This window comes from Rhinoraja longicauda, chromosome 1, assembly GCF_053455715.1.
Source record: "Rhinoraja longicauda isolate Sanriku21f chromosome 1, sRhiLon1.1, whole genome shotgun sequence".
NCBI lineage: Eukaryota > Metazoa > Chordata > Chondrichthyes > Rajiformes > Arhynchobatidae > Rhinoraja > Rhinoraja longicauda.
Window position 1 is genome coordinate 62,404,242 of NC_135953.1, and position 72,089 is coordinate 62,476,330.

At 41.8% G+C, this 72,089-nt stretch overlaps 1 protein-coding gene across 3 annotated transcripts; it reads left to right on the forward strand.

Moving 5' to 3' along the window:
• The first annotated feature begins 596 nt into the window (after positions 1–596).
• LOC144599503 (uncharacterized) lies at positions 597–39,224 on the forward strand. 3 transcript variants are annotated; one of them, XM_078410477.1, is made up of 11 exons: positions 597–899; positions 3,050–3,206; positions 8,249–8,360; positions 11,305–11,381; positions 13,335–13,443; positions 15,027–15,126; positions 15,907–15,995; positions 17,803–17,902; positions 29,119–29,217; positions 30,378–30,487; positions 37,796–39,224. In XM_078410477.1, the coding sequence occupies exons 1-11, from the start codon at positions 861–863 to the stop codon at positions 37,839–37,841; spliced, it is 1,038 nt and encodes a 345-aa protein (XP_078266603.1). In that variant the 5' UTR covers positions 597–860; the 3' UTR covers positions 37,842–39,224. The 3 variants fall into 3 exon arrangements, with proteins under 3 accessions (XP_078266603.1, XP_078266620.1, XP_078266610.1); XM_078410494.1 differs by having other exon boundaries at positions 597–771; XM_078410484.1 differs by lacking the exon at positions 597–899 and adding an exon at positions 1,117–1,201.
• The last annotated feature ends 32,865 nt before the right edge of the window (positions 39,225–72,089 follow it).

Sequence of the window (72,089 nt, forward strand, 5' to 3'; positions counted from 1 at the left end):
TTTGATTGGGACTGAGGTGTTGCAAGTTTACTGGCGATTTTGGCTTCAGAATCTCTGGCAGAATTCTGGCAAAAAACGGCGACAATTCAACGGCTGCTGGGGCTGGGACCGAGCACGGTCCCGCTGTACTGGCAGCCATAGTAAGTGCTTGCCTCCAGTACACCGCTTGTACTCCAGAAGGCGTTGCGTGGCAACAAAACGGGTGACCTCGCCTGCGGTGCAATAGTTGGGAGAAAATTACCCTGGTTGGAACCTTGATGTTGATCACACTCCACTGGATTTGATTATCAATCGCGTTGTCTGTATGTCCCAACTCCCAAGCAACCTTTTTATGTTATAGCAATTGATTTCCAGGTGAGTAGGGAAAAATAAACTTCAAGATTACCCTTATAAAAAACATTGGGGGGAAAAAATGCAACATGCTTGTTGGCTAACCCTGACCCAACACCACTCAAATTAGCCAAGAACCATACAAAAAGACGCTAACGGTCTTTCTGAAAGGAGTACAAACCAGAAATGCAAAAGTCGTCGCAGTACATGCTTGAAGTTGGCATAACACCCCCCGAGCCACAGCTCGATGCCGCGGGTGAGCAGTGGGACGGGCACGCGCACGCTGGAGGTCCCAGGACCGCTCCAGAGATCCGGGCCGGGTTCCAAAACGCTACACGTCTGAAGACAGGTCTCGATCTGAAACGTCGCCCATTCCTTCTCTCCAGAGATGCTGCCTGTCCCGCTGAGTCACTCCAGCATTTTATGTCCGTGTAAACCTATGTAAGCATGTAAACCAACATCTGCAGTTCCTTCCTATACGTGACCCGCGAGGAGCGCCAGGGGCTCGCACTTCCTCTCGGTCTGTGTGCATGCTATTGCATAGCAACGGACCAATGCACCGACTTGAGGTGGGTGTTCATCAGAGTTTTCATTTCGTGTGACATCTCGGGAGAATCTGTTGTAAATCGTTTACACGTTTTTTAATGTGACATTCACTCCCTTGCACAGCTTGCTTCAGCAATCTCCAGTCCTGCAGTGGCGCTGCTGATATCCGGCAACATTGTACAGGGAACGCTTCCTCAGTGCAGGAAGGGGATCAGTTTTAAAAGCAAAAAAAAAATAAAGTGTAGAGGAACTCAGCTGGTCAGGCAGCATGTGTGACCGACGGGGTAGAGGAGTAAAAGGTGGAAAACAAGCTGTCGAATGATAGGTGGGCATCGGCGAGGGAGAGAGTGTGATTAGCAGTGGATTAATTGACAAAGGCTGGAGGTGAAAAGGAGACAAAGGGTGTCAGATAAAGGAAGAAGTGGGGGAATCTTAAGTCTGAGGGAGCGATATGAGTGGAAAGTGAAAGGAGGCAGGGGAACAATGGAATAGAAACATAGAAAATAGATGCAGGTGCAGGAATGAAGCAAATTTGGGGCTCAGGGATGGGTGATGAATGTATGGGGTGGGGTAGAGAAACGAGCAAAGTAACTGAAGTTAGACACAAAGTGGAGTAACTCATCGGGTCAGGCAGCATCTCTTGAGAAAAAGGATGGGTGACGTTTTGAGTCGGGACCCTTCAGACAAAATATAGGGGAGGGAATTGGAGGTGAAGGTTTCTTAGCTCCAGTTCCCTCCCTTCTTTTTCTCCAGGGATGCCGCCTGACCAGCAGCGTGACTCCAGCACTTCGTGTCTATCTTCGGCATATACCAGCATCTGCAGTTGTATTCTACACATGGTGACTGAAGTGATGGGAGATAGTGGGAGCAACGGGTGTGCACCAGGACAGTGGTCAGGGTAGGAGGAGGTGGGGTATGGGGGATATTATTTGAAATTGGATAATTCAATGTTCATACCTTTGGGTTATAAGCTACCCAAACAATGCAAATGTGGAGGGGCATGGACAGTTGATGTTTTGCTTCAAGACTTTTTATCTGGACTTTTGCTTGATAGACATGAACTTTGTGCCAGATTTGAGGCCTTAATCGTCACTTACCATTTTCCTCAATTGATGCAAAGGCTGAGTTGGCTCATTAAGGATAATGGCGAATTTCATTCTGGGATGCCTGCCTTTGCCAAATGGTGGTTGCTGAGAGATCGAGACCTCAAACTTTAACTCTGGCATAAAACTTATGGACCACTGGGCAGCAGTGATCAGGTATGAACTACCATAAGGTATGAACTACCTCTAGGTGGTATCTCATGGCAGTGGAAAGATCGCACCAACATTGACTCCAAAATTTAGCCTAATTCACTGGAAGGATATGTGAACCAATGTCAACATCCACTCTTTGGCCAAATTCCTTGCAATGAGGATAGACACTAGATACTGGAGTAACTCAGCGAGTCCCAGGCAGCATATCTGGAGAATAGGGTTGAGACCCTTCTGACGAACAGGGTGAAGACCTATTTTGGGTTTTGGGTCGAGACCCTTCTTCAGACTGAGAGTCTGGGGAGAGGGAAACTAGAGATATTAAAAGGTACAAAGAACAAAACAATGAAAGGTATACAAAAGGACAAATCAAAGCCAACAACAATGATCAAGGAAAGGTGGAGCCCACAATGGTTTATTATTGGCAGTGGAGAAGGTGATAGCGAGTGGATACAAAGAGTGAAACTAAGCAGGACAACAGTGAAATCAGTAGGACAGCTAGGGTGGGGGAGGGACGGAGAGAAATGGAATGCAGTTACTTGAAGTTAGAGAAATCAATATTCATACTGTTGTGTTGTAAGCTGTCCAAACGAAATATGAAATGCTCTTCCTCCAATTTGCATTTGGCCTCACTCTGACAATGGAGGATGCCCAGGTCAGAAAGGTCAGTGCGGGAATGGGAAGGGGAGTTAAAGTGTTTGCCAACCGGGAGATCGCGTAGGCCAAGGTGGACGCAGTATGTCTTCTAGAGTTCTTGTTTAGATCTTGCATAAATGTTTTTTCCAGCAAGGTTTTGGCAAATTGAAAGGATGTTCACTTTTTTAATCCATTTTAATCCATCTTATTTTTGTAGCGAGCAAAATATGTCATTAACTTCTTTCTTTGATTTCACCGCATGCTTCATTATTAAATGGTTCTAGGGAAATGAACCAGCTATCCATTACCAAAATATGGACAGGGAAAAAACAGCTGAGACGCATTTATCTGGAAGGACCTTGAGAGGGGAGATTAGAATGGAACGTGGACCTTGTACCTCAGAAGCAATCAATCAAAACGTTGCAGACATTTTAAACCAAAGTAAGTTCAATCAAAGAGCAGTTGGGTCAAAGGAAACTAATCCATGGCTATTTAAGAGTGGTTATGTTTTACTTTAGTTTATATTGACTGTCCCAGTAAAGGTTGTAATGGATACCTCATTTAAGTGATGTACAGATGCATAAAAGCATTTTACAATCAATGACTTCCAGCAATCTTATCCAGAGGTAAATAGTGTCCCCAACAGATCTATACATGTTATTGTTTCACAGAATATTTATCAGAACAATACAAACCACAACATATCAATGGAATTTTGTACCATCAATCTGTGACAGTATCTGCCACTGCAAGAACTTGGGCTGGGAATATTTTTGACCTGTTTTCACTTTGCCATTATAACGTTACTAAAACTTCATCACAACTCATATTACCTCTGGTAAAACAAGAATATATCTAAGGTACTTCTCAACTGTTATTTTTCCTTCCATTTTCAGCTAATGTTAATTTAGTTAGTCTTTACCTCCTACAGGTCCCGATTAAAGCCACCCTATCAATACTGGCAACCTTCATATATAATCAAAGATGCTCAGATATCACAATATTTATTGCATGAGACTTCCGTTACTTTGCTACTTGCAGCTCTGAGAAATTATACTTAAACTTAGAATGAAAGGCTATAGTATTTGCTCAAGCCTTGATTTGAACTGTTCATTTGATAATGTTATTACCATATAATGTAAAATGAAATAATTATTTAGTAACATTAAAATAAAAATATTATTTCATCTCCAAATATTTCCTTTTGTGTCTAATGAAATGTCAAGAACCCCTACATACCTGAAATTGTCATATAACAACTTGTGATACACTACATCATAAATTAATGAATGAAAAATAAATAAGTGTAAAGTCTGACTAATAAAGAACGGTGCTCATAGCTGTGTTACTCAAGGAAGATTTCAGAGTATATTTATCTTATAATTCATTTTATAACTTGAACATACACTTTTCTGTAGGGCATACAAAAGGCGACTAAAAGAATATGATTGCTAGTTTTTCATTTTTTACACAAGAAGACGCAGTTGAGGTTCCGGAAGGACTAGAGGATGGCTAATGTACCTCTATTTAAGAAGGGTTGTAAAGAAATGCTTGGGAACTAAACCAGTGAGCCTAACATCTGTGCTAGGAAAGTTACTGGAGAGGATTCTGAGATACAATATTAATGCATTTGGATAGTCAGGGGCTGATTAGAGATAGGCAGCATGGTTTTATACATCAGAGATCATGTCTTATGAATCTCTTATCCAGAATCTCTTATCTTATTATCTCTTATACAGAAGATGCAGGATCATTTCATTCCAAAGAGGAAGAAAGATTCTAAGGGGAGTAAGAGGCAGCTGTGGCTGACAAAGGAAGTTAGGGATGAAATAAAACTAAAAGAAAAGATGTATAACATAGTAAAGATTAGCGGGAAGCCAGAGGATTGGGACACTTTCAAAGGACAACAGAAGGTAACAAAAAGGGCAATATGGGCTGAAAAGATGAAGTATGAGGGGAAGCTGACCAAGAATATAAAGGACAGTAAAAGCTTCTTTAGGTATGTAAACAGAAAAAGATTACTAAAGACAAATGTGGGTCCCTTGTGGGCAGAAACGGGTGTAATTATTATGGGTAACAAGGAAATGGCAGAAGAGTTGAACAGGTACTTTAGATCTGTCTACACTAAGGAAGACACAGACAATCTCCCAGATGTACCAGAGGACAGAGAATCTAGGGGGGTAGAGGAACTGAAAGAAATTTGCATAAGGCGAGAAATAGTATTGTGTAGTCTGATGGGACTGAAGGCTGATAATTCCCCAGGGCTTGATGGTCTGCATCCCAGGGTACTCAAGGAGGTGGCTCTAGAAATCGTGGACACATTGGTGATCATTTTCTAATGTTCAATAGATTCAGGATCAGTTCCTGTGGATTGGAGGGTAGCTAATGTTATCCCACTTTTCAAGAAAGGAGCGAGAGAGAAAACGGGGAATTATAGACCAATTAGCCTGACATCGGCTAGTGGAATCAAGGGACATGGGGAGAAGGCAGGCACAGATTAGTGATTGTAGATGATCAGTCATGATTACAATGACTGGCGGTGCTGGCTCGAAGGGTCAAATAGCCTCCTCCTGCAACTATTTTCTGTGTTTCTATGTTTTTATGAATCTGATTGAGTCATTTGAAGATGTAATCAAAAAAGTTGATGAGGGCAAAGCTGTAGACATTGTATATAGACAATAGACAATAGGTGCAGGAGGAGGCCATTCGGCCCTTTGAGCCAGCACCGCCATTCAATGTGATCATGGCTGATCATATATGGACTACAGCAAGGCATTTGATAAGATTCCACATGGTCGGCTGCTGTGGAAGGTTAGATCAGATGGGATCCAGGGAGAGCTAGCTGACTGGATAGAGAATTTGCTTCATGGAAGGAAGCAGAGGGTGATGGTGGAAGGGTGTTTTTCGGACTGGAGGCATGTAACTAGTGGTTAATGGAGTTTAATGCAGATAAGTGCGTGATGTTGCAATTTGGGAAGCCAAACCAGAGCAGGACCTTCAAGCTGAATAGCAGGACACTGGGAGTGTTGTAGAGCAGAGGGATGCGAGGAGTGCAGGTACATAGTTCTTTGAACATCTCCAAGTTTGTGGATAACACAAAGCTGGGTGGCAGTGTGAGCTACGAGGAGGATGCTATGCTTTTCAAACTCTTTTGTTATTTTTGGTAAGTTTTAAAAGTTTGTGTAAATGTACTCTGGTTTGTTTTATGTGGGGGGTGGGGGAGGGGGTCGGGGGAAACTTTTTTCAATCTCTTACCTTGCCGGAGATGCGATTGTGTTCCGGATCGTTCTGCGGCCTAACATCACGGAGCTGGAGGTCTTGCCTAGGACTGACCTTGAGTCCCCGCGGGGGTGTGGACTTATCATCTGAGCCTGCGATCCCTTGCCTGGGATCGATGCTCCAATGCAGCCTGCGGACTTTAACATCAGAGCTCAGTCTCGGGTTGAGACCGGTCGGGAGCTCCAAAAGCTGCACGAGGTTCGACTGGTCCCGACCCGGGGTAGATTGCCGGTGAGGGGGAGCTGAGATCCCCCCCCCCCCCCCCCGGATGAAGGAACTTGATCGCCCTGACGAGGAAGGCTCGCCGCCGGTTACGGGAGTCAAGATCATCCCATCAACGGAAGGTTAGAGCCCCCGACCACTGGAGGACAAAGAAGGGACAGATTGAACTGTTTTTCACCTTCTATCACAGTGAGGAATGTGGAGGAGTCACTGTGGTGGATGTTCATGTTAAAATGTATTTTGTGTGTCCTGTTGCTTTTTACTGTTATGACTGTATGGCAAATGAAGTTCCTCGTATGTTGTAAAGCATACTTGGCTAATAAAGTTTTATTCTGATTGCGATTGTGATGAGGCTGCAGGGTGACTTGGATAGGTTGGGTGAGTGGGCAGATGCATGGCAGATGCAGTATAATGTGGATAAATGTGTCACATTAGGAAAAGGGGAGGTGCAACGAGACCTGGGTGTGCTTGTACATTTGTCACTGAAAGTCACTGAACGTAAGCACGAAGGTACAGCAGGTAGTGAAGAAAGCTAATGGCATGTTGGCCTTCATTGCGAGAGGATTTGAATTTCGGAGCAAGGAGGTCCTTTTTGCAGTTGTACAGGGTCCTGTTGAGACAGCACCTGGAGTATTGTGTGCAATTTTGGTCTCCTAATTTGAGGAAGGACATTATTGTTATTGAGGGAGTGCAGCATAGGTTCACCAGGTTAATTCCTGGGATGGCGGGACTGACATATGATGAAAGAATGGGCTGGCTGGGCTTGTATTCACTGGAATTTGGAAGGATGATCTTAGAGAAACATATAAATTTCTTAAGGGATTGGACAGGCTAGATGCAGGAAAAATGTTCCCGATGTTGGGGGAGTCCAGAACCAGGGGTCACAGTTAAAGAAGAAGGCTTAGGCCATTTAGGACTGAGTTGAGGAAAAACTTCTTCACCCAGAGAGTTATGAATCTGTGGAATTCTCTGCTACAGAAGGCAGTAAAAGCCAATTCACTGGATGTTTTCAAGAGAGAGTTAGATTTAGCTCTTAGGGCTAAAGGAATCGAGAGATATGGGGGAAAAATCAGGAACGGGGTACTGATTTTAGATGATCAGCCATGATCATATTGAATGGCGGTGTTTGCTCGAAGGGCCGAATGGCCTACTCCTGCACCTATTTTTTAATGTTTCTATGAAAGTGGTGTCACAGGTAGATTGGATGCTAAAAGGGCTTTTGATACATTGGCCTTCATCAGTCAGGGTAGTGAGTATAGATGTTGGGATGTTATGTTACAGTTGTACAAGGCGTTGGTGAGGCTGCATTTGGAGAAGTGTGTTTGGTTTCAGTCACCTTGCAATGGGAAGTATGGTGTTATGGGGAGCTCTCGGGAGAGGTTGAGCAGGCAGGAACTTTATTCCTTGGAGCACAGGAGGCTCAGCGGTCATTTTCTGGAGGTGTATATGATCATGAGGGGAATAGATAGGGTGAGTCTTTTACCAAGAATAGGGGAATCAAGAACCAGAGAACATAGGCTTAAGGTGAAAAGGGAAAGAATGAATAGGAACCTGAGGGACAACATTTTCACAGAGGGTGAAGGGCATATGGAACAAGCAGCCAGAGGAAGTAGTTAGGGTAGGTACTAAAACAACATTTAAAAGGCATTTGGACAGGTACATGAATAAAAAAGTTTTAGAGGGATATGGGTCAAATCCTGGCAGGTGGGGCCAGTGTTGATGGGGTATCTTGGTAATCATGAGCAATTTGTGCCAAAGGGTCTGTTTACGTGGTGTATGACTCTATGTCTCTAAGTTAATAGTTCTTATGATATCTATTTATTCAGCACACATGGTGAGCAAGCTGCCAAATCCTTGCAATATAACCCTTTCCAGATTCCTCCTGGAAATGCAATGGAGGGCATACAAGACCACCCTTGTAAAACTTCTTCCAACCGTGTTTTATATAAAATGCAGATTTTCCAAATTTTCCCTTCTTCCAGATGGGAAGCTAACTGCTACCTCAAGCCCCAAGCAACGGCTGATTGACAAAATATTGGCCAGACGCAAAGTTGAGCAGTTTGTAAAGGAAGAAGAGCATCATGCACAAAACAGGTCAGAATCCATCTGTCATTTTTTTGAATAGCACTAGTATCTATATTTTGAAAACCATGAGTCCCTTTTATTTCAAACAATGAATACAAATATTAGTTCAGTGTAAGCATATTTACTGGTGTAAAAGCTATTTCCAAATGGACAGATTTTTATCAGTTAATTCTAGCCCTTTATATTAAAGTACTACTCTTCAATAAATGGATTTAGGGAGAATGTTCTAAAGCAATGAGATATGTAATGATTGTGAGCTGTACTGAAGATGGAAAAAAGTAAAAGATGATCAAGTAACCACAATGGAATTGCAGAATTAATATAATGGGGAGAATCTAAAAATGTGAGCAATGCATTCAAAGTTAATGTGCTCAGAATATTATTTTTTGGGATTTAATGTGGAATAGCTTATTAGAGAGAATGAAGTAGTTTTTTTCAATAGTGAGAAACTGGATGGTGTGATGTTCAAAGGGTCACAGTTCTTGTACACAAATCACTGAAAGTCAATTTGTGTGTGCAATAAGCGAAGTAGGAAGTAGGAAGACTATGTTTGTTAATCTTTATTATGGCAGGAAGGATGTCTTGCTGTAAATATTTAGGCCCTTTGTGAGACTGCTTCTGGGAAATTGTGCATGGTTTCTGTCTCCTTACCTAAAAATGCGATGTACCTGCAATGCAGGGAGTATTGTGAAGATTCACTGGACTGATTCCAAGATCAGAAAGTTTGCCATTTTATAAGGTGTTGAATAGATTAACCTTGTATTCTCAAACATTTCCAGGAATGGTAGATAATCGTATTGAAAGTTACAAAATTCCAATAGCATGTAACAGGCAGCATGCAGGGGGGATGTTTGGCTTGGCTAAGAAGTCTAGAGCAGAGATCATTGATTTAGAACATTTGTGAAGCCATTTAAAATTAAGATGAGGATATATTTCTTCACTCAGAGGGTGGTGAATCTTTTAGAATTATCAATTGCCAGAGTGCTGTGGGGGCTCAGTCATTGAGTTCTTTAAAAAAAAAAAAAAGATAATTAGATTACTTGATGTTATTGGATTCAAGAGCTATGGAGATAGGACAGGAAAATGGTGTGGAGGCAAAAGATTAGCCATGGTGTAATGCCAAGATGAATGGCAAAGCAGGCTGGATGGCCTATTCCTGCTTCTGTCTCTTACGTTTTTATTTTTTATTGAAGGTGAACAATGTTGGAGTAGATTTAAGTGCTAATCCATTTGTGGAATTGTAATCTCAGGCTCAAAAATGCTGCATACCAAGGTCTCAGCTACATGAAATTCAACCTAAGTTAGGAACAGGATGATTTTGTATGTCAAAAGCAAAATACTGCTGATGCTAAAAATCTTTTCTAAATTAGAGCATGCTGGAAACACTCTAATCAGGTAACATCTGTGGGGAGAGAAATGGAATTAATGTTTCAGATTGATGTCCTTCCATTCGAACTGAGAAAAGTTTACCTCTAAGTTTTGAATGAAAGTTATCCTGAAGAAAGTTGATCATCCTGAAATGTTAACACTCTTTCTATTGTATAGCATTTTCTCATTTCACACTTGCTGATGTTGAGCTGAAGAGGTTTCTGGGTTTTTGAGAACTCGTGTCTTACTGTTCCAGAAATTGTTGTCTTTATCAAAGCTCCCATTGTTATTCCATATGTTCATATTGGGAAGGCAAATTATTTTCTCCAAAACCGGCTCCTTTGATACAGTTCACCAGTTTTTGTTTGGAGTGTATGGGGAAGGCTATAACTGGATTCTCCAATATTTCCTCCATCCCTGTAGATAAACTCTTTACATTAGCTTAGTATCTATCTTCCATCTACACTCAGCTAAAATTAAGATTTCTCTACTGACTGGTCAGACCGATATTATCAATATAAATAGGGCAGATATTTTTTATGAAGGTGCAAAAGAGCTGCTGTGTTGGTATGTGATTTTGTTACCTTTGGAAATACAGATGATTCAGTGTCAGCATTTGCAGCACCCTGTTGGCCATGTAGTCATATTCAACAGAACAGTAACCACATTTGGACGCTGAAGTGTGAAGATATATAAACAAGGAACTGCAGATGCTGGTTTAGGAAAAAAAGACACAAAGTGTTGGAGTAACTCAGTGTTCGGGTAGCATCTCTGGAGAACATGGACAGGTGACTTTACAGGTCAGGACCGTTCTTCAGACTTACTGAGATTGGAAGAAAGCTGGAAGAGAGGAAGGACAGGACAAAGACTTTCAAGTTATAGGTGGATACAAGTGAGGTGGGGGGGGAGGGGGGGGGGGGGGGAGGGAGGCAGGCAGATGGTTGGACAGAGTCCAGAGATTCAAAGACAGAAGATGTGAGACAAAAATGTGAAGAGTTGTGAATTATGAAGCTAGAGAAAGGAATGTAGGTGGAAGGGAAGGGGAGGGGAGAAATAGGTGCAAATAGGGTGAAAGTGAATAGAGGTGGAAAAGAATCAGGAAGGGGAAATAAACTTGGGAGATGTGCTTTGATGAAATTTGGAAGAGCTGTTGGGAGGTGGTAAAGAAAGACATTACTGGAGTTGGTTTTAGATAGCAGGGTTGTGCTGTTTGTAGAATTCATCACAAGATAGAATTACACAGTTGCTGAAGAACTGGGCATTGCACTTAAATATGTAAAGGGTCTTCTTTAAAACATACCGACGCACTATGAAAGCCTACTTCTGAGTCCTGGGATGCTGTGGAGGTGGGCTGCTCTAGTGTGAATAAAAATCCCAGAACAATGTGCATACAGGTCAGTGGTCCTTTGTGATTTATACAGTAGGTGCATAGAGGATCCCAGGGAAAATATAATGGACTTTGCAAGTCACACTGCCAATCCCCAATTTTCTTTCACAATATGGTTTTGGAAATTGAATTGCACAAAGCGTGGTATTACATGAATTAATTTCTAGTGGACTGATTTTTCACTGATTTTCTTTCAAGGAAATTAGAGGAAGTTAAAGAAAGTTTGAAGAAGGAACTGTTTAAGCATCAGCTACAAAAGAGCCATTTGGAAGGAGGTACAACAAGTATTGTCTTTTAAAAATAAAATCACCCACATTTTTGAAGTTTCTCAAAATTCAAGCTGGTCAGGTACAAATCCTGGAATACTACATTTATTTGTACATTACTTACTCAGCACCCAGTCATGGATAGAGTTGGGGCAGTAGTTAAATTATTGGGTGAATAATACAGGAACATGATTCCATCCCACCAGGTGTAGAATTCAGTTAATTACATAATCTAGATGAAAATATAATAGAGAACTCTTTAGTGTAGAGATACAGTTTAGTTTAGAGATACAGTGTGGAACCAGGCCCTTCGGCCCACCGTGTCCGCGCCGACCAGCGATCCCCAGACATTAACACTATCCTACACCCACACGGGACCATTTTTACATTTACCAAGCCAATTAACCTACAAATCTGTACGTCTTTGGAGTGTGGGAGGAAACCGAAGATCTCGGAGAAAACCCACGCAGGTCACGGGGAGAACGTACAAACTCCATACAGACGGCGCCCGTAGTCAGGATCGAACCTGAGTCTCCGGCGCTGCATTTGCTGTAAGGCAGCAACTCTACCGCTGCGCCACTGTGCCGCCATACAGAACGCTATACAGAACGTACAAACTCCACACAGACAGCACCCATAGTCAGGATCGAACCCTGGTCTCCGGCGCTGCATTCGCTGTAAGGCAGCAAATCTACCACAGTGCCACCATCAGGTCCAAATGTGACTGCACTTTATTCTAACAGGAACATCCATGCCTTTTGCTTAACTCCCTGTATTCACTCTGCAGGACCACAGGCATTTTCCACCAATGCCGTTTGTACCAATATGCACAATGATAGCACAGATAGCATCTGAAGTGAAGAGTTTAGTTAATGTTACATTAACTTGATAGATGACATGAAACCAAAACAGTTCTGGTACTAAAAGGGAAGTTAGGTCCTGGCTTTTGCCTCCTGCTCTTTTCCAGTGAAATCCATCATAAGCTTGAGGAACAGTACCTCATCTTCCATCTAGGCATGTTATAGTCCTTGTGCTTCAATACTGAATACAACCATTTCAGATAACTAGCCTTTCCTGTTTGTGACATGACCCGCATGTTCTGTTGTAATGTCATCCACAGTTACAGTATTCTCTCCCCACAAATGCTACCTGATTTAAACTTTACTTTAGACTTTAGAGATACAGTGTGAAATAAACCCTTCGGTCCACGCATATCAGCAAATATCACATACACTAGCACTATCCTACACACTAGGGACAATTTATAATTTTACCAAAGCCAATTAACCTACAAACCTGTAAGCCTTTGGAATGTAGAAGGAAACCGGAGCACCTGGAGAAAACCCACATGGTCACAGGAAGAATGTACAAACTCCGTACAGACAGCACCCATAGTCAGGACTGAACCCAGGCCTCTGGTGCTGTGAGACAGCAAATCTACCATTGTGCCACTGTGCTGCCTCTGCACCACTGATATGCTTTGAATTTCCAGCATTTTCTTGTAATTCCCATTTCCAGTATCTTCTGTGTTCTGTGTCACACATTTCCAGCAACACCATTTTACCTCTCTGCCCTCATTCATCTCTAAAAAGACCTGCTGTGATGACAAGCCTTCACAAACATTCTTTCTTATACGGCACCAACAGCATTTGATTTAACTGGACAACCTTGGTCTCCAGTGTATCACAAACATTTCATTTGTTCACTTTACCCTGCTTCCTCTCTGCTACTTAAGGCATTTATTTTCACATTTCTCCAGATTTGATGAAGAGTCATCGATCTGAAACATTAATTCTGTTTTTTTCTTTCCACAGATGCTGCTTGATTTGCTGAAAATCTCTAGCATATTTCATTGCAATCGTAATAATGTCCTGGGTGAACTTCATAATAATTTTTGTGCTCTGCTTAGTTAATATTGTTTTATTACATTAAAAAAAATCTTCCACTTCATTGCTTTGACAGAGTTTATTATTCCCTCGCGCATGCATGACCATCCAGATGCCCTGGAGGCAAGAATTGTTGAGATTAGGAACAATCTCCCAGCCATGGAAGACCAAATACAAAAACTAAGGTTTATTTTTATGTACCAATGCTCATACCTTTTCTTTGTGAATAAGTATTTTGTTTTCCATGTTTTTCGATCTGTTAGCCTTTGAGAGAGTGGGCTTATCTAGAGCTTTTATTATATGTTTATATCGAAAAGAGAAATTTGTAAGAATAGATTTAAATAATTTGCTACGATGATTTACCTGTTGTTTCAGTATCTTTTCCTTATTTAGTCACTGAAACTTGGAAATAACAAAATGTTTTTTTTTAAATAACTTAGAGATAAGCAATATTTCCGCCGTGTTTTTACTCCCACACAGACAAACAGCTCTGTCCAGTTCTATACCAATACATTTGTAACAATATAAAGAGAGCAGTTGGATCACATACTACAATTCTTAAAGGGGTACACATATGTAGTTTCCATTATATCTACCCTTTGAGTTGGGCCTGAACCCACACAGGTGGGAACTCACAGAGCAGAATATTCCACAAATCTTTTTAAAAGTTTGTTAAAACCCAACCAAATGTTACAATTAAAATAATATCAACACAATCAGTGCCATAGTTGATGCATTAATTTGGTACAAGTTGCTGCATGAAATTCCAAAACATGTATACACTGGAATTTAGACGGATGAGGGGGGATCTTATTGAAACATATAAGATAATTAGGGGATTGGACACATTAGAGGCAGGAAACATGTTCCCAATGTTGGGGGAGTCCAGAACAAGGGGCCACAGTTTAAGAATAAGGGGTAGGCCATTTAGAACGGAGATGAGGAAGAACTTTTTCAGTCAGAGAGTGGTGAAGGTGTGGAATTCTCTGCCTCAGAAGGCAGTGGAGGCCAGTTCGTTGGATGCTTTCAAGAGAGAGCTGGATAGAGCTCTTGAGGATAGCGGAGTGAGGGGGTATGGGGAGAAGGCAGGAACGGGGTACAGATTGAGAGTGATCAGCCATGATCGCATTGAATGGCGGTGCTGGCTCGAAGGGCTGAATGGCCTACTCCTGCACCTATTGTCTATTGTCTATTGTAACATTACATACTCCAAATTGTTGCACTCTTGTAGGACCCCTGTGGTCTGGATCTTACACAGCATTAAACATTAACTGTAACACCTGACATCATTCTCTCCAGGCTGTTAATTCTGTTTACAATGACCTTGGAAGCTACCATTTACCATTCAATGAGAGTATCCAAGGCATGATTAGTAAGTTTGCAGGGTGGCACGGTGAAAAAGGAACATTTTAATTTGGTGACTGGATGCCTTTTCTTAATTTTGATGTTATAAAGGCCTATGTTTTAGTCAGCTGAAGCCCATGGAGGGCAGTGGTTAGGAGAGCATCTGGAAACGTATTGGAGCAATTTAGACCAGAGCTGATAAAAGTATACATTACAATTCTAGTGGGCAATAAGACAAAGCAGGGCCTACTGTTGGTGATATCAATGAGGTAGAAGTCTTTGTGCTGACTTGTTAAAGTAAAACTTTATCTTAACTTCATGCTTTTCAGCATACTTTTTACTTGAAAGAAAATACAATCAAAATATTCTAATTTATCTTTCATGACTGTGGTATTTATCAAATTTTCAACTCTGTTTGTTGTAGATTTAGAGTTTCTAAAGACCATGACAAAAAAGTAATCTCACATAGTGAAGACTCTGTACATGAAGGAGCAGAACCGTACCAGATCAGAAACATCAACATGGTTAGTTCTGTTTTTTTAGTTCAGTCTGAGAGGAGCAATCGTTCTTCTTTAGTATCCCTTCTACACACAATTATCAAATTGAACACACCCAGATCAAAGGAAATATGTAGAGGCAGATATAGTTGTTTTACTTGGCACTATATTTTAATCCTAAATCAGAAATTAGAATTTCAGAAATTAGAAGCAGGGAGAGGCCACTCAGCCCCCAAGCCTGCCCCACCTTTCAACATGAACATAGCGGATCTGCTCCAGGACTCATCTTCTCTTCTGTGCCAGTTCACCATAAATGTCAATTCCCTGATCTTTAAAAAAAATATCTATTTCCCCATCAAATACCCACACGTTCTAGATTCCACAAAACTGTGGGATATAGAATATATAGAATTCCAGAGATTCACCACTCTCTGCAAGAAGACACTTTAACAAGATCTGTTTTCCTAAATCAATTCTGAAATGTAAAATTTGAAAGTGCCTGTATTACATGGCATCCTAGTGTAAACCTTAACGTCCTACTTTTGAAATCATGTTGCTCATATTTTCCTTCAATTCCATTCCTATTTTCCTTGGACAGAATCTTCCACACTGAAATAAGTGCTGACCATGATGGAATTTTCATCCACTTGCACTAAAGTGCGATTCCCAGAGTAGAGCATTTTGTGAAATGGTCTGGAGTTAAAGTAATATAAGTTCAGATAATCATGAGCCATCATGTTGTAGCCCCGTGATTGACAGTTTTGTTAAATGAGTGTCAGTTATTATAATTGTAATTGTTTTCGTTAGGTTCAATCAATACTCAATGACATGGTGGAAAAGTTGATGGACGATTACATCCAAAAAGTTCCAGATGGAATGGATTCCTTCTCTGCAGAGTATCCTTTTGTTTACTTAAACTAAACAGTTCATATTACCGTGAGTTCCAATGTACCAAGCCACTTTCTTTCAGTCCATGTGAAACCACGATCAGATTTCAGACGTCTATCACTGATGGATAACTATTGTATAATATTTTGTTTAGTCTTCACTAATTTAATGCCTTTCACTTTATGTTTAGTTTTTACATTATACATTTCTATAATATTGTTGTTATATTTACATACATATTTTTGATAGGTCAGCACCAGAAATTCTGCCGTTTTGTAAACATCATGTAAAAGGCTCCAAGCATAATGTTCTGCTGCATTTCAGTGAGAATCTCCAGTATCGTGTAGTGGTTATAAAAGATTTAATGCATTCACATTAGCAAGCAACTCGTGAAGGAAAAGTGTGGACATATAGAATGGATTTTACTGGCTGAAACTGTCCTTTTTGGTGCTGAAAGCTGAAATATGGCCAAGCAGAAGGATCATCACTTCATTGCCAACCTCTTTAGCTAGTGGTTGGTGCTGAAAGCTGAAATATGGCCAAGCAGAAGGATCATCACTTCATTGCCAACCTCTTTAGCTAGTGTCGTGTGAATAGCTCAGGATTTACTTTGATAATATATGACATTAGGATGGGGACTGTGGTACTAACTCTGACAAACACTGAGAAAGAGCCAATGTCATGTTTCTGATGCCTATCTGGGAGATATCACTGTTCCCAGACCTCACATGCAGACCCTGTCGTGCTTTAATATCTTTCCCACCTTTTGAAGTGACTCAATGTAAGCTTTTATTTCTTTGACTATCTGGAAAGAAAATGGATCATTATTACAGGAGGCATATTGGACAAAAGTAGGTAGTACCATCATTAAGAAAATAAAGTATATAACTAAGAGAATCTGCAAGCTTAAGTGGCAGCAAATGAGCAAAACACAAAGAGCTGGAGGAACTCAGTGGGCTAGACAGCATCTAGGGAGGGAATGGACAATCAATGTTTCAGATCTGTTCCCTTCATTGTGAATCTATATACAGAATAAGATCTGATGAAAAGAAAGAGGTAGAATGGTGCAAACTTTTGGGGAAAGAATTCCAGATGTTGGAATTCAGACAGTGGAATACACAGACACCTAATACTTAAAATTTAAAATTGACGATGCAGGTGAAATCAGAACGAGGAGAAAGTGATAACAAAAGTAAAATAGTGCACTGTTCTAGGCTGAGAATATAGGTTAACGTCTCCTCCTCCTTATTGCTTTTGTTTGTTCCTCCAATCATGCTCTATCCCAAGGGAAAGCTCCATACGAGTGCACCTATGTCTGGAAACAACATGTAATTCAGAAAAATTATCTTGGGATTTGTCATAGCTTTGTTGTTGCAACAACTATGCAAAGCACCCAACCCTATAGTTTACAAGTTGAAGAGATCAACCAACAGCCCATGTGTGGATGACTGATGAACCCTTAGAATGCATGAATGGGCTGTCCTGTATGCTTCTTCACACAAGTTCAGGTGTGCCCAATAGAAAAGGATGTCAACTAGTGCATGAAGTTTCAACATGGCAGCATTTGATCAAATTAGTGCTGCATACTCATCGATACTTGATCTGCCTGCTTTGAATCATCAGAGGAAATGTCATCAGTGTGCATAAGGCATATAGTACCTGTGATCTCTAAACGATGGACACAACTGAGCCTAATTTCACACCCAAGAAATCTATTCCCAAAGAGTCTGAATTGGTACAATGGGTACAAGGTGACAATGCGCAAAGTTCAGCCAAGTAAAAGCTAGAGCTTTTCCTTCACCATATCTATTGCAGTAATTTGGCCACGAAAAACATGCAAGAAACTACGAGGCTAATGAAGGAAGTAAAGACGAATAGAATCACCAGTCTTGTTACAGAGCAGGTTGTTTTGGAGGTAAGTTTAAAGTAAAAGCATCAAGGTTTCAAAATTCTGGAGTAGAGTGCCTCCAGAAAATGAGACGTTTCTTCAATTTTACTTTGGAGATTTAGCTGGGAATCTCTTCTCCCAGTTAGGGACTGCTTGATACCTATGTGTTTTATCTCACTAGCTATAGTCACACCCACAATCTCTACGGGTCGCAAGTGAGTCAGAGAAGTAAAAGAAAGATGATGGTCGAACTTGAAAATGTACCTCCATCTCAAAAAGTGATTTAAAAAAAAGGAAGAATATTGCTTGCAATTAGTTTTTTTAAGGTATAGATATATGACCTGGTAAGGAAAGGCTTCATCTGGTGGATTACATGATGGTAAAGTTTAGCACACATCTGGTTCAATTTTCTTTCCATACACCTTGGAAACAACTAAAACATACTTTTAACACATACTAAAAATAACAAAAAGAAGAAAGGACAGACTATATTGACCATGAATCCACTAGATTGTGGTTTAAATCTTCTCCACTAATCCACCATTCTTCACTGGCTTGGCCCACATGTGACACTGGTCTCACTAATATTGTTGACTGTCCTCAGTTACCCTCAGAAAAACTGGAGCAATCCAACAGGATTTAATCAATTCTGGCCTTTCCAATGATATCCACTTCATGTGAATGAATATGAATACATTGTTAAAAGGCTCCAACATTGTGCACCACTGTTTGGTGACCTTGTACAAGTTGAAAAGAGCTGGTCAAAATTGTTCATACTTCCTGGAATTTCATTCAAGTGCTGCAAATTGTAAAGTTGGGAGCAGCTTATCTCACTATATTCTGTGAGCTGCAAACAATACGTAACTGAGCTGAGAATAACTAGTTATTAGTTTTAGTTTTAAAGATACACATGGAGACAGGTCCTTTGTCCCACCAAGTTAGCGCAGACCAACGATCACCCGTACACTAGTTCTATGTTATTCCAGTTTCACAACCTACACACAAGGAGCAACTTACAGAAGCCAATTAACCTTCAAACCCGTATGTCACCTAGAATGTGGGAGGAAACCAGAGCACCTGGAGAAAACCCATGTGGTCAAAGGGAGAACGTACAAACTCCGTACAGACAGCACCCGTAGTCAGGATCGAACCTGTGTCTCTGGCGCTGTAATGCTGCAACTCGATCACTGCGCCACTGTGCTGCCTCATTGAAGAAAATAAAATGGCGAGATACTGAAATGTAAATCAGTTTGCTTGCGTTCAGATGAAATTATCCATTCGTGAAATTTGATTGCACAAAAACAATCCTGATTTCAGCTGTAGATTTTATATACAAATCAGAACAGCACAAAATCCTCAATGAAGCATCAGCACAATGCTTTATTTCTTACTTTGTCGGCCAAGCATTTATCATTTCATGCTATTAAAGAACTGTTGATGACCATGGTAGTGAATAGAATATCACAGGAAGATTCTCCATTAGTCTTGGAAATTCACTTTTGCATGTGGTTTCGGCAGACTTTCAATAAAGCTGAGATAACTTTATTTTCAATTTTCACTCAAATTATAGAACTTTTTATAAGTTAAATTTCAGTATGATGTTTATTGATATAATGAATATGTTGCAAAATAATCACCAACTTTTGTACTAAATTGTGCTTCAAAGTGAAATAGGAAAAAAAAAATGTGTACGATGATGGAGATCCTGTGTGACTTGCGTTCTTGATTAGTTTTGATTTGCAATCTAAGATAAATACATTCTACAAAAACACTCATTCCTTTGCTTCAAGTTGTCCCATATTTATAACTATTATCGAAATTGTTAAAATCTATGCTGTTTTCAGTGGCAAAGTAGGATACTCGTCGAGTTTTTTGAAACCATAGGGGACAGTAGTAATGTTGTTTTCTGAATTCTCCATATATTGTTGTGTTTGATGTGTTTGGGCAGGGGGTGGGGAAGATGTCAGGGAGAAATTTAATATTTAAAACCCTTTCAGGAAGATTGATATCTCACTCACAGTCAAGGTGTCCTTTCCTTCTGTATAATGAAGTGGTTTATTTTCAAACTTTTGCAATTACAGGATTTAAATTTCATTTAAAAGTGAAGTTCCTTTTGAAATGGTACACTTCTATTATGTTAAAAAAAAGAATCAGTTTGAAAAGCTATTCAAATTAGTTTGCACCAATGTACAGCCGGGTTATTTAATTAGGAAGTAAGCTGGTTTTATGTTTGAATTTCCCCCCTCAATGAACAAGAAAACCTAGTATCTTAATTACTACTTTTATTGTGCCCAGATGTAATTTAGCACCTTGTCTATTTAGTGTGATTTCTTAGGTTTATCCTGAAGAACAAATATACAGGGAAATCATTTTGCAGAAGTCTGACTCAGTCCCAGACTTTATGGCACCATGACATCACTATAAAATCTAGGGCATAAGTCCCTCTCATTTAATAGTGCCTTATGAAAAATAGTTTTCTATCTTTGCTTAAATTAGCTGGCCCATCTAATGCAGTTTATTCCATTTTTAACATCATGCCTCCAGCATAAATAGATGGAGGCTGGAGCATCTGTAAACTAGCATTCTTAGATACTGCTGATAGACTGTCCTTTGTACCTCACAAAGGAAGACCAGAGGGTAAGAGGAAAATTATAAAGCAGCTTTATAAGGATCACTTTTGCTAGGTCCTACTTTTGGTTCGTGACATGTCAGGTTTTTGGACCAAGGAGTGAATGCATCAGTTAGTTTCAAACAACTTTTTCAGTTGTGGCTACTTGCCAGAATTAACATGGACTCATGCCCAGAGTTTGACTGTGAAACATTGTCTCTTTGAACATGTTGGGAACTTTACAGAATGATAAAATAAGCGGCATTGAAACTGATGGAGCACATGCATAGTGACCAATGTGCGTCTATAGATGTCAAGAAGTGACATAACATAATGTTGCTCTTTAGTGCTTTGATGTGCGAAGGCCAAAAACGATGTTCTTTCTTGTTCATCCTGCTGAATGCGGGTAGAAATTAGACATTTAAAGGAATTTCCCTGGGGCCAACACTAAATGTGGAATAAGCAAAAAAAGAACATTTGGTGGTATAGCCATAGTTCACAATAGAAGTCAATTTGGCTATGATTATTAAAGGCAATTTTGTTTTAGCTGGAAAATTCCATTATATTTTGGGGCACACTTCATAGGTATTCTTAACTAATTATTTAACATAACTATCAGTAATTTCTATGCTCAGAGCAAAATTTTGAATGGATCTGACATGCTGCCAATGAATGTTATTTAAATTTAGACAAGAATCAAAAGATTATATAATTTTTGTTGTGATTATATTTGTGCTAAATATTTCTGTAAAATTTCAGCCCAAAATTAAATTAGTCAACACTTTTTCTTTAATTTGAACAGCACATTTATCTGTAGTGTGTTTTCAGCACTTAGTTCAAGCTTGGATTAGTTAAATATTAGCAAGACTGCATGTATTGTATATTTAAGATAGGTGAGAAGAATTACCAGATGTTTGATGTGTGACCTCCAGGAATATATTTGAATTCTCTGTATGTTGGTAACATTGGCAGGGTCACATTTATTGTCCGTCCTTAATTATCCTGCATAGACAGCATTTATATAATGGTGTTAAAAGCAGACAATTCCAGGACTGTCTCGCTGACAATGGGAATAGTCATGCTGGTCCAAGTCAGGCAGAAGAAGCTTATAAAACCAGTGGTAGCGATGTGTATGATGCAAATTGCCTTACCTTGCACTGTCACGGTTACATCCAGGTGAAGGAAAGGGAGCCCTGCATTTACATTATGCTTGGGTCATTCAAAAATGCTTTACGGACCAGAGGTACTTTCTGAATTATAGGTTACTCTTGTATTGTAGGAAATTTAACAGGGTGTAGGAAATTATGGCGGTGTGTAGCAATTGCCTCAAATATGTTTGCAATAATGAGTGGATAATTTGTTTTAGTGATGTTGGTTGAGGGACGAGTATTGTCCTCGGAATCTTCTCCTTGCTCTTTTCTGAATAGTGACTGGTGCCCTCTCACTTCTTTGTGAGTGGGGAGGCATGGCCAAGGTTTAACGACTCATCCAGAAGGTGACGCTTCTGGCAGTGCAGCAGCCATCCAATACTTCACTTTACTACCAACCAAGAACTTTGTGCTTGAATCTCAGATGTAGGACTTGCACTAGAATTTCTTATTCAGAACTGAAAATATTTCCAACTGCGCTTCATCTGACATTATAGACAATAGACAATAGACAATAGGTGCAGGAGTAGGCCATTCAGCCCTTCGAGCCATTCAATGCGATCATGGCTGATCACCCTCAATCAGTACCCCGTTCCTGCCTTCTCCCCATACCCCCTCACTCCGCTATCCTTAAGAGCTCTATCCAGCTCTCTCTTGAAAGCATCCAACGAACTGGCCTCCACTGCCTTCTGAGGCAGAGAATTCCACACCTTCACCACTCTCTGACTGAAAAAGTTCTTCCTCATCTCCGTTCTAAATGGCCTACCCCTTATTCTTAAACTGTGGCCCCTTGTTCTGGACTCCCCCAACATTGGGAACATATTTCCTGCCTCTAATGTGTCCAATCCCCTAATTATCTTATATGTTTCAATAAGATCCCCCCTCATCCTTCTAAATTCCAGTGTATACAAGCCTAATTGCTCCAGCCTTTCAACATACGACAGTCCCGCCATTCCGGGAATTAACCTAGTGAACCTACGCTGCACGCCCTCAATAGCAAGAATATCCTTCCTCAAATTTGGAGACCAAAACTGCACACAGTACTCCAGGTGCGGTCTCACCAGGGCCCGGTAGAACTGTAGAAGGACCTCTTTGCTCCTATACTCAGCTCCTCTTGTTATGAAGGCCAACATTCCATTGGCTTTCTTCACTGCCTGCTGTACCTGCATGCTTCCTTTCAGTGATGATGGTGATGATTTTGATTTTGTTTGCATTAAAATGTAAGGGCTTCAAACATGAGTACTTGAAGTTATATTCATGATAACACACCAACAGTTCCCAACAGTTTTCTCTGACATTTTCTCTATGAATTTCATGCTGACATTTTTGCTAGCTCATTGAAACCTTATCGGTTTCATTATCTTTGTCTCTCCCGCCCCTCCTCTATTTCAAATACTTCTCCTACTCTTGGATAAGGTCGGGAACATTTTCCCCAACACAGCTGAAACTGTTGATGTTGACTTCTTCTTTCATTGCCTTGGTATGGTTTGGAATGCTTTGCTTGTTGTTTTCTCCTTCCTTGACCCTTTAGATTGTTCCCATCTACGAGCTTAGGTTCTCTAAAATTACATTCCTTTCTTGGGCCTTTCTGATACTTTTCATTGATAAACATCATGCAAGATATAAGCAGTGAGGTAATGGACAAGGATGGTTGGTTGACATTTGTATGATATTTGAAAGAAAAATATAATGCAGAATGCTGAGTTTGTGTAGCCTTTTGTTATGTTCATGTAAACACTATGAGCTGGTCACAAGACATGGTTAAAAGGGCAAAATTAAGTTTCCTTCTTCATCCTCATCCTGTCCCATATGTCCGGTGATATACTTGGTGTTCATCTATCTAACGTTATGGCCTGAGGTCTGTTTCATAAGATGGTATACCAAGCAGCAGATCCACCATTAAGACCTGCTCTACTGGATACAGAGAATCTTGTCCAGAACAAGCGAAGCAATGGTATCACCAGTGGTCTGCTTTTCTGCACTGGGTATGACAGCATGGTATTTGTTACATGGGCAATACAGTCACGGCAGGCAAGTGTCATGAAGTTAGCACCAACATCCCCTTTTGTCAGGGTGACTTAAATGCAGATAGCACATGGCCAGACTGAAGACACTGACACAGTCTGCTGGGCTTTGGACCCATGTAGGGCAGTGTGTATAGTCACACACTGGCTAAACACTGAGGGAATAGAAATTCTTTCTGCAGGCAGTCCATCTTTTATTTGAAGTGCAGTGTGGCAAGAGTGTAGTCAAGGGCACCAGGCAATCACAGAGAAACCTATATTCTGTTGAAAATGCTTGCTTGCTTCTGCTGCTACTCTCGGGCAAGACTGAAATGCATTCAGCTTTTGCAAAACTATACTGAGAGAGTGATTTTGTAATAACATCAGAGAGAAATTAAATAACAGAAATGGAGTGTGCTTCTCTGCACTTCTGTGCTCCCCAAAGGACAATCCAGGTAAATGCTTGGACTGAATCCAACATATGTTCAAAAGTACAAACACCCAATTGTGCTCAGATCAAAGAACGGAAGTAATGGAAATATTTGGAGAAAGGAAGTGAAATGTTTCCACTGGAGAAATGCAGCAGATGCTCATCATTCTGATACCAAAGGGACTATTTCATCATCAGCAACTGTAATTTCTATTTCCTGCTCAAACATTGTTAAATGTCTCCTAAATCCTGTAAAGGATTGTCAAAAAAAATGTGCAGGTAAAGTGGTAAAATGGACAGAAGTAGATAAAGAGGTAAAAGTCCAGTCTAAGGGAAGAGCCTTAATAATACGTGAAAGAGAGGGGATGTTGGAGGTAAGAGAGCTTGAATTTCAGGAAAGGGCCGAAATAATGGCCACCAATGTTAGATGAGTGGAGACTATTTTGGTGAATAGTTACATTGGGAAAAACTCTCAAGAATGTTCTTAAAACTTTATACCTCCAAGACAAAAATTTGCAGACCAAAACCATTAACAGTGGTGCAAACTATATATTTTGCACATCTTGGGTGTTTGTTTTGTAGAGATTCTGGAATTTCAAGATTCTTACAAAATCTTGGTTAATTACTCTGAGATCAATCTCAGAGATTGCTTGCTTTCTGCAATTGGCAGACCTTACATCTACGTCATCTAGAGAGAGATTGAGACTGGAAGTTCAGCTATGTTCATGATTCCACCTATGTTGCACATTGATGTCCTCCCTGGTTCTCTGTTGTGGTGGTTCCACACGCCCACACCCCCAAGAAGAGGCATTGAAAATCTGAGTCATTTTGTCTTGCATTTTTAGAGTTTTTAAAATTTCCTTTTTTTCTCACTCTGCCTATTTCAATTCATCTCTTCCTGCTTGCATCTCCGGACAAATCTTCTAATAGGTAACAAACGTGCACTGCTCAATGGTTCAATGGTACTATATTGTCACATGCATGAAAATGCAGTGAAATTCTTTGTTTTGCATACAAACTAGTAAAATCATACAATACATAAGAACAATCATACGTAAGTACATGTGCAACGATTGTAGTGTAAGAAACGATTTTTCTGTAGACAGTACATAAAGAGCCACCACGTTCCAAGCTCCATTTTGTACCTCTCAAGTTTCAAGTTATTATAAATACAGTTTTATCTTGGCCTTTAAGGCCCGTTATTTTAGTGGTAGCACTGGGTCGGTGTTGCAGAGGTTGGCCTGGCCTGGCGATCTTGTTCATGTCTTCCATCGCTGCTCCGATGCTCCGTGTTGCAACAGGCCAGGTCTGATCTGCGTGATCATCTGACCTCTGTGGGGCCTCCAGTGGCGCCTGATCCACATAATCCCCTGGCTGCTGTAGGGCATCCACAGAACATGCCGACCTTTGCCTCCCGCAGCCATTGCTCCATGCCAGTGCACCGGGGAGCTCCCTAAGCTGACTTCAGAACACCTAGAGCGCTTCCAAGGGTACCGGAGGTGAGACCATTGATCTACTGTTGCTCAGCTGATCCAGCTTATGATATTCTCACCTCTAGAACCAGCATAATGATGGACATTCTCTTTTGTTCTCTCCTGTCTGCCCTCTTCTCCATAGCTTCAAACCTGATTCTTAACTTTGTAGAAACAAGGAACTGCAGATGTTTGCTAATAAAAAAGGACACAGATGCAGGAGTAAGTAAGCAAGTCTAGCAGCATCTCTGGAGAACATTGACTGAAGAAGGGCCCCGACCTGAAACAACATCCATCCATGTTCTCCAGAGATGTTGCCTGACCTGCTGAGTTACTGCAGCACTTTGTGTCTTTGATTCTTAACTCTACTCAGGTTAGGATGAAAAGTTGCCATTCTGAAACATTCACTCTGTTTTTTTCTCCACTGATGGCTCTCTAACCTGTGAATATTTCCACCATTCTCTGTTACTAGCTCTACACAGACTGTTTATTTTCAAGGACCTTCCCAGGCTAGTTCTGCATGCCTGTATGGACAATTGTTACAGCACAATTGATCACATGACCCAGTGCTTAACAAGAGAGCACTCTTATAGCGAGTTGGAGACACAAGAGACTGCAGATGCTGCAACCTGGAGAAAAGAACTGACTGAAGGAGGAATTCAGCAGATCAAGCAGCATCTATGGAGGCAAAGGGATGTTTGCGTTTCGGGTCAGGCCCTTGCATGAAGACAGAACCAATCACTCTTTTACAGCTGAAGCTAATGATAATGCAGAAGCTACATTCTGTATTCATCCCTATGTTGCCTGTTTTCCCAAATCAGCAGTAGAATTGAAAGGCTATGGTTTTACAAATCTCCCTTTATTCTGTCCATAGCTCCTCTACTGGGATAGGGAAGAATATATTTTAAAATTCCAAGTCTTCAAAAGATTTGGGTTTGAGCAATGCGTGTGGGGTACATTAATTCCTCAGTCCCAGTCACTTTGGTATCCTTTTTGGTTAGCCCAGATGGTGTGAACTAGATTGTATATGGTTAAAATCACATGGGTGTGTCAAGTTAACCATAGAATAGCACCAGTGAACCAGCTGGATTTTGAGAAAGAAGGCTGCAGAATTTGTATTGTGAGATTGTTGTGTGCGGAGTTAGACGCCTCGATGCAAGTTGGGCCTGTTTCCACACTGTACACTCTATGACTAATGCCATCACATTTGTTTGCGGTGTTGGACTCCTCGATGCAAGTTGGGCCTGTTTCCACACTGTATCATTCTATGACTCTAATGCCATCACATTTTTTTTGTGGTAAAGTAATGAGAAGAAAATATAATTATTTGGCCATGTGGACGAGTTTTTTGTTTTGGTACTTGAAAGGTTAAGTATGCTATTCCACTGTGAGATGACATCCTTTATAAATCAGTTTAAGTGAGAGTGGAAGTTCACCATTTAGAACTTTTGCAAATAAAATCCAGAAAATAAATTGACCACTTCATGATTTAATAAACAGTACAGCATGTTCCTTGTTTCATTACAATCCAAGTTGCTTTTCGCCCACATGTTGTATCATTATGATCTTAGACCTCACAGCCTCGAGTGAATACATTTAAATGGATCTGGTGCCGCAGGGAACAGGGAACGTAAAGATACCATTCAATGATCATTCGCCTCAACGCAGCAGGCTGCTCAATTGTTATTATCCAGCTCTTAACTTCAGATTTCAGGTTTAGCTTTATGTATCTTGCAACATTATGCTCTTCATTGGAGACATTAAATGAATAAATGTAGTTAAAAAAAAATATAAATGATATTGCTTAAAAGCCAAAAGATTTTTATATTTCATTCATTCCTAGAAATTCAGTGTTCCGGAAGCTTGAGCATGCACAAACTGAGATAGTAACTCATTAATAGAGAGTCATAGAGTGATACAGTGGAAACAGGCCCTTTGGCCCAACTTTCCCACACTGGCCAACAATGTCCCAGCTACACTAGTCCCACCTGCCTGGGCTTGGTCCATATCTCTCCAAACCTGTCCTATCCATGTACCTGTCTAACTGTTTCTTAAAAGTTGGGATAGTCCCAGCCTCAACTACCTCCTCTCGCAGCTTGTTCCATACACCCACCACCCTTTATGTGAAAAGGTAACCCCTCAGTTTCCTAGTAAATCTTTTCCCCTTCACCTTGAACCTATGTCCTCTAGTCCTTGATTCCCCGACTCTGGGCTAGAGACTCTGAGCATCTTAATGCGACTGGATTTTTTGACACCTTGTGTTGGGCCTATTTGTACTTTGCTGCCAGACTACTTTTCATATCATCTCGCTGAGGGATTATCTGCAAGACTCACCACCAGATTGGTGAACCCATGAAGCTCTGGAAATGCAGACTGAAATGGCAGGAATGTCCCCCTCTGCTATTTACTCTTTTTTTCCAGTATTGTTTTCCTGTCTTTTTGAGTTTAAAGATTGTTGGGAGGCCTTTGGAATTTGTTCTCATTTTCCTAGAAATCGGTCTTGAAGAAATGAACATGTTTTAGTTTTGGCCATTTATCCTATTTGAGTGCTGAGAATTAAATTGCATTTGATATATGCTGTTGCAGGTTTTAATAATAACCTGATGATAATTATCCGGCAAAATATGGGCAATGCCTTTTACTTTATGTTGTGTAAAGTGTTTAACATAGAAAGCAAACTAAACAAAACGTTACCCTCATATGTATTACATCATTTTCCAAATGCAAACAAGTTTGCGCAAACCTGAAATTTGGAAGTACTTCTCCACACAAGTTTCTGCCCATTTTATGTTGGAAATGAAGAGAGTAATGTTCATTTTCACCATTGCAGTTGTAGTTTACTCGAGTGGTTTGCCTGCTCAATATAAAATATGTCTGGACATTACCTTCGTTGAAATCAAAAGCAGAGAATGCTCTTGGAAGACAATGGTTGAGAAACTGAGTCAAAGTAGAGAATGAATTAACCTCATGTTTTAGAACACCCGTGGAATTCTCAACACCTGAATAGAATGATCAGATAAAACAAATGATTCTCACATCCTATCTCGAATCCCTCCCTCTTTCTCTGAAATCTGATGAGCAGTTTCACTTTCTCCACCTCAGATTTGCCCCCCAACACTTCCCGGACCTCCTGTCTAACAAGGAATCATTGTCTACAGTGGCCAACACCACTCCCTCGCCTACTTTCTGGAAGTAAACAATTGATTGTATCTGCTCCAGTCAGTGTATGAGCCTGTATTTCCCTCTTGAGTCTGTTTTCATCGAAAATAGAAAGGAGGATTATTTATTAATTTGTGGACCCATTTTCCATTGCACCAGAGGAGCCATGAATTCAAGGGAAGCTGTCTTCCGGTAACCAATTTACAAGCTATTTGTGATACAACAATAATGGTTAGAAACGTACACGTCTGTACCAGTGAAATATAAAAGTTATTTTCACATCTGTCCCAGTGTAGGTCGCACAGTTGTGATGGTGATGACTCTGAAAATGCTACTTTAGTGTATTTTACCCAAGGGTAATGGTAATCCAATGTTACAGTGGTTTTTTTGGGTGCTGATTTTTTTTTAATACATGTATCTCAGGTTACATATGAGTTGTCCAATGAAGCTGCTGAAGAAATCTACAGTGTGAACCAGATGAGTCGCTCATTAGCATTTGATGTTATCTTTAATGCAGTTCAGGTTAGTAAGAGATAAGTACATGATTATTTACAATGTATAATTTCATCCAATTCCACTTCACATCTCTAGTTTTCTCTCTGTTTTATAGAGCGAACCATATACCCGTGGCCACCCATAGGTAGTTCGGTAGTGTGACTACCCTTGTTTATAAGCTTAGCAAGTAAATAAGATAACTAGGCCAAGTGGACCCCATTGGGCCGAAACCCAACTGCGCATGCGTGGTTTTTAAACTTTAAAATGTGATTAATTTTTAAAATATAACATCGATTTCAATTAAACATCTTCCATAGGACCACAGGAAGACGCTGAGTAAGGTGGGCCTACAATTGTTGCACTATTGTGTACCGTTTTGGCTGTAGTTCAGCCAAACAAGCGAACAAACAAGAGTTTTAGTAAATAGATAAGAAAGTAGGCTATTCATCTGTAAGGGAATCACAGCATATTTTGGTGTCCAGAACTAAGTAATGATCAAGCGATAGGACCTTGGATTATTTCTAGTCTGCATAGGCAAGGAATACTGAGGCTAATTGTAATTTCCCAGATTTATTTCTCTGTTACTGATTGGGTGAAGGATTCTTACAGTGAACTTCTGGCAGGATCACCTACCAATATATATTTTCCCAAATAGATTCTCTAGATCACTGACCGCAAATATTGCTTTTCATTCTTTCATTATTTTTTTATCATGATTCTGCTTTCCTTTTGTTTGATTCACACTCTATTCTCATTTGACAGAATTGTTTTCTGTCGCCTTCTGCTTCTTCAATGAATGCTTTTCCCACCTGGGAAATCATTCTGCTTGATAAATCCTATCTGCCCCTCTCTAGTAGGTTTAATGAAACCAAAAGTATAAAGTCTGTAATGCAAGTTCCAAATTTGTAACCATGGCAGATTTTGGCTGCAATTATGGAGAAATTATAAAACTGGCTTTTTTGCTTCTTTCATCATTGAAGAATAGATACTATTGAGAATTGAGGATTTATCTTCAGTTCTTTAAGTTTCTCTAAATCTGTTCCATTGTCATTTTCATTTGGACAAAATCAACCTTTAGTTTTAAGGGAAACGATCATATTTTAAAATTCTAATGAATGAACAAAACTGAAAATAATAAGTTATTACTCAGCTCTTAACTTCTTGACATGTCTCTTGTTTATTTTCAGGGGAAACAAAACCAGGATCAAAAGCCAAATGAGCATCTGAAGCATACTTGCTCATCTGATCACCTGGTAACTTTGCTACTGGAACAACAAAAAGATCGAGAGCTACATAGGTAAAGTGTTTTTTGTAGTTTAAGTAGGGTTCATTTTCTACTTTGGTAGTACACAATAGACAATAGGCCTATAGATGCAGGAGGAGGCCATTCGGCCCTTCGAGCCAGCACTGCCATTCAATGTGATCATGGCTGATCATTCTCAATCAGTACCCCGTTCCTGCCTTCTCCCCATACCCCCTGACTCCGCTATCCTTAAGCTCTCTCTTGAATGCATTCAGAGAATTGGCCTCCACCGCCTTCTGAGGTAGAGAATTCCACAGATTCACAACTCCCTGACTGAAAAAGATTTTCCTCATCTCAGTTCTAAATGGCCTACCCCTTATTCTTAAACTGTGGCCCCTTGTTCTGGACTCCCCCAACATTGGGAACATGTTTCCTGCCTCTAACGTGTCCAACCCCTTAATAATCTTATACGTTTCGATAAGATCCCTGTCTATCACTATCTGGGGCGGATTAATGAATCAAATGCTCCAGTAGAATGATTCATTTAGTACACTTGGAGACACTGCGTTGATAGTTTAATTTACATACAGAAAATTGGGTTTCTTTTGTTTGATATTAATGCAGTACAAAATTGAGAGATGTACTTTTATTTCTAGGCTAAAAATTAAAAGATTTGAATCTATTTGTGCTTATAAAAGGTGTTCAAACAAATAATTGTGCAATTTACTAATGTTGTCTTTAAATAAGCTAATATCAAGATGATGTCTGTGAATATTCTGGTGGCTGATTCTGATTCATCAACATAATTACAGACTTTTTGTCACACTTCCAGCAATGTTTCGATGATAAAAGGGAGTGAATTGGGAGAAGTTCACTGTCAAAGATCACAAAGAATCTTGTGAACAGAAACATTTTAATCCCTAAAATTATTGATGTAGCAGTGAGTAATTATCAAATATTAAAGTCGACAGCACGATAGTCCTCGAGATTCAGAAATAACAAATATAGATCATTGTAGCTGGGTCAGCTGATTGTCACATGACAACCCTCAAATGCCAAACTGTCCCATTAAAATGAAAGTTTATGGCACCATTCATCAGGGGTATGCATGTTATACAAAAAAAGCCTTAAATCTTCAATGCAATCAGAAAACATTTGGCATGGAGTACTAATGCATATCAGCATATAAGAACATGCCATTCAGCTGTCAGCTAAAAAAACAAGTGGAAATCCCTATCAACCTCTGCCTTATGAATATGAAATACTCTTTAGGAAATTTAAACTGCAATGACAAAGATTGGAGGATGGGGGACTACACCCTTAGCTTATGAGAGGCACATTCAATGGGTTGACAACAGTGGAGAGGCAGCTGTTCCTGAGACTGTTTTTACGTGCTTTTAAGCTTTTGCATCTTCTGCCCGATGGGAGAGGGCAGATGAGAGAATGACTGGGGTGTAAATAGTCCTTGATTATGTTGGCTGCGTTCCCAGGAATGCGTGAAAGTATAGACGGAGTCAATGCGACAGAGGCTCCACTGGTCAATCAAAGCAAACGCTCCTCCCTAAAGCAGAAAGGTGCATAATCCTCAACCTTCAACCTACTGGCAGATTTCAAGTGTCCAGGAGGCCAAAACCCAGTGGTGAAATGTGTGATAGTATCATTTCTAAATGTGTGAATAATAATTGCAGCGGACCCCCCCCCTCACTTCTCACACAGGTCACCACCTCAACAACCTTCCACTTCTTTGTACAGAGAAATAGGAATTTCCAGCCAGCGAACATAAATTTTGTTGCATTCATTCAACCAGAGATGGGCAAGTCATTATATAAGGGATTGAAGCAACTTTAGTCTGTTCCTAAAGGATTGAAGCAACTTTGATCTGTTCCATGAATCAAGTCAAGATATTGAAATGTGGACAGATATTGTGACTGGGAATTAAATAAAACTTTCACCTTCAGTCTTTTACCCACTCTCAACTGGCAACCCATTGTTGCAAATGTCCCCAAAGCTAATGAACTAAAGTCATGGTGTGACAATGTCTTCTTACCACCAATCTGCAGCTAACAAGAATTCTCAAAGACAACCCCAATATATCCACTGACAGGAAATCAGGAAACATCTTCTCCACTGTTCAGTGAGTGAAAATCAACCCCACACCATACCCTGTTCTTTTAGCAATGGACAAAATATGAGACCGCAACAACCATCACCTGCATGCACCAGTAAATAGGCGACAGCTCTCTCAGCATTGTGCTAAATCAAAGATTCATCGGAGAGAATAATTGATAACCATGGGCTCTCCATTCAGGAGATCCACATTATCCTTCCATCACACCAATTAATTTCCCAAAACATAGAAATCTGCCTACTTATGCCCAACTGTAGAAATTCATCCAATTCTTTAGTTTGAGCTCCGTTTCTCATCCCACATTGAATAAAAATATCCATTAAAATTGAATTGAAATTAGAGAGTCATAGAAAACTTTTGACACATTATAGGCAACACTGAGGTGCAAATGGTAGAGCTGGTGCCTCACAGTGTCAGAGACCCTGGTTTGATCCTGACAACGGGTGTTGCCTGTGCAGAGATTGCACGTTGCCCTGTGACCAAGTGGGTTTGTTTTGAGTGTTCCGGTTTCCTCCCCCATCCCAACATTGTGCAGGTTTGTTGGTTATTTGACCTCTGTATATTGCCCCAGTGTGTAGAGTGGTTGAATATCTGGGATAACATAGAACTAGTGTGAATAAGTGATTGATGTTCACTTGGTGGGCCAAAGGGCCTGTTTACATGCTGTATCTTTAATCTAAACTAAAGGGGCATTTGGTCCATCGTGCCTGTTCCCAACCGAATCTCACCTTCTGGTCCTCGATTCTATCGCACAACAAAAGTGGATTTATTCTCACAGAGGTGCAGCTAATAAAGCCACTGCTTCACTGTCTGAGACCTAGGGTCCATCCTGGCCTTGGGTGCTGCCTGTGTGGAGTTTGCACATACTCCATGTGGCCATCTGGTTTCTCCTGGGTGCTCCGTTTTTCTCCCATATCTCAAAACCTTGAGGGTTAGTGGTTTAATTGGTCACGTAGTGTGCAAGTGAGTGGTAGAATCTCAGGGAAATTGATGAGAATGTGGGGAATTAAAAAATGAGATTAATGTAGGGTTACGATGAGTGGGAGATTTATTGTTGCCCTGGACTCAATGAGCCAAAGTGCTTGTTTCTGTGCTGTATCTCTCTATGGGCTCTATGATTCTATGACAATACATATCCAGGCATTTTTTAAATGTGAGGATTTCTACTTTTGGCCCCTTTTAGGGCAGGGACTCCCAGAGCCTTAACTTATGCTGCAGAGAAACTGTCTCCTCACTTTCCCTCAAAACTTTATACCAGCTACTTTATATTCACATCCCCTGGTATTTGACCCCTCTGCCAGAGTAAGTAGGACCTTCCTATATCTAAAACGTTTATGATTTTGTTATACCTCATCTAAGTTCCCCAGTGCCAACAATGTTCCAAAGAAAAGAATCCTAGCCCACAAATCTTTCCACATAGTTACAATTTTCCAGCCCTGGAACATCCTTGTAAGCTCCTCAGCTAACCTCTGCAGTGCAATCTAATCTTTCCTGTAAAGTGTTGACCAAACTATGAACAATTCTCAGGCTGTGGCCTAAGTAGCAATGTATAATGTTCTAACCTAATCTCCCAAATCTATCATTCTGTCCCTCAGGTAATAGAGGAAACCCTTACAAATGCTTTATTACCCACTTTACCTGCCTCGCCTGATACCTAAGGATATAGGGCTAGCAGTCAATGGTCCTTCTGTTCCTCCATGCTTCTCAATGTTTGCATTTATATCCTTGCTTTTTTCCTACCTCCTCAAATCCACTCTGTATTAAATCTGTATTAAATTCTATTTACCACTTTTTCTGCTCAACTGACTAGACTGTTGATATCCTCCTGAAGTGAAAAGATCCCCTTCACTCAGTAATACTCCAGCCAATTTTTGTTTCATTTGCCAACTGTGTTTATTAGTTTAGTTTAGTTCAGTTTAGAGATACAGTGTGGAAACAGGCCATTTGGCCCACCAAGTCCACACCAACAAGCGATCCCTGTATACTAGTATTGTCCTACACACCAGGGACAATTTACAATTTTTACTGAAGCCAACTAATCTACATACCTGTACTTCTTTGGAGTGTGGGTGGAAACCGGAGCACCGGGGAAAACCCATGCGGTCACAGGGAGAACGTACAAACTCTGTACAGACAGCACCCATTGTCAGGATTGAACCTGGGTCGCCTGCACTGTAAGGCAGCAACTCTACTGCTGCGCCACCATGCTGCCCATCATTATCCTGTTTATCATCCACACTATAAGCTGAAACAGGATGGTAAACAGTTTGCAGATAATACAAAATTAACTGGAGTGTAACTAAGTGAACAAAATCTTTCCACTTCAGGACGATACCACCGGTTTATCACACATTTGGCAAGGTGAACCAGTGCCAATTCCACTCCCAGTGGAATTTGTCAGAACCCAATGCTAGATAGGCCTTTACCATTCATTCTCCACAACTCTATTTCTTCCACATCAGCCTACTTCTTTTTCCTTTCCACTGTTCTCTTTACCCTATCTATTCTGGTTCTCTCAATGCTTCTTTTGCTCTATATTGAAACATTTACATGAGGTCAACATGGTACCTCAGGATGCTATTGTGATACAGTTACATGTTCTTAAACAATCCTATTGTTTGCCCAAGATGCAGTCGTTTCATTTGTATTCTGACTCATCTTTGGTTGGTTCCATGAATGAGTTTAATGGTTTGCCCTGTCTCCATACCTAACGAATGAGTTGTTTTCCCATCTCGTATTCCACTGATACCTGGCCTAGTCTGTCTTTCAATACAGAATGCTCTGTCTGTGCTTCACATGTTCCCATTCTTACCCCCATCTCCATTACCTAATTGTGTTCCCCACCATCTGTAATCCTTTTCCATATCCCTCTCGGGACACATTTTCTATCTATCCTGCTCCCCATTTCCTTTTTCCTCTTTTCCATCCTTATCCTCTCCCGTCTCCTTTTCTGCTGGCCACATTTCCAATTCTCCTCTTTCCATTAACTGCTCACATGCCTCAACTACCCTATCTTTTCCTTCTGCCTCTTCCTCAACTTATTTTCCCTCTATGACCCTCTCCTCATCCCTCTTTGCCTTTCTTTCTCATTTCTATTTGATATGCCTTCTCACCTTGTTCTTTCTGATCACTCTCTCATTTTCCCTTCCCTTCATCAAGACAGCTTTCCCATCTTTCTCCCATCTCCTGTCATCCTCCCCCCCCCCTCATCCACCTGATCTACATATTCTCTTACCCTGCATTCCTGCTTTATTTGGATACTGTACTATATAGTGATATAGTTTTGACTATATGATAAATGCAATTGAAGATTGTTAAAATGAAGTGAAAAAATATGAAAGTCTTGGGAACTCATCATCTTCCAATAATAGACACAAAATGCTGGAGTAACTCAGCAGGTCAGGCAGCATCTCTGAAGAAATGGAGAGATGGATGACGTTTCAGATTGGAACCCATCTGAGGAAGGCTTCTGACCTGAAACGTCAACTATTATGTTTCCGACCCTAAACGTCACCTATTCCTTTTATCGAGAGATACTGCCTGACCCATTGAGTTATTCCAACATTCTGTGTTTATCTTCGGTATTAACCAGCATTTGCTGTTCTTTCCCTCACAGTCTCCCAATAGGAATAGGAGTACTTTATTGTCACATGTGACTAGGCACAGTGAGATTCTTTGCTTCCATACTCAATGTGTACAAATACGAATAGCATATACTAACATATTTGAAATACCTGGGTAATTAGCCTGAAATTTTATTGCCAATCAACTACTGTTTTTTTAAATTGCAGTTCTCAGGAAGGATTAAGTGGTGCCTCAGGCTGTATCTGTTGCTGTTACACCTAATATACAAAAGAAGAATTGTGTCTCAAATCAATTGCACATTTTGTTCCTGTTCTAATTGAGTTACTCAAAGGGCTCTTTGAATCCAAAAGAAAAGATTGGCATGAAGTTGAAGACTGTCAAGAGTGCAGTGACTTTCCCATGTCACTGTGTGCGTCAGCTTTGGGTGAGTTTGACATTCTTACAATGTCAGTCACTCCCCGAAGCTATTAGATTTGACCAGTAACATTTCCTTGTTCTGCTAAATACCTTAAATAGCAACAATAACCTGCACTGTACTCATATAAATTCTCATATCACATGGATTGTAAAATCATATCAAAAAAGTATTAAGAGAGATTCTAAAAAGTGTGTTTTAAGGAGAGGAGAAAGAGAGATGAAAAAAACCCCCAAAAAGGTATAGGGAATGAAGTGAAATAACCTTCACTAAATCGACAACTCTAGCAAATCTAGGGTGCAAGTCAAAGAGTTGCTGCCTCACAGTTCCAGCAACCTATGTTTAACCAGGATCTGCATTTCCTTACATCCACATTTTACTGCTGTACTGTGAAATATCCTCAAGGTATGCCTGCTTTGAAGAAGTGAGTCTGAAGAAGGGTCTTGACCCAAAACGTTACCTATCCATGCCCTCCAGAGATGCTGCCTGACCCGCTGAGTTATGTCCATATCTCTGTCCATACCCGCTGAATTCATGTCCATATCTCTGAACTTCATCACTCTTTTTTTCCATTCTGTTTTATAGTGTTAGCACAATCCGCAGGCATTGCCACTTTCACTTTCATTTCACTGCACATCTTGTATATGTATGTGACAAATAAAGTTGACTTGACAGGATCTAAACCTTGGATCTCCATCTCCTCTGGCACCGTTGGGGTTCATGCCTGGAGGACCCCTACAGTTCAACAAGGTGGCTCTTGTGGAGAATAAGGAATGGGGAATCAATGTGGTTGTTGCTCGAAATGACCTAATACCCCAAGTACGTCTGAAAGGGAACAAAACATGTGCTCTCTTGAAGGGTTCACATTGTCAGAGATCATTCGAACTATCTGTGTTCATGCTTTTTTTCCATTTAAAATGCTGCAATACAAGTATAACAGGCCTCTGTACTTGAGGTGGCGCTGCATTTCCAGGGACCTTGGTAATTCTTTAAAGATTAAACATTGAGTCAGATTCTGGATTAGGAGTGGAGTGTTTGAAAACTTTATTCCATTCATCCTTCAAAAGTTAATTAGTTCAAACACCCCCTGTGCTGCAGCTTAGCTCCCCAGGCATTCAGGAATTTTAGGCACATGTTAAAACTATTGTATTCCCTTAAATAAAAATACTTCAATTTGTTCTGTAATGATTGACTTTTTCTTTAACTTGTTTATTCATTATTTTCTATTCTGCAGGAAAGGTTTATGGGGGTCAAACTCTAGACATCCAACACCAACATAAGGAAACAAGAAGGAAAGAATGCCGAGTTGATGACTGAATGTGATCCTGTACATGGTGATGATTAACTTGATGTACTAAGAAACCTGTCAACACAATGGAATGAAATGAAAAAAATTGCAACTACATGTGACAAGAATGCATTAGGAAATTAAGTGTTTGGTGAGCCAGAAAAGCAGAAAATATCCATTGTCTGCAGCAAAGACGCACAAATATGCAAACAAAGCTAGTCTGTATGAAGGGTCGCGTCCTGAAATGTCACCTATCTATGTTCTCCAGAGGTGCTGCCTAACCCATGAGTTACTCCTGCACTTTGGGTCCTTTGGTGTAAACCAGCATCTGCAGTTCCTTGTTTCTATGTACAAATGCTGGATTTCCTTGGAGTCAGTGGCTAGCTTTATGTGGGAAGAAACAAAGGAAAAAAATAGTTATTACATCAGGTACCTATCCTCTTTCTCTCCTCTGCTTTGGGATTGCTGGGCAGGTCCTTGAAGCTTGGAGAAAAAAGACAGCCGCTGTCTTGGTTAAGTGGAGATTGCCTCCTGGGGAGCTTGTACTGAAAGAAAGCAAAATCCAAGCAGTATGGCATAGAAACTCACCAAGTTATTTCCGAGGGACTCTATTTGATATTTGAGGCCATCAATCTGGTGTCAACCATTTTAACCTATAGTCTGTACTAGCAGAACCTTCATTGTTCCAATGATGCCCAAATTGCACTCAAGGAACAACACCTCATCCTCTGTCTATGCACATTGTGTAGCCCACAGGATCGTATAAAGAATTCAGCAATTTCAGGTTAGCAGCCTTTCCTACAGGTATTAGACTGAAGAGCTCCAATGCAGTTATTGACCGGTAGCACTAACTCAGTTTTTCTCTCCCTCTCTATTAATGCTGCCTGATTTACTGGGTATCTCCAGCATTCTCCCAGATTTTCAACAAAACTGCTGTGTTCCACCTTGCATAGTTCCACCATATTCTTGTTTCAATGAGGCAGCACTGAATGCAGTCATGTTCCCTCGTCAACCTTGCTTCCCACCTAAGACTGACACTCCTCACGTTTTCTCCAACAGTTTAGTTTAGAGATACAACATGAAAACAGGCCCTTCGGCCCATCGAGTCCACACCGACCATCACTAGTTCTATTCAACACACTAGGGACATTTGTTACAGAAGCCAATTAACCTCCAAACCTGCACATCTTTGGAATGTGGGAGGAAACAAGAGTACCTGGAGAAAAATCCACATGGTCACAGGGAGAATGTACAAACTCCGTACAAACAGGATCGAGCCCAAGTCTCTGGCAGTCTAAGGCAGAAACTCAACTGCTGCACCACTATGCCGCCCCTACCCCATCCCTACCAATTCCCTGTGGCTTAAATCGAAGGTAGACACAAAATGCTGGAGTAACACAGCGAGACAAGCAGCATTTCAGGAGAGAAGGAATGGGTGACGTTTCGGGTCGAGACCCTTCTTCAGCCTGAAGAAGGGTCTCGACCCGAAACATCACCCATTCCTTCTCTCCCGAGATGTTGCCTGACCCACTAAGTTCCTCCAGCATTTTGTGTCCACCTTCGATTTAGACCAGCATCTGCAGTTTTTTTCCTACACATAGCCTGCAGCTTAAACATGCTTGCTTTCTCACTTTTCTGGTTCAGTGACCTGAAATACTGACTCTTTTCCCCGTTCCACAGATGTTGACTGAACTGCTGAGTGCATCTGGCATTTTTGATTTTATTTAGATAGCCTTGCACTTGGATTTTACATAAGCACAAAAAGTCTAGCATATATCGTAGTAAAGAAAGTCAGATAATGTAATACTGCAGTTTTATTGCCTTCATTTCGATTTCATGGTTAACTGCTTGCTGAATTGTTCATGTTTTTGTGTATTCCCTTAATGTATAATATAACAATAATCCTTCCTGATGACATGTATTTCTTTTGTAATAGATTTATGCTCCTGAAAAATAAAATTGAAAAATCTATGCCACCAGAGTAAAGTTGTTTATTGCAGCACAAAATAGATTGCAATTTACACTGAACACTTCAGCCATACATTTGCGCTCTGTCCGCCAAGGCCTGCTGGATCTCCTGATTGCTAACCATCCTCTTTCCATTCCTTTTCCTATTCCTTTCCATCTTTGACCTCCTCCACTGCCAGAGTGAGACCACATGCAAACTTGAGGAACAGCACCTCATATTTTGCTTGGGTAGATGCAACCCAACGGCATGAACATTGAATTTTCCAATTTCAAGTAAAGAGCCTGTCCCACTTAGGCGATTTTAAGGTGACTGCCAGTGACTAGGCTGTTGCCCACAGTTCGCTGGGGTGTCACGGGCATGATCATGAGGCGTCTTCCAAAAATCATAGTGGATCTCGGCGTGTCGCTGAGAAATCATCCGGTTTGAAATTTCTCAGCGACAGCTGGCTTGTTGGCAGGTATCGTTGCTTATTGCATGCAGGTATCGTTGCTGTCGCCAGGTTTGCAAGGTTGTCGCCTGTACTTTATCATGACATCTCATTCAAAGAGTTTTTGAATAAAGTTGATTTTGGTGTTATAAAAAAAATAAGTGTCGGAATTTATCGAATTTCTAAATACTTTATCATGACATCTCATTCAAAGATTCTAGTCGCATTCATTTTGACCGTTAAAATCAAACGCAGACACACGTGCTGCACGATGAGAACACTTTTCATTCATTTATTTAGATCTATGAGGCAAGCACATCCACAGGCATTTGTTACGTTTAAAGGTCAAAGCTCACACATAGACAGATATTACTAACACAAAGATAAACTGAGTTTTATTGCTATGCTGTTTGTAGGGGGTATGCACACCTGACCATAAGGACAGCAAGGTCCGGCCAGACCATTTCACACGTTAAGGGCGCCTCCGAGCATGTCACCTGTGGTCTACACCCGTCCACTGAAAAGCAGCTGCACAGCCAGGTGTGGGTTGTGGGCGGAGTCCGCGATGCATGCAGTTTTCCATCTTTCACAGTAATATAGTGTTTTTGAATAAAATTGATTTTGGTGATTAAAAAAAAAATAGGCATCGGAATTTATTGAATTTCTAAGTACTTTATCATGACATCTCTTTCAAAGATTCTAGTCGCATTCGTTTTGACCATTAAAATCAAACGCTGACACACGCGCTGCGCTATGAGAACACTTTTCATTCATTTATGTAGATCAATGAGGCAAGCACATCCACAGGCATTTCACTACGTTTATTAAAGGCCTAAGCTCACACATAGACAGACACTACTAACACAAAGGTAAACTGAGTTTTACTGCTATGCTGTTCGTAGGGGGTATGGCACACCTGACCATAAAGGCCAGTGACGTGTGAAATGGTCTGGCCGGACCTTGCTGTCCTTATGGGCAGGTGTGCCATACCCCCTACGAACAGCATCTCTCCATTCCCTCCACAGAAATTGCCTGATCTGCTGAGTTACTCCAGCATTTTGTGTTTTGCTCGAGGTTCCAGCATCTGCAGTTCCTTGCAGTTTACTCTGATGTGAATTTCCTAACGTCAGGTTGGTTTCCTTCTGGTTGGACTCTTCTCTATATTGTAGGCCCAAATGTCACTAAAGTTAAAGAAACTCACTGTGTGGCGGTCCCTGGGGATCAGGCCACTCCTTGGGTCAGCCCCCTCGTCACTTGACGGACAGGCGTAAGGGGTTAAAGGTCAGCCCGTTGGGAGGTGTGGTTCATCCCTAGGTGGACTAGGTGGACTTTATTAAGCTCACAGCCTAATAAAGACCGTTAACTAAACCTGCCTGGCGTCCTGCCTTTTCTCTGGCCTCCGCCAGGCCACTACAACTGCATATATTATTACACATTACTGCTTTATAAAATCATAAACCTGCTTTATAAAATCATAAACCTGCTTCCTCCATATGATGATCACCTGGAGCTTAAAAGGTATAAAGAATGTTGAATTCAGCAGAACACATTCACAATGTAGTTTCTTTTGAATCTAGTGGATATCCATTTGATAGTAGAAATCATCACTGATGACTGATTGATGGATGGCCATACACACCCTCTGTTATTCCTTTGAAGTCAATGGCACCAAGAATGCATTAAGTAAGGACAATTGGTAACTGATGTTCTGATATATCTCCAGCAGAGTCAAAGACAAATTTCTTCCACCAGATGTTTTCTTCAATGTTGTAACATATCGATGGTAAATAAAAGGTAGACACAAAATGCTAGAGAAACTCAACGGGTCAGGCAGCATCTCTGGAGAGAAGGAATGGGTGACATTTCGGGTCGAGACCCTTCTTCAGACTGATATAAATATAAAAATAGTCTGATATACAATAACTTCTCTGTTATCATTGCAACAATACTTTCAGAAACAAAATTAAATATTTTCATTGTCAATAGCTGATGACTTGAAAATGTTTATGCAAGTCATAGAGTCATAGAGTGATATAGTGTGGAAACAGGGCCCTACGGCCCAACTTGCCCACATCGGCCAACATGTCCCAGCTACACTAGCCCCATCTGCCTGCATTTGGTCAATATCCCTCCAAACCTATCATATCCATGTACCTGTCTAACTGTTTCTTAAACATTAGTATAGTCCCAGCTTCAACCACCTCCTCTGGCAGCTTGATCCATACACCCACCACCCTTTATGTGAAAAGGTTACACCTCAGATTCCTATTAAATCTTTTCCCCTTCACCTTAAACCTATGTCCTCTGGTCCTCAATTCACCTACTCTGGGCAAGAGACTCTATGCATCTACCCGATTTATTTCTCTCATGATTTTATACACCTCTATAAGATCACCCCTCATCCTCCTGTGCTCCAAGGAATAGAGTCCCAGCCTATTCAACCTCTCCCTATAGCTCAGACCCTCTAGTCCTGGCAACATCCTCATAAATCTTCTCTGTACCATTTCCAGCTTGGCAACATCTTTCCTATAACATGTTGCCCAGTACTGAACACAATACTCTAAATGTGGCCTCACCAATGTCTTATACAACTGCAACATGACCTACCAACTTTTATAGTTGGTACTCTGACTGATGAAGGCCAAAAAGGCTTTTTGACCACCTTATCTACCTGCGACTAAACCTTCAAGGAAGCATGCACCTTGTTTGTAGTAGACACAAATGCTGGAGTAACTCAGCGGGTCAGGCAGCATCTTGGGAGAGAAGGAATGGGTGACGTTTCGGGTCGAGACCCTTCTTCAGACTGATCGTAGTACATCATCATAGTGAATGATTAAGAGATAACATTAAGATCGTAATTTATTTTTGTCAAGCTGCCCAAAAACATTTTGATCTATTCTAGATTGTTGATAATGCATGAATGATTATTGCAATGCTTGGAAATACAGTGGAAATATTTGGATCACTTTGTCCAGTGCTGGTTGTGTTTAGATAGGGTACAGTGTGCTTAAGATACTGTGATGATAACAGATGTAGGGAAGAACTATCTTAAACTGTCTTAACTTGAAATGCTCTCGAGTGTACCCGTATTATGGAAACTAAAGGGAATTTAAAAAAAATATTGTCCCTTTCATGATTTCAAAATTTTCTGGGCACATTACAATCAATCATATACCGTTCCTTTATAGGAAATGTGGCAATCAATTTACACACAGCTATCTCAAATAACTGCCAGAAAAATAGCATGATTAGATAATCTATCTGGGGGATTAGATTGGAGTTTTAGCTATGTCAATAGGAGAGGTCCTCAGCTCTTTTCTGATATACAATCTTTTATGCCCACGTGAAAGTTCATGTCACATTTATGGGAGCCCTTCAGAAAAGAAGGAAGTTTCTGGTTTGAATGCCGCCCAGCTGGCCAACCATAATGCACGTAGTTACGGGGAGTAACAACATTTTGACTCAACGTTCTACATTTTTGGCATCCTAAACAGCAGATAAGGAGACAGAGAAAGTCCCTTTTTTTAGACCATCTACTGGTTGGAAATCAGATTTAGTTTGTTAAGGACACGGCATTGCTACAGTCTTAGAAGAGTTCGGAAACAGAATTTGCCACTAGACTATAAATGAAAATTCAGTGCAGCCTCAAATTTGTAATGCCAAGATTGTACTTGAAGTAATTTTGATTTTAGACCTAGAGTAACAATGGCTACATAGACTAGGTGGTGAAACTATTGGAATTTCAATCACTCACGATAGATATTAAAATAGTTCTACATCTCGCTATATCATCATCTATATTTCTTGTTTCCCTTTCCCCTGGCTCTCAGTCTGAAGAATGGTCTCGACCCGGAATCACCTATTCCTTTTCTCCTGGGATGCTGTCTGACCCGTTGAATTACTCCAACTTTATGTCTCTATCTTCGGTTTAAACGGGCATCTGCAGTTCCTTCCTACACATACATTAAAGGCAGTCAACATCAGATCACATGCCTGCTTTACTTAAGTGGAACTGCCTTTGAAGTGACTAACTCAATTGCCATTAAATAATTTGTTTTTGTCTTCATTTCAATTTCTCATGTTCAGCACCAGATGGTGCTGTCCCAATGTATTTAGAGCATCCTGGAAAAACATGTATCAGGAGGGCTGTGTGGTGGGGGAGGTGTATGGTGGTGCACAGAAGAGGCGAGGATGTCTTTTTATATGCTCTTTTCCTGCGATGGAGGAATCTTTACCCTATACCCCTGGTGCCACAACACTCTGCCAACCTTTTTTTCCTTGATATAACCTCAAGGATTGCTGCTCTTGCCCCATAGAGTTTGACCGCAGTCTAGCTGTCTGCAAACTTTGCTTCGCTTCTATCTAAAGTTTTGTGCAGCAGACAAGTCTTAAAATTCCTGAGCCTCAATTTTGCAGCCTGTGCCTTAACTACTCAGACATGCTCTTGTAAAACTTAATGAGAGGTGTCCCTTACTAACACCTCTGCGTTGAAACTTTGTGTTCTTACTGTAGGCATAAAATGTCATAACTTATATCGAGTTCAGGAAAGTTATGAATAAGTATCTGGCTTCGCCAACTCCGCAGGACTCAAATAACAATTATAAGCCCAGCATCCTCAAGTAACATCCACATAACCACTACTATTCTCAACGTAAGTCTGATCATGTCAAATCATCTCACCATTTTGAGAAACTTGTAAATTTCCCCCTTTGTGTATCACTGTGCATCATTTTGGCCATATCTTTTATCCTTGTATTTTTATATTCCCAACCTCTGCTCACCCAGAAGAAGGGTCTCGACCTGAAACGTCACATATTCCTTTTCTCCAGAGATGCTGCCTGACCCACTGAGTTATTCCAGCATATTGTATGTATCACACAAATTAAGTTTATTTTTGAAATGCCGAGGAGTCTATCATCTATGATCACATTCTAAACTACTTTACCTTTCCTTCTTTCACTCTTTATGCATGCTTTTTCTCATTTAGTTCAGATTTCCCTCCTCTTACAGTGTTGCTTCTCCTCTCTATCCATCCTTACCATCCTGTTGCCCATTCCAATCCTCTATACTACATCCGAGCTTGACTTCCTTTCCCCCTCTTCACCTTGTTGCCTCTTGCTTTCTCCTGCTCCTGTATATATCTGTTTTTCTCTTCTCCCTCTTTCCTCCCTCCACTCCTTCTCTACCTAACCAGTTTCCTGTGTTACTATCTCCAGTCTAGATGTAATTTAGTTGTTTCTTTAACTAAGCTGCACTCCAACACTGCACTTGGTCACTACTTTATATGATTTTACAGGGAGTGGAGGGATATGCAGGCACAGGAGATTAGTTTAACTTGACATTGTGTTCAGCATAGACACTGTGGGCTGAAGGGCCCATTCCTCTGTTGACTGTTCTATGTTGAAATGGTGCTTTTGTACCAGTTATGGCCACTGTATTGGGTACAGTCTTAGTAGCAGAGAGCAGGCAGAAGGCAGAAATGGGGAGGGTCTTGTTAATAATTCTCATGCAGCAGCACTTTTAAAGAATCTTGCTTCTGAATATTTCAGCTGATGAGACTCACCATGTTGTGTAGGAAAATAACTGCAGATGCTGGTACAAATCGAAGGTATCACAAAATGCTGGAGTAACTCAGCAGGTCAGGCAGCATCTCTGGAGAGAAGGAATGGGTGATGTTTCGGGTCGAGATCCTTCTTCAGACTGATGTCAGGGGGGTGGGACAAAGAAGGGATATAGGTGGAGGCAGGAAGATAGTTGGAGAGTTGGGAAGAGGGAGGGGAAGAGAGGGACAGAGGAACTATCTAAAGTTAGAGAAAATGTTCATACTACTGGGCTGTAAGCTGCCCAAGTGAAATATGAGATGCTGTTCCTCCAATTTGCGGTGGGCCTCACTATGACACTGGAGCAGGCCCACGACAGAAAGATCAGACTGGGAGTGGGAGGGGGAGTTGAAGTGCTCAGCCACTGGGAGATCAGGCTGGTTAAGGCGGACTGAGCGATTTTGTGATACCAGACTCACCATTTCGCTCAGCATCCAAAAAACATGGGACTGTGTTTTCCCTGCAATAAGCAGGAGTTGAAATAATTGTTAACTTTTTTTGTTTCAAAAGCAGCTCCACACTTTATCTGAGGTATCTTTGAAGGAAAAAATAAGATATGATATATATTAGTTAATCTTCGTCTATATTTATTAATACAGCTGACTATGAGAATATTAAATGCTGTGCCAACTGCAACTTTTGTTTGGAACTTAAAAAACAATCAGCATTTTTCACAATTGTAAAGTTAGAAAACTTTACAGAAGGATTATTATATTCTTTATATGTGTAATATGTCTTGAATAAATGTAAGTCTTAATTTTTAGCTAAAATATTTTGTAGTAGTACTAAATTGGGAGACAAATTTAGAAAAGGTAAGGTACAAATTAGTACAATATAATATTAATACTTAGGGAAAGTGTTTTGTAAAAGTACTAAATTGGGAGACAAATGTAGGAAAGGAAAGATATAAATTAGTACAATATTTACTCAAGTTTTACAAATCCTTTGCCTGTACCATAAAAGTCCACATCCTGACCAGATGGATGGAAAAAAGATAAAAGTAGAGCTGTTTACATATATTGCATCTGCAATTTATTTAAATGACTGTTGTTTACCTTTGTGTAAGGAAAACAACTGATTTATGAACTTTGAGGATATAATCAAAAGAAAAGCTTTCAGCATCTGTGGAGAGATTCACGACAGACCTCTTTCAATAGAAAGTTGGACCTCTGTTCCCCATTCCCATGCCCCAACCTACTAATCCACTTTAAGCAATAATGTTTTTAATACCGACTCTGTACTATTTTACCTTAGTATTTCTAGATCTACCCGAGATCTACCCTAGATTTAGAAATACTAAGGTTAAAATAGTACAGTCTGTACTAAAAACATATATGTTGGCATAATCATCAGCTCAGGCAGCACCAATAGGGATAGAAATAAACAACCCGGCTCCTAAATGCACAAAGCAACAAAAATGTTGTAGAAAAAAAAATGAACATCAAAGGACATAGAGCTTCACATAGTGCCTCAGAAACAACCTGATAACTTCCTACCAGTAAGGCCGTTGCTTACTCTGCCCCCAACTCACCATAGATAACACCTGCAACAAGCATTTCCATCAGAAAGCACCATGGAGTCATACAGCATGGAAACAGGCCCTTCGGCCCAACTCGGCTAACAATGGACCACTTTCCACTTTTCCTTGATCATCGTTATTTTTTTGCACCTTTCATTCATTTGTTCTATATGTCTCTCTAACACCGTCTATATCTCCCATTTCCCTTTCCCCTGACTCTCAATCTGAAGAACGATCTCGACCCAAAACATCACCTATTCCTTTCCTCCAGAGATGCTGCCTGACCCGCTGAGTTACTCCAGCTTTTTATGTCTATCTTCACCTCTTGTTTGTTCAAATGGGAAATCTGGGTCTGCTGAGTTCAATTATCCAATGTGAACAAAAGACGAGGGTAAGATCTTGCTTGTGTGTGAGGCACCAGCCAAGATTCAGTCCCTAATCAGCTCAGAAAGAAAGGCAGCTGCAAAAGCATTTAATCCCTCGCTGGTGATCACGATTCATTGACTTAAATGACAAAGCACCAAGAATTACCTTCAGTACTGTGCTTCTCTGCTCTAGCATGCCATCACTGAGCATGGGTTTGGGTACGAAGGAATTTAAGCTGCAGTTTGGTGTAAAGCAATCATCGTTAACGAGTTATTTACAGGATCATCCACTGAATTCCCACATTAAGCCCTGGTTTGTCAACTCGAAAGCCCAGGAATGAAGGAGATTACTGCACAGTCCATCACAGATGCTGACCTCTCCACCATCAAAGGGGTTTATAGCAAATAGTGCCTCAACAAGACAGCCAATATAATCACAGACCAATACCAGCCTGTACGTTTTCATCTCACCCCTATGAGCCAGAAAGGGTGCAGCGAGGATTGACGAGGATGTTGCCAGAACCTGAGCCATAGGGAGAGGTTGAGCAGGCTAGGTCCCTATTCCTTGGATCGCAGGAGGATGAAGGATAATCTTATGGAAGTGTACAAAAGCGGGAAAGGAATAGATCGCGTAAATGCACAGTCTCTTGCCCAGAGTAGGGGAATCGAGAACCAGAAGACGTAGATTTAAGGTGAGCGGGAAAGATTTAATAGGAACCTGAGGGGTAACTTCTTTACACAAATGGCAGTGGTTGTATGAAACGAGCTGCAAGAGGAGGTAGTTGAGCAGGTACTATCTCAAAATTTAAAAAAACATTTAGATAGGTACATGGACAGGAATGGGTTAGAGAGATATGGGCCAAATGCAGGCAGATTTGACATGTTGGTCGGTGCTTCAGGAGTCACGGATTGGCAGCCAAGTCTTCCCAACTCCCTAGTGGTAAAATATGACCTTCGCTTCTTTCAAATTAATTTTCATGGGCGGTGCAGGGCCAGATTGAAATTCGACATATTCAAGAGAGCGTCTAACACGAGAAAAAAGCCCGGAACTTTCTGAGAGCTCCATGCTGCTGTTATTTTGTTTGTTCTTGGAGATTGGGTTCTTTTCTCTCCCAGAGACATCCATTGTCTTTTTACCGCTTTACCAGTCATGGAGCCGAGGAGCAAGGCTTAGACAGTGAGTGGCCAAAGCATTCCTGGGCTTTGGGGGAGATCACTATTTTCAGCAGTTTTTGGCTCAGGACCTTTGGAATCAAGTTGCTCCTCCAGGCTCATAAAGTATTACAGCACAGGAACAGGCCTTTCGGCCCACAATGTCAGTGCTGTACATAGTACCAAGACCAACTCTGACCTGCTCAACCTCCTGAGGGGTAGGATAAAAAATATCTATAAGACTAGAAAACTTAGGAGGCGTACCAAGAAGGGCCAGACAAATCCCCCCTTGCCCATCCCTCCCCCTCGCCCCCCTCTCCCCGCACCTTTGCCCTCCTGCCCCACCACATCTCCAGCCATATCCAGCTTGTAGAACTAGGAAGTATGCAGACCCTTTCACCATTGACAGGGGCACATAAGGTTTTACACATGTGAAGACGATTAGACCTGCTACACATCTCACATCAAGTGTTTCCATTAACTGAAACAAAGTAGTTAAAATGACAAATAAAACTTCATTTAAATTCCACTTTAGGTTATTATTATTATTGTGTATAATCAAAACCGGCTGTACATAAATCAATGGGATTATCTTCCAAACATAATTTACTTTAGGGACAAATGAGACTTTCATTTCAGCCAATGGGAGAGCCATCTCCTGTGACTACTATCGCTGTGAATATTATTTCCCCCCAAAGCTGACTTTTATGGATTCTGAATTTATCACAAATCTCAGGATATTAGACAGAGATCAATAGCTAATGCCATTGGACTTTTAACTTAAGGTATTTCTCAGGTGTATCTGCAGATGTTTATGTTACAAAGCAGGCCTGCCAGTTTAGGGCATGTGCTTTTCTTCTAAATCACAGGGAGTTGTTTAAAGTAATTGCAGTCATTACTCATGAAATGCCTTGGACATGTTGAATGATGCAGTGCTTATTTGAGTTACCCCAGGAGTTCAGACAGTAAACTCGAAACAGAGTCATAAAGGTGAAATGAGACTTCAGTATTTATGTGCGACCAGTTCTGTTCTGCCGACTGCAGCTTTCTGTGCTGCCTTTGGTATCGCATTCTTAATCCAATAAATTGTTTTCCACTTAATTATTTTAACTTGCATCTTTGACAATTGACCGAAACGTTTATCGTTCTCTTTATTATTTTACTTACTCCAAGTTATACAATTCTGACAATCTTACAATTGTTAATGTTTGCTGGAGATCCTTTCACAGCTGGAAATGTACTATTCCTCTGGTGACTAAGTTGTTGCCCAAGACAGCACATGGATAAAGAGAGAGACCCACCTTTAGAACAAATTTTGCTGAGTTGGTTGATTTCAGCCATGGGCAGTGGTTCGGTAGACGACTGCAGTCAGGTCGGGAGAAAAGAAGGAAACAGTCTTGCTGGTCTCTTGCAATAATCAATGTCCATTGAGGACAGGACTGGGCTCAGACATTATGGTGTTGAAATTGTAACCCTAGGTTTATGGTGTTGAATTACTCCAATCGGTCTGGGCTGTGGGTAATATTCAGGCTACAGATGGGTTCTTTACTTTTCTTTAATCTCAAGCAATCATAGTTGCAGTTAACTCAACATGCCATCTCCACGTATCCTTCAGGGGACTTTCTGTGCTCCACAAAATAAGTCCCCAATACAACAATTAGTGGTAGGAACCATAATTAATGTAGGTCGAGACTGACTCACAAAATTAATGTGGGGCAAGACTGATTCACAGCATAGCACAGTATGCGGTCATGCACTTTGGTAGTAGAAATATACACGTAGAATATTTTCTAACTGGGGAGAGGATTTCGAAATTGAAGGTGCAAAGGGATTTGGGGGTGCAGGTGCCGGATTCCCAAAAGGTTAATTTTCAAGTTGAATTGTCGGTAAGGAAGGCAATTGTAATATTGGCATTCATTTTGAGAGGACTAGAATATAAAAGCAGAGATGTAATGCTGAGGCTTTATAAGGTGCTGGTCAAAGCACATTTGGAGTATTGTGAGCAGTTTTGGGCCCCATATCTGAGGAAGGGTGTGCTGGCACTGGAAAGGGTCCAAAGGAGGTTTATGAAAATGATCGGACTAACATATGATATGCGTTTGATGGCTCTGGTCCTGTCCTTGCTGGAGTTTAGAAGGATGAAGGGGAACCTCATTGAAACTTATCGAATAGTGAAAGGCCTGAAGAGAGTGGATGTGGAGAGGATGTTTCCACTAATGCAAGAGTCTAGGACCAGAGGGCACAGCATCAGAATAAAAGGACGTACCTTTAGAAAGGAGATGAGAAGGACTTTCTTTAGTCAGAGGGTTGTGAATCTGTGGGACTCATTGGCACTAATGTCCGTGGAGGCCAAGTCATTGGGTGTTTTTAAAGTTCTCACATTCTTGTTTAGCAAGGGTGTCAAAGGTTACAGGGGGAAGGCAGGGGAATAGGGTTGAGAGGGAAAGCTATTTTAGCCATGATGGAATGGTAGAGTAGACTCAATGGGCCTTATTCTGCTCCTATGACTTCTGAATTTATAAACATTGTATACAACAATAATACAATTAGTAGTTATATAACAATAATTATAGCAACAATAATAGCATGCAATAAACATTAAAAATGCAATACAATAAACTAAGATTACAATATTTACCTTGAGAAATCATCTGATAAAATAGAATGGAGTTAACGCCAAACCAGGCACACAGCAGATAGGCCATGTAACACGGCACATTGGATTATTTTACATATTAATTCTTCCTCTCCTGTCCTTCACTCACTTATGACGAGCAGCCATTTTATTGTGGTACTGGATGGTAGTCACTATCTCCCTCTCACTCTATATTATTTACTATAGCAACATAGAAAGAGGCCTTTTGACCATTGGGTTAAGTTCCTAACAGAATAATCTTACCAGTTCCATTTCCCTGTGGCCCTGCAAACTATTCTCTTACACTTGCCCATTTACTGTCACAAAGGGGAATTCACATTACCTGGTTAACACACCATTATGTCTTTAAGATTTGGGGTGGAAAATCAAGGATGAACCATGGTCCCTGAAATCTGACTTGCAGCACTTCCATGGATTTGCTACCATTGCAAAAGTCATCTTCATTGAGCCACCACATCTATGCATTTGAATAGCTAATAAGATCCCCTTCCTACAGTCCTTTACTTATTACTAAAAATAGATCTATGCAAGATTAAATCTCCATCACACTTGCTTAATAAACAAATGCATGGGAAAAGTGGCGACTTGTGTACTGTCTCAGTCTAATCTACTATTCCTACACTCTTGTACTGATTGTGCTTATGTATAGTAATATTTCTACTGAACTGTATGCAAAAAGAGAATCAATGATACTATTTTGTCACATTTACCCGAGTACAGTGAAATACTTTGTTTTGCATACAATCCGGCAAAATATCATATGGCAGACCTCACCTAGGCAGTACACAAATGCCGCCACGTTTTGGTGCAGACAAAGTTACAGTAGTTCACTAAACATTCCTATCTACTGCCTGCTGTCGCATGTGGCAGCGATTCCCCCCCCCCTCCCACCTCCCCCCCCCCCCCCCCATCCCCATGTCCCCCCTTCGTTCTTGGCTGTTCATGTTCCAATAAAGCTCCATTGAACCATTGAACAAAATCTCAGTTCTAGCCTCCTGAAGAAGACCCAAGCAACAGGTTCTCCTGTGTCCTGGGGAATGGCAGGTCTACCTGAAGAAGGGGATGGAGAGAGTTTTTAGAGTTTCCTCTTGATGAGAAATTGTGATGTTGTCTGACATTATTGATTAACAGTTCCTGATACATCTTCAGTGATTGTATTATCTTCATTTTCTTTTAGACTTTAGAGATACATGTGGAAACAGGCCCTTCAGACCAACAAGTCTGTGCCAACCAGCAATCACCCCATTCACTAGCACTATCCTACACACTAGGGACAATTTTACAATTTACAGAAGCCAATTAGCCTACAAACGGGCATGTCTTTGGAGTGTGGGAGGAAACCGGAGCACCTGGAGAAAATCCACGCAGTCACATCGAGAAAATACAAACTCTGTACAGACAGCACTTGTAATCTGGATCGAACCGGGGTCTCTGGTGCTGTAAGGCAATAATTCAACCGCTACACCGCCCTTAAATTTAAATTCAATTATGAAGATCTGAGCATTACTGGATTATTGCCCATTCCCAAATGCCTTTGAATTGTGACTTTATATTTCTTGTTCAAGTTTACCGTCATGCACGTGAGTCCAGCGAGGCACATGTACAATGAAGTCTTGCTTGCCGCTGCATCACAGGCACATACCCTCAGACAAACAAACAAACACAAATTATACATAAATTACACGTAAATTCTAAAAGAAAGAAGTCTGTAAAAATAAAACCCAAGACATTAGTGCAAAAACATAATTAGAAAAAACTAAAAATCAAGTGCCTCATAGTGCATGAGGTGGGCCCCAATCTTTCAATGTTGAGGTAGGGTTAGGGTTGGGTTTAGGCCATTCCAGAGAGCCTAACTCAAACACATCAATCTCATACGAGATGTTTTGTAGTCACATCAAGGCTGTTGGGTGAGGATGGTAAATTTCTTCCCTAGTAAGGTATTGGTAAACTTTGTAATATCAACAATCTGTGGATTTTTGCATTCATAAGGCCATAAGATCACAAGGAATAGGAGTAGAATTAGGCCATTCAGCCCATCAAGTCTACTCCACCATTCAATCATGGCTGATCTATCTCTCCCTCCTAACCCCATTCTCCTGCCTCTCCCCATAACCTCTGACACCTGTACCAATCAAGAATCTATCTCTATCTTAAAAATAACCACTGATGGCCTCCACAGCCTTCTGTGGCAAAGAATTCCCCAGATTCACCACCCTCTAACAAAATAAATTTCTCCTCATCTTACTAAAAGAGCGTCCTTTAATTCTGAGGCTATGACCTCTAGTCCGAGACTCTCCCACTAGTGGAAACATCCTCTCCACATCCACTCTATCCAAGCCTTTCACTATTCTGTATGTTTCAATGAGGTCCCCCCTCATTCTTCTAAACTCCAGCGAGTTCAGGCCCAGTGCTGACAAATGCTCATCATAAGTTAACCTACTAATTCCTGGGATCATTCTTGTACATCTCCTCTGGACACTCTCCAGAGCTAGCACATCCTTCCTCAGATATGGTGCCCAAAATTGCTCACAATACTCCAAATGCGGCCTTATCAGCGCCTTATAGAGCCTCAACATTACATCCCTGTTTTGTACACAAGCCCTCTTAAAATATATGCTAGTATTGAGTTTACTTTCTTTACTACCGAATTGACTTGCAGATTAACTTTTTGGGAATCCTGCACCAACACTCCCAAGTCCATTTGCCCCTCCGATTTCTGGATTCTCACCCTGTAACTGATTCAGTTTTCTTTCCCCAAAGATCAGAATATTAACTGAATTTAAATTCCACAGCTGTCACGGTGTTATTTGCGCTCTGGTTTTTAGACTATTAGTTATGTACCATCACCGTACACTAATGTGCATGTGTTTCTTATTTGTGGCAAGAGGAATGTTACCAATGGGTCATCGGAGCCCCATATTATGATGATGTTCATTCAGGACTCACCACTGGACTCACACATAAATTGTCCAAAGGTCCATGACCTTTGCTGGGAATTACTGTTCAGAATTACAACAACATTGCTGGCAAGTTGTTAAAGACATAATGCCAGAACATCATTCAAAGTGTAGATTGAATGGGAAGAAAGCTGAAGTTGTTCAGATTGAATGAATGGATCGGAATGTTCACTAGCCTCTGCTGATGGCCGTAAAAATGTTAATTGTAAACAGATTCTGTTGTCTACATCTCCTTGGCTTCGAGTCAGTCGGCACAGTGCGTTATGCTGCCATGCATGTTTGTCTTGCGTATAGTTCAGACAGATAGGTAGTATGAAAATTCAATAAAACATGATAGGATTTTCCAGCTGCTTTTCATTGCTTGAGTATCCATCTTGTTAAGATTGCAAGCTGGTTCTGTTTAGTCAGGTCACTCCAAGGCACTCGCCTACAGCCTTTTCAATGGGTTACATTATCCCTTCGACTTCTACATCATAAATAACAAAAAATAATTTTCAAGATCTAAAATATTTTGATTGTTTAGATTTATCCTAACAAGAAATGAACTGCTTTTTCAGATTGCTATTACATTCCATTGCAGTGCACTTCATGTTCATACTTGTCTTAATGGGGCTGGAGATATTATTTGTATTTTTTGAAAAGCTGCATTTTTTGCTAATTCTCACTGACATTGCAAATCTGATAATGCACTCCGACACCAGTGTGGGCCTGCCGTAAACATATGCCAATGACGCCGTCTTTGGGGTCCTGTACTGAGCCAAATGGAGTGGAGCCTTCTCCGGTCCGTGTGGAGCTTTGGTGTCATGGACTTGTTTAGCATGGAAACTAATACCGTACATGACCCCAGTCCTTTGAAATCGGTGGAAGAAAAAACAAGTTAAACGCTGTGCCCAAGGTGCAGTGGGTGGGATTACATCCTTGCAGCAGTAATGCTGCACTTGTGGATGTGCAAGCAAGACCCTAGTCCAATAGTTCATAAGTTCTTAAGACATAGGAGCAGAATTAGTCCATTCAGCCCATCGAGTCTGCGCCACCATTCAATCATGGCTGATCTATTTTTCCCTCTCGACCTCCTTCTCCTGCCTTCTCCTCGTAGCCTTTGAAGTCCTTACTATTCAAGAATCTATTAATCTCAGCTTTAAAAATGCCCAATGACTTGGCCTCCACAGCCATCTGTAGCAATGAATTCCACAGTGGAGTGTATTGTGCTCAGTTGTAATGCCTCCAAAGTCAAATACCTTACTGGCTTTCATTGCTATAGAACTGAAGCATTACAATGCTGAGAGCTATATTCTGCACTTGGTATCTTCTCTTTTGCTCTATCTATTGTACTTGAGTTTGATTTGATTGTATTTATGTATATCACTACCTTTTTTATTGGATAGCATGCAGAACACAGCTTTTCACTACACGTCAGACATGAGACGATAATAAACCTGAACCTAAACATTCAGGAAAGCTCATTTATGCTTAATGAGCTGAAATCTAGATCTCAGCCATAAACCAACTTTCAGAAAAGAAGGAATGCTTTAGAATTCTTAATGAAAATGCACAAGAACAACTGATTAGTGGAAATCTGTAATAGAAACAGAAATTGCTGGAAAAATTCAGGAAGCCAAGCAGCTTCTGTGGAAAGAGAAACAGTTAATGTTCAGGATTGAAGACTGTACATCAGAACAGTGAGAGGGACAACAAGTTAATTTAGGCAGCAGAGAAAGTGAGGATGGGGCTGGGGGGGGGGGGTAAACATAGAAAATAGGTGCAGGAGGAGGCCATTTGTTCCTTCGAGCCAGCACCGCCATTCATTGTGATCATGGCTGATCATCCACAATCAATGGGGTGGGGGTGGGGGGGGGATTGGGGGGGGGGGGGGGTTAGGGGGGGGGCAATAGGTGAAACAAAGGCTGTTTGTTGCTGCAGTTGTACAGGGCATTGGTGAGACCACACCTGGAGTATTGCGTACAGTTTTGGTCTCCTAATCTGAGGAAAGACATTCTTGCCATAGAGGGAGTACAGAGAAGGTTCGCCAGACTGATTCCTGGGATGGCAGGACTTTCATATGAAGAAAGACTGGAAAGACTCGGCTTGTACTCGCTGGAATTTAGAAGATTGAGGGGGGATCTTATAGAAACTTACAGAATTCTTAAGGGGTTGGACAGGCTAGATGCAGGAAGATTGTTCCCGATGTTGGGGAAGTCCAGAACAAGGGGTCACAGTTTAAGGATAAGGGGGAAGTCTGTTAGGACCGAGATGAGAAAGTTTTTTTTCACACAGAGAGTGGTGAATCTGTGGAATTCTCTGCCACAGAAGGTAGTTGAGGCCAGTTCATTGGCTATATTTAAGAGGGAGTTAGATGTGGCCCTTGTGGCTAAAGGGATCAGGGGTATGGAGAGAAGGCAGGTACAGGTTACTGAGTTGGATGATCAGCCATGATCATATTGAATGGCGGTGCAGGCTCGAAGGGCCGAATGGCCTACTCCTGCACCTATTTTCTATGTTTCTATGTTTCTGTGAAATAACGCAGACACTAAATGGGCAGTTAAGCTCCTGCCAATGTCACGTGTTGTTACTGACATTGTGAAGTTGAATTATTATTGTACAGTATGGCCTACTGGGAACCTTAAGCCTCATTGAGCTCTTTGTCATTCAATGTTGAATTACAAAAATCCCACTATTCAAAATAAAAATATCAATAATTTGAAAACTGATTATGAGTAAATGTAAAAACAAAGGATGCTGGTTGACGAGAGAAGACACAAAGTGTTGGAGTAACTCAGCGGGTCAGGCAGCATCTCTGGTCAGACAACATCCACGTTTTACTGATATGCTGCCTGACCCGCTGAGCTACTCCAGCACTTTGCGTCTTCATGAGTAAATGTAAGCTACAAGGTTTTTCTTTTAATCTGACATTTTTTCCCATGCCTAAGAACAGCTGAATTTATTTATGTGGAGGATCCTCCTCAATATTACGATGTCCCAGATATTTCTGTACTAATTTCCAAAGTGCAGTTCCAACTCTCCAAATGAAAACACTTCTTTCACTGTAGCACTTTTAACAATTAATATTTACATGCTGGAAAATTGTAATGAGACAGTGAGATGGAAACTTCATAGAAGAAGACAAATGGTGGGTATTTTGTTGGATCTTGTGCTGATATATTCATGTCAACTAGAAACCTGTAAACCATTGGAATGTACCCATTCTGAAGCCCAACATTCTCCTGGAGATTTTACATGTCCTACTGATACATTTCCTACGTGCAAACTGAAGAGCACTTTGGAAGACATGGTGAAAAAGGGGAGACTGAGACAACAAGGCCTCTGCCGGGGAAATATATCCCCTTTCAATAATTCTGTGCTGAATTAATGTAAATGGTGGCGCAGCGGTAGAGTTGCTGCCTTACAGCGAATGCAGCGCCTGAGACTCAGGTTCGATCCTGACTACGGGCGCCGTCTGTACGGAGTTTGTACGTTCTCCCTGTGACCTGCGCGGGTTTTCTCCGAGATCTTCGGTTTCCTCCCACATTCCAAAGACGTACAGGTATGTAGGTTAATTGACTGGGTTAAAAAAAATATGTTAAAAATATTGTCCCTAGTGTGTGTAGGATAGTGTTAATGTGCGGGGATCGCTGGGCGGCGCGGACTCGGTGGGCCGAAGGACCTGTTTCCGCGCTGTATCTCTAAATCTAAATCTAAACTAGCAGAGTTTTCCATTGACCTTACAGTAATCGTGACTGTCACTGTGGGTCACTGCTGGTAGACAATTTTACCACTAGTTTAGTTTAGTTTAGTTTTGAGATACAACATGGATCTTGGCCCACTGAGTCCACGCCGACCATTGATCACCAGTTCACATTTGTTATTTTATCCCGCTTACTTATCCACTCTCTAAACACTAGGGGCAATTTACAGAGTCCAATTAACTTATAAACCCGCATGTGTTTGGGAGGTGGGAAGAAACCACATGGTCACAGGAAGAGCGTGCAAACTCCATACAGACTGCACCCAAATTCAGGATTGAACCCCAGTCTTCGGCATTGTGAGGCAGCAGCTCTATCAGCTGCGCCACTGTGCCACCCCTCAGTTTTCACCACCCTCCCTCCCTCCCATTACCTGTTTCTCATCAGGAGAAACTGAGGCTGGGAGGATACTGGGCCAAATTAATTCCGTTCAGTCTGGTGAGCTGTCTCTGCTGATATCTGCAGCTCGTCAGGAAAGTACCAACCGGACACATCACTCATTTTGGAAATAGGTGCACCCTCTCCTTTACTTCTGATGCTTTCTTGTGTTATCAATTTTAGGCCTGAAAATGCACCTCCACGTCTTTCATATTTCTTCTTCCCAGAACACGGAAAAAAATGACAACACTGAACGTAGGTACAAACTGTGGCCATTCAAGTTTATTTGTTGCATTTATTTGTACACAAATAAACCAGAGGGTCGGGAGAAATAAAACGGAGCTTCGTGTTTCCAAACTACAAGTGTTAGGATTAATAAGTGGCAGGAAATAGGTAATGTGCTCTAGTTGCCAAATATTTAATGTCTTCTGATTAAGTTGTCATTCATTCTGCTAGGATTTTGACCATGAGGTTATGCTATGTCTCAGGTTTCTAACTCGTTTTTACAAAGAAAGGGGTTCTGTTTTTACACACGGCTCTGTTTCACTGTTACACTTCAGTATCTTGTTTAAATACACAATCATGCGAAAGCTTCCATTCTCACGCAAGCAGTATGCTAATTAAAACTGGGGAATGAAGTGCCAATAATGAAAAGCATTCCTCTAACCCTGTGTTATTACAATGTCACCTTATATCCACACACATAACCCAAATCACCATTGTCAGCAGTCAGGACTCAAAGTTTAATTCTTGGTTCAAAACATGTTTATTTTAATGTTTTTTCACTCCTCAGAGAGATTAAACATCTGGGCTTTTTTTTCATCCTGCTCTCATTCTATTCCCCAATTTATAAAGTTCTTGAGCTAACTTGAAGCCCAGTATTCCTGTCCCACAGAAAATAACTTGAGATGGCAGATGAGGCTCATAATCACAGTCAGGTTAAGTATTTTGTCTACATTTTTTTTTTACTTGAAAAAAATCATTTTTTCCTGGGGTCAAATCCACCAATAGCAACTAGTCTGCACAATGTACCGTTGTTTCAAAGGTTTCAAAGATTTCAAAGGTCATTTATTGCCACATGTACCAATTAAGGTACAGTGATATGCGAATTAACGTACAGCCACACTAAAAAAATGCAACATAACTACATAAAAGCTAACATAAACATCCACCACAGCGGATTCCCCACATTCCTCACTGTGATTGAAGGCAAACAAGTCCAATCTGCTTCCTCTTTTATTCTCCCGTGGTCAGGGCAGTTGAACCATCTGTCAGGGCGATTGAAACTCCCGCAGCCAGCGGTCGAAACCCCCGCGTCGGGGCGGTCGAAACTCCCGCATCGGGGCGGTCGAAACTCCCGCATCGGGGCGGTCGAACCTCCTGCGGCTTGGAGTTCCCGAAGTCAGTCTCTGACCAGAGTCCATGGGCTCCATGATGTTAAGTCCGCAAGCATCCACGGTTGGAGATCATATCATATCATATCATATCATATCATATCATATCATATATATACAGCCGGAAACAGGCCTTTTCGGCCCACCAAGTCCGTGCCGCCCAACGATCCCCGCACATTAACACTATCCTACACCCACTTGGGACAATTTTTACATTTTACCCAGCCAATTAACCTACATACCTGTACGTCTTTGGAGTGTGGGAGGAAACCGAAGATCTCGGAGAAAACCCACGCAGGTCACGGGGTGAACGTACAAACTCCTTACAGTGCAGCACCCGTAGTCAGGATCGAACCTGAGTCTCCGGCGCTGCATTCGCTGTAAAGCAGCAACTCTACTGCTCCAAGGTCCATCCCTGGCAAAGAGATCGCGGACTCTGCGATGTTAAAGTCCCATAGGCTCCCCGCAGTGGAGCTCTCAAACGTCGGTCTCCAGCAAGGCCGCCAACTCTTCAATGTTAGGCCGCAGTGCCGACGGAGATACGATACGGAAAAAATTGCATCTACGTTGAGGTAAGAGTTTCAAAAATGTTTCCCCCAACCCCCATCCCCCACATAAAAACAAACTGAAGAACACTAAAAACATACATTTAACACATACTGTTAAAACACAAAGAAGGAAAGGACGGACAGACTGTTGGCGAGGCAGTCATTGCTGGCAGCCATTGCTGGCGCCCCGCGGTTTTTGTCAAAGAATTTGTTTGGTTTCAAACTGAAGAGTCATAGTCATAGAGTCATAGTCATAGAGTGATTCAGTGTGGAAACAGGCCCTTTGGCCCAACTCGCCCAATGTCCCAGCTACACTAGTCCCACTTGCTTGTGCTTGGTCCATATCCCACCAAACATGTCCTATTCATGTACCTGTCTATCTGTTTCTTAAACAATGGGATAGTCCCAGCCTCAACTACCTCCTCTGGCAGCTAATTCCATACACCCACCACCCTTTGTGTTAAAAAGTTATCCCTCAGATTCCTATTAAATCTTTTCCCCTTCACCTTAAACCTATGTCCTCTGGTCTTCGATTCCCCCTATTCTGGGCAAAAAACTCTGTGCATCTACCCAATCTATTCCTCTCTTGATTTTGTATATTTCTATACGATCTCCCCTCATCCTCCTGCGCTCCATGGAATCGAGACCCAGCCTACTCTCCCTGTAGCTCACACCCTCTAGTCCTGGCAACATCCTGATAAATCTTTTCTGAACCCTTTCAAGCCTGACAATATCTTTCCAAAACATGGTGGCCAGAACTGAACACAATATTCTAAATGCGGTCTCACCAACGTCTTATACAACTGCCACATGACCTCCCAACGTCTACACTCAATACTCTGACTGATGAAGGCCAAAGTGCCAAAAGCCTTTTTGGCCACCTTATCTACCTGCGACTCGACCTTCGAGAAACCATGCACCTGCACTCCTAGATCCCTCTGCTCTACAGCACTACCCAGAGGCCTACCATTTACTATGTAGGTCCTGCCCTTGGTAATATTTTCATATTGTTGACAATGCTGTGAATCTTACTGTAAGATTATAAGACAGACTTAATAATGTGCAACTCCCCCATAATTTACTCTTAAGAAATGGATTTGAAGCAATTTCAGTCATAAGTTCATGTGATAGGAACAGAATTAAGCCATTTGGCCCACCAAATCTGCTCTGCCATTCAATCATGGCTGAACTATTACTCCCTCCTCCCATTCTCCTGCCTTCTCCCCACAACCCTTGACACCCGTACTTATCAGGGATCTATCTATTTCTGCCTTAACTATATCCATTGACGGCCTCCACAGCCTTCTGTGGCAAAGAATTCCACAGATTCATCACCCTCTGATTAAAGAAATTCCTCCATTTCTTCGTAAAAGAACGTCCTTTAATTCTGAGGCTATGACCTCTGGTCCTACACTCTCCTACTAGTGGAAACATCCTCTCCACATCCACTCTATCCAAGCCTTTCGCAAGTCGCAAGATAAAAAGAGAGTTTTAGTTTATTCAGTAAATTTATGTTCCTCAAATGCAAAGAAAAATAATGAGATAAGTAGTTGAATTGCCTTCACCAACCATCCCACCCCCACTTTCACCTAGGGTGCTCTTTAAGGATTTATTGATCCATCCCCAATGAATGAAAATGGATTGCTCTCCCATGCATAAATGGCAAATTTCACACTTCATCAAGAAATTTGGTGACAATTAATTCAATACCATTTAAGGTTTATCCTAACTAGAAACCTTGGGTGAACAGGAAGGTTCATTAAGGATTATGCTAACCCTGCCAAAGTCCAGTTCTGAGGCTTTCATGAAGGATGAACCTGCTCTGTGCATGAATGCCAAGTATGATCTCTGTATGCCTATCAGGAATGCCAAGAGAGAATTTCAGAACAAGATAGAGGCTCAATTCAACTGAGGGAACTGCCACAAGGCCTGAATATAAACACGGGTTGGAAGTTAAGTTGTTTGTTGTCATATGCAGAAGTACATTGAGGTACAGCTACAATGGCAAACTTGCTAGCAGTAACATCATAGACTCAAATCCAAAATTGGAGGTGATCTCTGGCAACAACACATCTGAACCAGGTGAACTGAACCCTCTTTGTGCCTGTTTTGAGCAGGCAAACAAAATTCCACCAAGACATGCCCCCCATTGCCTGCTGCTGGCTCTGTCCCATACAAGCCAGACCTGCTCATTACGGTAAACTCTCGAAATATAGCCGGCCTGGATGGAGTCCCTTGACAGGTTCTGAAATCGTGCATCAATAAACTGGCCATCGTTATCACCAACATCTTACTGCAATAGTTACTGTGCCCCATCTGCTTCAAAGGAAACCTTCATCATTCCAGTCCCCAAGAAAAGTAAAGTCTCAATCACTATAATAATAATAATAATAATAATATATTCCTTTATTCGTCCCACACCGGGGAAATTTACACCCAGTAGCTGTGACATTGACCATGATGAAGTGCTTTGTAAGGTTGATAATTAGCACCGGTCTCCTGGGCAATCTAGAACGCTTGCCATTTGCATTCAGGAAAAATAGTTCAACAGAGGATTGCATCTCCCTTGAACTATATTCAGCCCTGGATCACCTTAACAATAAGAACAACTTTGTCAGGCTATTCAAGTAATTTGTCTTTTGCTGAAGATTGCTGCATCTACAGTTCCTTGTGTCCCTTTGAGTTTCTATGAGTTTCATTTGAACACAAAATTTCATTGCATTCAAGTGTATAAGGCAATAAACTAATCTGAATCTGAATCTGAATTTGTATCTATGCTACAAAGGTCATAGAGAAGCTATCCTTCCACAGAAAATGCAAATCTGTTCAGCACACGGAAAGCTCTGGTCGGCTTGACTACACTTAGAATATATTATCTACTAAGGTAGCTTAATCATGAAAGCAATCCTCTGAAAGCAACACTCTCCTATTTTCTATTGAATCCTATTGTAGTTATTCCAAAGATCCTGAAGAAGGGTCTTGACCCAAACATCACCTATTCCTTTTCGCCAGAGATGCTGTCTGAACCACTGAGTTACTCCAGCTTTTTGTGTCTATCTGTAGTTATCGTTTATGTGGTTCTTCCCCCTTTTGCTGCAATAAATGGGATGGTGTTATTGCTAGCACAGATAGCATTTATTGCCCAACCCCAATTGCCCACAGGCAAAATGTATTTGCTGCAAAATATATTCATGTGATGCATGTCGATTGACAAGACACGTAAGCATCTGCACAGAGAACCACAAAAGTATCTCCAAAGGTTCTATGAACATGAACATCTGATCATATTTACAAAAAGTTGACCAAAGACTTTTATTATAAACTGGGTTTCTTTTATTGTTTCTTCTATTCCTTAATGTTGATTTTGTTGTATAAGTACAAGAGCAGTACCAATGTTACATTTACTTGCTGCCACTGGAGAAAGTATACCTACCGTTTCTGAATACTTTGTTGTATTTGTCTTGTTTTTTAACACAAACATGAACAAAATGCCTGGGGTCGGAGATGGATTAACTTCTCATTTTAAGCTGGGCACCTGGGGTCAATTGGGTGAAAACACAGACCCAGTTGACTGGATGTTGGCGAGTGAATGCTCTGCAATTCAATTTGTCTCGTTTTAAAAAGAATGAAGGCTCATTGCTCGAGGCAGGAAATAGATTTCAGCTGCCTTCCAGATGCAAAGTGAGGTGTTTGTTGCTCGGAATTTGCAGGCTGACATGTAAGTGACAGTTCTTCAGCTGCCCTCTTCTCCCAGCAGTCAGGTGTGATGCAGACTCTCTGAATGTCTTTCATAGACCTCTTTGGCCCGCAGGCCAAGGTTATGTTGTCTGTGTCAGTGCAGGTCTCACCTGGGACTACTCAGTCCATGGATCCCCCACAGGGCTGCAATGCCTCCTCCTCAGATTTCTTTCCTGGCCTCCTGATTGTACGGACCCTTGCTGAGATGTAAGGGGCAACAGCCGACCTGGGTGTGTGCCCAGAAGGATGTTCTTCATTTGTAAGCCCACAAAATAGATGTAAAAGAGTTTTCTAAATCATGGGAAGTGCTGCAGCCAAGTCCAATTCTGGTCTCACCTGCCACTCAGCATACATTCTCTGGCATGAGTTACCGCTGAAAGGTCGGGAACAGAACTTTATGATTTCCTTTCCCAATTCCAGGATTGCTCTTGTATTTCTGTACAATGAAGAGTAGGGAGAAGGGCTTAACTGGAGAACCAGAGCAGGCTGAGCAGTGAGGATCGCCCGCACTCTATGATTCTGTGCAATGACCAACTACCTCACAGTTACCGTACCTGATCCTGACGCATATTTAACACATATTTGTAAGACGAGCTTGTTTGGAGGTTCGATCCCCTGCCACCCAAATATTCATCAGGGTTTTTCCATATACAAACGCCACTTTGCTAAGGGCATTTGTACTAGAGAAAGGAAATTGATATAACAACATTTCAAAGATATAACATTTAAAAGATATTTGGACAGGTATGTGTAGATCCATGTCTGGTTTTACTGTTGTGCACCCGGTCCATAATCCAAGCCGGGTTTTGGTACTGGGTTACACAGGAATCAGGCGGGAGACTGGAGGTAATGGAAGCCAGCATCTGTACTATAAGGCCCTGCTAATAAAGGACTTATATATATACCTGAGTGCTTCTCACTGAACACACTCACAAACATGGTGTCAGAGGTGGCCGTTATTTAGCTTTTGGGTCACCACAATTTGTTTCCTCAAGACTTTTGACGTCTCTAACCATGGCTGATTCTTTTCGGAGGCCTGATCCACTTGTCTTCGACGGCAACATCGGTGAACGTTGGCGCACCTTCGAGGAAGATTACGATGTATTCATTGCTGCTGCACACCACGACAAGACTCCCCACGTACAAGCATCCATTCTCCTCAATCTTGCAGGTTTGGAAGCAATCCGTCGGGCGAAACTCTTTGTTTATGCTGAGGCTGTGCTGGATGCGGCTGATGCAGTCATCACACCTGCCCAGACGATACATGACCCTGTGTGCCTTAAGAATAAATTTCGGCAGCTGTGTGCTCCGCAGACTAACCTTATCTTGGAACGGCACAAATTCTTTACATGTTCCCAGAAACCGGGTGAGCCGGTTGAAGCCTATATCAACTCTTTGAAATACGCCGCGTCAAGTTGCAGATTTGGTAACCTCTGTGATGAACTCACGAGAGACAGGCTGGTGTGTGGTATCACCAACGACAAATTGAGAAGGGGCCTTCTGCGCGATTGCGATCTTACCCTCGCTAAAGCGATTAGCACCTGTCGGATTTATGAATTGACGGATGTCGACACAAGGACTTTGAGTGCCGTGCCTCAGCCTGTTTTCCGCGTTGACTCGACGGGACCATTTATCAGAAAGGAACGTCGACCGTTCAAAGTGACACAAGCCCAACCTGGCAGGGCTGGCATCAGCCTCGTTAGTGATTGCACTAATTGTGGTCACTCTCATATAGCCAAACGGGAGAACTGCCCGGCTTTTGGACAGATTTGTCATGGCTACAAACGGAGAAATCATTTCTTGAAGTGCTGCAGAAGTTCCAAGGCGATTGGGACAACACAAGCTGTACATTTGATACACCCAGAGCCTTCACATGACTTATCAGATTGTGATACTGTAAACTTCAATACACCTTCAGTGGATGGAATTCGCCTCAATGCACACTCTGTCCGGGGGCCAGTTAATTAAGCACAAAGATCCCATGGTCACATTAAAGATAAACAATGTGCCTGTTGTTGTGAAAGTAGACACAGGTGCGGCGTGCAACGTCATATCTCTTGCCGAGTTTTCAAGGCTTCGTAGAGCTGAGGAATTAAAAACATGTGACGCAACCCTCCAGGCATACGGGGGGAACGAAGTGCTTCCTCTTGGAGTGGTGGAGCTACGGTGCCACCTCGCAGCACAATCGTACAATGTACAATTTTACGTTGTTGATGGCACAGTCGTGCCTCTCCTTGGCGTTGAAGCATGTATCAACATGGGACTGATTTCATTCGGCAAGGCCGTGCATCAGCTTGCGCCAGTCCCAGACTCCACACAACATATCCTCGCGAACTATAAGGATCTTTTCAGCGATGAACTGGGTAAGCTGCCTATCACTTACTCAATGACTATTGACCGGGATGTGAGACCCGTGGTCCGCCCTGCTCATCGCGTCCCAGTTGCCATGCGAGACCGGGTCAAGGCAGAGCTTGACAGGATGGAAGCTATAGGAGTTATTACTCCTGTTACGGAGCCCACTGACTGGGTGTCCTCGATGGTGGCCGCGACCAAGAAGGACAAGCGGGAGATACGTATATGCATCAACCCGCAGGATTTAAACACTGCACTCAAGCGACCTCATCACCCGATGCGCACTGTGGAGGAGGTGGCCGCACACATGGGCAAGGCCACAGTGTTCTCCGTTCTCGATGCCAAGACCTCGTTCTGGCAAATTCCCCTGGACCACAAATCATCTCTGCTCACTACTTTCAGCACATCCTTCGGACGCTACAGATTCCTGCGGATGCCGTTCGGGATTAACGCGGCCAGTGAAGTGTTTCAACGCTCTATGGAGCAGCTCTTCGACAGATGCCCATGTGCGATTGTTGTCGATGACATTATCGTGGCGGGTAAGGACGTGCAGGAGCATGATGTTAACTTAACGAATGTACTCAATCGTGCCAGGGAGATACACTTAAAACTCAACCCCAACAAGTGCAGGTTCCGTGTCAACAAGGTAAAATATGTAGGACATGTTTTCACCAGTGAGGGCCTCAAGGCTGATCCTGAGAAGACAGCAGCCATCAGTGAGATGGCAGTTCCGACTGACGTCACCAGCCTACAGAGGTTCCTGGGCATGGTGAACTATCTTGGCAAGTTTATTCCTCACTTTAGTGAACTCTCCGCTCCACTGCGACAGCTATCTCACAAAGACATTGCATGGACGTGGGATGAGCAACAACAGCGAGCTTTTGACGCTCTCAGACACCTGATGTCGTGTCCTCCCACCCTGGCATATTTCGACGTCAATCGACCAGTTACGCTGACCTGCGACGCATCCCAGTATGGACTCGGTGCTGCGTGCCTGCAGGATGGCCAGCCCATTGCTTATGCCTCAAGGACCATGACAGACGCGGAGACACGCTACGCACAAATCGAGAAAGAACTGTTGGCGGTTGTCTTTGCATGTGAAAAGTTCAACGATTACATTTTCGGCAAGGCTGCCATTGTGGAGACCGATCACCAACCACTGATTTCCATACTGAACAAACCACTCCATGCTGCCCCGGCGAGACTGCAGCGTATGCTGCTGCGTCTCCAAAAGTACGACATTACACTAACCTACAAACCCGGCAAGGACATGCACCTAGCTGACACCCTGTCCCGTGCGCCTAGGAAGACCTCTAACGAGCATGCTGCCGAGAAGGATTGTTTTGATGTCATGATGGTCGATCATCTCCCCTCGTCTTGTTTGGAATTGTTGGTGGCACACACGGCAGAGGACGACACGTTGCAGTCGCTTGCGTCCATCATTCGACACGGTTGGCCGAGCAAATCGCATATGGTACCATTCTCTGTACAACCGTACTTCCCCGTTAGAGATGAGCTGGTTATCGAGAACGGGGTCATTATGAAAGGCCACAAGGCGGTGATCCCTGCCTCACTACGGCAGCAGTACTTTGACGCAATACATAGGGGCCACCCTGGCGCTGAGGCAACGGTTCAGCGAGCCAAAAGTATGTTTTTCTGGCCTGCTATATCCGACTACGTGAACCAGAGGGTGCAATCATGTGCAGTATGTAACAGCTTGGCCCCACATCAGCAAAGGGAACCACTTTTGCTGCACCCGGTTCCTGATTTACCCTGGTCCTCTGTGGCCACTGACATTTGTGAGTGGCGTGGCAATCAATATCTGGTTCTGGTGGATTCCTATTCCGGATGGTTCGAGGTCGATTTGCTCCGCACAGTTTCCTCAGCGGCGATAATTCAAAAACTGGCAAGACATTTCTCGGTCCATGGGTCTCCTCACACCCTCATGTCGGATAATGCCGGTCAATTTACCAGTCAGTGTTTCAAGGACTTTGCCATGCGCTGGGATTTTAAACACATCACCAGCAGCCCGGAGTATCCACAGTCAAACGGGCTAGCCGAGAGGGCTGTCCGTAGTGCCAAACAGGTCATGGAGAGATCCAGAAGAGCCGGGTCTGATGTATTCCTGGATCTCCTCAATCTCCGTAACGTTTCACGTGACCCGGTATTGGGTTCGCCGGCCCAACGATTGATGTCCAGACAAACTCGTACCACCCTTCCTGTTGCAAGACACCTGCTGCAGCCCCATGTTCACGAGCCCCAAGTTGTTCAGGCTCAGCTGCAACATAAACGGCAGATCCAGAAGGCGTATTACGACAGGTCTAGCCATCCTCTCCAGCCTCTGTCGGGGGGTCAGACGGTCCGTCTGCAGACCCAGAAGGGTCATGATCGTCTGGGTGTCGTTAGTGGGACCTGCCAGGAGCCGCGGTCCTATCTTGTCCAATCGGAAGGAGGAACCTACCGGCGGAACAGAAAACACCTTCTACCGGTGAATGAGCCGGTGCCAGCTCATCTGCGTTCACATGGCTACACGAAGGTCGCAGATGGCGGGTTACAGACCAATGGAGGCCAGGCGTCGGCAGACCACAAGCTGGTCTTAACACCAACAAAGGAGCCGGTGATGGAATCACTCATGACTTCACTGGTGCAGTCTCCTGTGCAGAAGGCCGTTGCGAGACCAGTGCCGTTTGAACCACCACCCATGGTGCTGACACCTACAATGGGTACGGCGGAGGGCTGGTATTGTACTCGTGCAGGACGGGTCTGTAAGCCCAATCCCAAGTACCAAGACTGTGGCTAGACACTTGCTATGGACTCTGGTTAATTACGGTCGTTACCGTTCCCCTTTTGTTTATCTTACTCGAGTTGTATCCTCCTCTGTTTAGCGTTGCCGTGGTTGTCTTTTCATCCCTTGTATTAGGATGGGGGTAAGTTGTAAGTTGTAGTTGTTTCATATTGTTATCTAGTTTGGGGGGGCTTATGCTTAAGAAGGGGGATGTAGATCCATGTCTGGTTTTACTGTTGTGCACCCGGTCCATAATCCAGGCCGGGTTTTGGTACTGGGTTACACAGGAATCAGGCGGGAGACTGGAGGTAATGGAAGCCAGCATCTGTACTATAAGGCCCTGCTAATAAAGGACTTATATATATACCTGAGTGCTTCTCAATGAACACACTCACAAACAGTATGTGGGCAGGAAAGTTTTAGTGGGATAAGAGCCAAATGCGGGCTGTATAACTAGTGTAGTTGGGACATTTTGGTGAGCATGAGCAATTTGGGCCGAAAGGCCTGTTTCCGTGCTATGTGACTCTATGACTCTGTATGAGTAGAAATATAGAATAATCTTGTTAGTTCCACATGCCCATTTCTTAAAAGTTTACCAGGATGCTGCCTGGATTAGAGGATGTTAACTATAAGACTTTGGACAAACCTGGATTGTTTTCCCTAGAATGCTTGGGATTTAGGGGAGACCGGATAGAAATAGATATTTATGAGAACCATAAATAGGTTTGAGCCTTTTTCCCAGGGTGAAAATGCTAAAGACTGTCCGGCATAACTTTAAGGTAACTTTGACCTCCAGGTTCAAGAATATCTTCTTCCCAACAACCGTCAGACTATTGAACACTGCACAACACTAACCTCGAATATGAACTTCTGTAGACTATTTTTGATTGCACTAAAAATTACCGTTTTTTTGCATGAGTATTATGGTTATTACTTTATCAATTTTTTTTGTTTATTATGTATTATCTGTGTGTCTTATTTTACAGGCCAGTTGTGCTGTTACAAGTAAGAATTTCATTATTCTGTTGTCGGTGCACATGACAATCAAACACACTCTCTCATTCTCTTGAGGTATCTGGACTGGGTCTTGAGCCTAGCACCTTCACTGAGAGAAGTCTGAAGAGAACTGATTAATACTGGTGTCTGTGGTTATGGGGAGGAGGCAGGAGAATTGGGTTAGGAGGGAGCGATAGATCAACCATGATTGAATGGCGGAGTAGACTTGATGGGCCGAAAGGCCTAATTCGCCTCCTATCAATTATGACCTTATGACCTTATGAGAGTCAAGTGTGCCACCCTGGTGCCCCAAGAACAACTCTTGCAGCCTCAAAGCAACTGTTATGGGGCAGAAGTGAGAGGATAATCTGGAGAATAGTAGGTACTTCAAAAGTTCAAAGCACCCAGTACTGTGTACCAGCTGCCCACTTACAAAGATGCACAATACAAATTAAAACTGAGGGAACCCATTCTAAATGTTACTTCAAGTCACTTTATTTCAGATCCACTCGGGCATGTTTGTTTCGGGTCTCTCACACGGGCCCACCAAAGCTCAACGAGGAGCAGCAATTCATCCTCTGACTTGGACTCAGTGTTGAATTCACCAGTTCCAGGGATTCAATCACTCAGGTTTGTAGCATTTCCAGCACTTGTTTTTGTGTCCTTTTGTGGCATTTCAGATTCCATTCACCTCCTCATCGTTACATCTCTTCTAGACTTGCCCTTCGTTATTCAATAGCAAAAACAAAACATGGGAAGATGCAGGATCTTGACCTGAAAATTACATTCCACAATATATAGTCCTGCCCTCTGGCCCAGTATCTTATCCACTTTGCTACACACACCCTGTGTAGATGTTACTCCTCTAACACTGATAGGAAATGTCATTTTGATGAATGGGTATGTGGCAATGGAATAGGCTAGGATTCTGATGAAAAGTTAGTTCACTCTGGAGGCTGTGTGAGCACATTAAAAATAATAGTTTATTATATTATGACTGCAGTACCATATGTTTAAATAAACATATAATAACTTTCTGTTTCAGTCATTACTTTCATCCATTTGATTCCCTAGCTCTTGTGTTTTTATGATTTAGACAAGGGTATCAATGAAATGGCTTCTTGACAATTCCATTTGTAAATCCTTTGGCACAAGTGTGTGCAAACAGATGGGAGGCCCGTGCTGAAAATTAGACCAGGATAAAACAGTAGAGGGTTCCAGAAGATCTTGCACATGAGGGAAGAGACTGGCCGAGATGAGAAGCGATAGAATTGAAAGAGGAAGAAATGGCAACACAGTGGTCCAGCGGAGGAACTGCTGCCTTAAAGCGCCAGAGGCCCAGGTTTGATCCTGAGCATGGGTGATGTCTGTGCAGAGTTTGTACATTGTCCCTGTGACCGCATGGGTTTTCTCTGGGTGCTCAGGTTTCCTCCCACATTCGAAAGATGTGCAGGTTTGTAGGTTAATTGGCTTGTGTAAATTGTCACTAGTGTGTAGGATATAGAACTAGTGCACGGGTGATCAATGGTCGGCGTGGACTTGATGGGCCGGAGACCCTGTTTCCACGCTGTATCTCTAAGCTAAATGAGTTCTGGTGTTCTGAAACCAAAAGTTACCAGTTTGTTGACCTTGAGAATGAGCAAACAGTTGGCTGCTGATAGTTG

What these genes read in the sequence shown, in the direction of transcription:
- LOC144599503 (XM_078410477.1), top strand. Translation starts at nt 861, where the DNA reads ATGCTATTGCATAGCAACGGACCAATGCACCGACTTGAG. An exon ending in GAGCATCATGCACAAAACAG is followed by an intron (nt 8,361 to 11,304) that starts GTCAGAATCCAT and finishes TTTTCTTTCAAG; the next exon opens with GAAATTAGAGGAAGTTAAAG. An exon ending in AAAGAGCCATTTGGAAGGAG is followed by an intron (nt 11,382 to 13,334) that starts GTACAACAAGTA and finishes TTGCTTTGACAG; the next exon opens with AGTTTATTATTCCCTCGCGC.